Here is a 72089-nt window from a genome sequence, read left to right on the forward strand (position 1 = left end):
CTACTCTAATCCCACTATACAGATGAGGAAACTAAGGTACAAAGAAATTATTTAATTTCCTCAAATCAAGCACTTGGTAAATAACAGTAGGTATAAACTATTATTTTTTTGTGCAGACTACCAGGGAGAAGAAACAAATGTAGTGTTTCTTCCACACACAAACATCTGTTCTGAATCCTTTCCACTAACTCCTTTCTCTCTGAATTCTCATCACTTTTCATATGGAATTCCCCCAAAGCAGGAAACTCTGCCAGAATCCTTACAGCAGGATAAAGCAAGACAGGCTTCCTCACTTGTCATAGCACTAGAAATTCTCAGTAAATGTCACTGGGCTCTTGCTATTGAAAAGCACATGAATGACACTAGGTCCAAACCATTTGTATGCCAGGATAAATCAAACTGCCCACCATAACCACCTATCCTAAATCTGTAATCTTGAAAAAGGCAAACAATCAAGGCAATGACTGCTCAGTATACTTTATCTGGTCCTATACTAAAGAAATCTAGACAAGTACCAACATTTTGCAGTGGGACAGAAATGTGAAAAGATTGAAAAGGTATCCAAGAATCAAAGACAAACATCATCACTCAATAGTATGTCCTGTAAATGGTGAAATATAACTAGATTGAGACTAATCCTATTTTTATAGCTGAAAAACATGTTGAATTGATCTAAATATAATTCCACCATTTACTAAGAATTCAGCATATGGAAAGTACTATTTTGAGTTCTGTGAGAGATATTAATAGCATTGTACTCTCCGTAATCTTAAGCACCCTAAACTCTTAAGAAGAGAGAGAAGAACGGAAATAATTATAAATCAAGGTAAACATTATGAGCCATCAAAGACAGGTCCAAGATAAAATATTATGTCTAAGTTTAGAAAACTAAGGAACTGTTCCACTGAGAAGCTAATATTTGAGGAAAGTCTTGAAGGATAGAGTGATATTTTGAAAACAGAATTGGGAAGAGTCGACATGGATAAAGGAAACAGAGTTACCAAAGGAGTAGAAATAGGAATGAAGGCTGAGACAGTACATGCATTTATTCCCAATAAGTAAGTAAGTAGTCTCTCATGTGATAGTGACAGTTTGGGGAGATAAAATGGAAAGAAATTAAAGTACGAATACAAAATCACTTGAATCCACGTTTATAAGTTTCCATTTAATTCTATCAAGCAGAAGGACCAACATGAACAAGGAGGCAGACCTGAGAGAGCATGAGATGTGCAGGGAAGAATAATCCATTCATTGTGAAGGAATAAATAGTGAAAAGGATCAGGATATTATAATTAGAGGCTAGAGAAGGGAAAGCATGAAATGTCTCATTCCACAACAATAAGCTATATCATCAATACCCTGATATCTACAAGGAGCTGATATGAGAGTTAAAGTAGGTATTATAAAACACTCAGAATTATATGCTAGAAAATGATTCTTCCTAGAGTAAGGTTAGAATCCAGGGGAAAGGAGAGTATTAAGTCTCTATTATAGAAGTCCAGGTCAGTGTAGTTAAGTAGGTAAGACACCCTGAACTAAAGTATAGGCACTGGGCATGGAAAGAGGAGGGAGAAATTGTAAGGGAAAAAGAAAGAAAGGAGACTGTCATGAGGCTCAAGCCCAGAACTCACTGAGGTAGTCACACAGAGAGGAGCAAACCTGCAGTGGGAAAAGATGAGCTCAGTTTTGGATCCAATGGATAAGAGGTTCCTGGAGACTGACCGTGTGGGTGCAGTGCTCTTCAACAGAAGTTTCTGTGATGGTGGGAATGTTCTACATTCGCACTGAAGAGTTGGGCGGGAGCTAATGGGACTGTCAAGCATTTGAAGTGTTGGTAATATGACTTAGGAAACTGGATTTTCAATTTTAACTTAAGTTCATTTGATTTGAATTTTTTAAATTTTCACAAGAGGTCACTTGGCTTTTTGGCCATCTGGATCCCAGAGCTCAGTAGAAAATTCTAAGCTAAAGATATCGCATAGGATAATAGAAGCAAAGGGAATGTATGCTGTGTTCCCCGTAAAGAAGGTACAGCATACAGAAAGCAGAGGTTTCATTGAGACCTCTGAGACTGAGTCCCAGGACCCAAGATTTGAAGAGAATCCACAGAAAAAGAGGTCTGAAAAAGAATGTCCAGAGAGGAATGGGAGAGGACAGGAGAAAATAATGTCAGAGATGCTGAAAAAATGTTGTTTTTTTTTTTTTTAAGAAAAAGTGAAGTGTCTGAGAGTGTCAAATGTCACTGGGAAGTTAAGAAGGATAATGACATAAAAGGGCCCATTAACTCCAGCAATATAGAGGCCATTAGTGACATTAGCAAGAATCATTTCAGTAGAGCGATGGGAGCAGAAGCCAGATTGCCACAGGCTGAGAAGTGGAAAGCTGTATGAATTGGCCTCTCTTCCTGTACAGGGGCATGTTAATCTTCTCTGTCTCAGCCCAATTTTGGTAAATGTGCTGCCAAAGTTGAGCAGGTCAAGAAATTATGAGGAAAGATGCTAGAACATGAGTATGCTATGAATATGCTCTCTGTGCTTGATGTGTCTTTTGGTATATAAATAACAAAAGCCCTGACCATAATACTTTCAATGGCCTTGGTCTGACTCACAGCTCTCAAACTACACAGTGACATTGCATGTTATGTTTCATTTAGTCTATAAAAGAATTAATGTTCTCTTCATCTTGAAAAACTAAATTTGTCAAAGGAAATAAAACTTATGTTGCCTTGTGTACTTCTAAGAGTTGAAAATCGTATAATTTCCTTAACTCTTTTCTTTACTTACATATTTCTATTAAATTGAAATGACCATGGTCTGTTCTGTAGAGATGTCAAGATACAGAAACCATTCAACATTTATGCACATCAATGCAAATAAACAAAGCCCCTGGATAAGAAATCGTTTCTTTTTTGACTAGAGGAGTCCCCCAAGTGGTAAAAAATGTGTAATGGGCCCTTTGAAAGCCTTAAATAGAGAGATGTTTTAAAACCATGTTAAAATATTTTTTTAAAAACTACTAAGGCAAACTAAAAATAATTTTAAAATGTAATACCTTGAAAGCAGATACTTTATCTCCAACAGACTCTATTATTCCAGCTACATCAGTCCCAGGAGTATAGGGTAAGCGTGGTTTTACATTATGAGTACCTGTGCGAATATATGTTTCCACTGGGTTTATACCACATGCATGAACTTTGATTAGAACCTAAAATGACAATGTATTTTAGTTACAGGGAGCATGTAGGCATTCATTCAGGATTTTATGAGAGCTATAAATATGGAGAAAACAAAACAAACAAATCCTTTCCTTCAACCAGCTCATACTCTAATTTTGCATCCAACATGTAAATCAAAAAAGAAGAGTGGTTTATGTGCTATATTTAAAAGATATGGAGGCCGGGCGTGGTGGCGCACGCTTGTAATCCCTGAGCTTGGGAGGCGGAGACAGGAGAATCGTGCAGGTTCGAAGCCAGCTGCACTGACTTAAAAGACCCTGTTTCAAAAAAAAAAAAAAAAAAGTATAAAATAGGTCTGGGATTGTAGCCCACAAGTAGAAGGACTTCCAGGAGCCCCAGTACCACCAAGAAAATAAATAAAAGATATGGAGAAAACAGTTGAAGAAATAGTTGAGGGGATGTGTGGCAGAGAGCTCTAGGTGTTCACCAAACCTACTTCCTCTTCTTCGTAGGCACATAGAAGGGAACATTACTTCTTGGCCTCCTTCAATTGTGTAGCCAAAGGACTCAGTTCTAGCCAGTGGAATATAAGCAAAGGTAATATAAGAGCCACTTGCAGACATGGCCAATAAAAACTTCCCAAGGTACTCTACACTGAAAACCTCAGAGCTCAGGTGCTGAAGGCAGAAGAGACAGATAATGAAACTGGGACCTGATGTCACGGTTAGAAGAGAGCTGCTCACCAACTCTTTAAAATTTGGGAAATGATTTTCTATTGTTGAATCACTGAGATATTTATTTATTTATTTATTTATTTATTTATTTATTTATTTTTGGTACTGGGGATGGAACCCAGGGGCATTCTACCTCTGAGCTACAGGTCTAGCCCCATTTTTTATTCTTTATTTTTAAACAGGGTCTCACTGAGTTGCAAAGGGCCTAAGAAGCTGAGGTTGTCCCTGAACCATGATCCTCCTGTCTCAGCCTCCCAAGTGCTGGGATTACAAGTGTGTACCACCACGCCCGACTCAACCATCGAGATTTTGAGGCTACATCTATTAGAGAAGATAATTGTACCTAAATACAAAGTGATTATCACTGCTGTAAGAGTAAGGGAAGGCCTTGCAAAGGAAGTAGTATTTGAGTTAGGCCTTAAATGATGAGTAGAAATTCTATAGAAATGAGAGAGAATGGATATTTTAGGTCAAAGGAAGGAACAATATGTACAAAGAGAGAAGGAATGAAAAGGACTCTTGAGGAAACTGGATATAGTTTGATGTTGTTACAGCCAGTCTATTACAGGAGAGAGAAAAAATAAATCTGTAAAGACAGGTCATAGCCAAACTATGAAAACTCTCATTCGGCTTGCTAAGGAAATTAGACTTTGGAATCATGGAAGGTACAATAATAAAAATACATAATACTAAATCAAAAAATATTGTTAAAGTCACTGAAGATGATTAAATTTCACAATTAAATTCTCTTAAATCATCCATGAAAAAGTACGAATGCCGAAGGAAATTGTCTTCCCACCATGAGCAAAATAAAAACCACGGAAGTTAGCAGTAGAAAAACATATTCGAAACCACTTATGGCTCCATTCAGAAAAATCCAATTATTTTACTACATCATTGATTCTCAACTTCAAAAAATTTCTTATAATCAGAAGTTATTGCTTTTCATAGGTCTACTTCCCTAATTATTAGCTTTCTGTTAATTTTGTCAGAGTTCATGCATATAAACAGTATGAACTCTGTCCTAATTCAGTGCTTTATAAATCATTGTGAGCCTGCTTCTGTTGAATATTAACTTGATGTGCTACAGTCTCACATACAGTATAATCATTTCCTGAGTAAAGTAATTATTTCCACCTGATGTTCTTTTGGAACTGGTACTACAATATCCGACTGGAGTTTCAGCACTTCTGGTCCACCAAATTCAAAAACTCTAATAGCTCTCATCAACTTCTGTCCAGTTGCCATGGTGATCTAAATACCAAGAAAAAAATTAATATATTGTCATATTGTATCTAGGCTATCACTGTGTTTTTTCCCCCAAAGAGGTCTGATCAAACAATTTTTCAAACAACAATTTAAATCATGAGCTTACCACTGATCTCATTTCATGTTTAAGGACCTTTCATCTTACAAATCCTTCAGCTACAAAGCAAAATACTTCATACTACTTCCTGTGGTGATTCGGTGCCTTCAACAAGGGAATCAAATATGCAAACAAAAACATCTGGATAGACAGAGCAGGATGCCATAGATTAGGTCCTCTTTATGTAAGCTCGGGTTGCAACATCTTGGAAATTTTATGAGCTAATATAGGATGTATTAACATCAGGTGAATAGACCTTTTGTGAGGATTATAAAATATTTCCAATATAGAGAGAAGTAAAAAGAACTGAATAAAACACATTTATGCCTAGCTTGAACAAATCTTTAGCATTTTAAAAACCTAAAACAGAACTTCCAGGAAGATGGCGACGGAGAAAAGCAGAGCTTATGAGCCCTGCTAACAACCAATCTCTTACCACAAAATCAGTGCCCTTCATAGCCAGAAAACACCATCAGCAAAGAAACAAAAAATGTAAATACAAGGGACAGAGAAAAAGAGGGCTGATAAAACGAGACACCAGAAAGAAAACAGACTGCAGTGCCGCGGCCAGAGCCACAGCGCGGAGCGGTGCAGGCACCATCTTCCCTGGCAGCACTAGGCTCCAGAGAGGAGGGGGACTCAGAACGGAGCTCAGAACCACTGAGGAGATACACCGGCCTCATGCCCAAGGACGCAGCAGCAGCGCCTTACTGCTGGTGGCAGTGGTGAGTTCACCGGACAGCACAAGACCAATGCACTCAACAGCCTACCAGGCTCCAGAGAGGGGCGGTGGACAGCGAGCCAAGGTGAGCCGCTGCGGATCAGCCGGGCGGTATACAGCAGTTTTTTCCACGCAGGGAGCGTCTAAAGCTCCCAGGGGCTGGGCTAAGCACACCCTGCAGGGACTCAGAGCAGAGCACAAAAACAGAGAAGAAATACACCAGCCTCACGGCCGAGGGTGAAACAGCAGCACTATATTGCCACTGGCGGCAGAAGCAGCAAATTCACCGAGTCCATCAGCGCACTCAACAACAGTGAGTCAAATTGCGGCCTCTAGAGGAGAAATCCCAGTACTGCACTCCCAGGGACTTGACCCAGTGGGGGAGTGGTGGTGGCAGAGTTATCACATCATAGTCACAACTCCCAGCAGGAGAACGCCCAACCTGGCACTCCCCCATGGTCTAAAGCAGCCTCAATTGACGCCCTGGGTCTGAGACTTTGCGATACAACCCAGTAAAGGAGTGCTGGTGACTGAGATACCACAGACTCGAGATCTAGAGCACCTTAAGTGAAGTCGTAGTGACCCAGGGAAGAACCCAGAGAAGGCACAAACTTACGAAATCATGGAAAAGAGGAATAACAATGGAGCAATGAATGCCCACAACCTCACAACATCAGAACCCAATAAAACAGAAATTCAGAGATTTCTAGAAGATCAAATCAGGAAAATAACTGTAGAAATAATAGAGGTGTTTCGAAAAGAATTCAGAGAGAGCCAAAAAGAGATAAAGGATGCAATTAATGAAGTAAAGGCCTCAATTCAAAGTACAAACAACCGACTAGACCACATGGAGAATAGAATCTCACTCTTAGAAGATGAGCAATCCAAAAATGAATGCATAGTTTCTAATCTAGAAAAAAATATCCGACAGCAAGAATCTGACATTGAAGAAATATGGGCCCATTTTAAGAGAGCTAACCTAAGAATAATTGGAATAGAGGAGGGAAAAGAAAGTGAAACCAAAGGGATCAACAATCTCTTCAAGGAAGTAATAGCAGAAAATTTTCCAAACATAGAGCAAGAGGTTGATACACAGGTCCAGGAAACTTATAGAACTCCCTTTAGACAGGATCAGAGAAGAGGTTCCCCACGCCCCATAATTGTCAAAATGACCAATGTGGAAGCCAAGCAGAGAATCTTAAAGGCAACAAAGACAAAGGGCCAAGTGACATTCAGAGGCAAACCAATTAGAATCACTCCAGACTTCCCAAACCAAGTCATGAAAGCCAGAAGGGCTTGGAGTAACATATTCAAAACTCTGAAAGAAAACAACTTCCAGCCAAAAATTTCCTACCCAGCACAAGTATCTATCAAATTAGATGGGGAAATATGAAGCTTCCATGACAAACAGAAACTGAAGGAATTGATGTCTTCAAAACCAGCACTAGAGAAAATACTCAAAGAGATTAACTACAAAGAAGAAATAGGTAACACACACCAGAACCAGAGAAACAAGATTTTCCATCCAACAGACAGCTAAGATTAGTTATCTGTGGAGATTCATTATTTATGTTAGTCTTTTACCTAAGTCTAAATTGTATTATTTGCTTTTATTGTTGCTAATTTTTAGGATTTCATGTTGGAATATTAATATACCTTCAGATATAGCATTTGGAAATATTTTATCCCATTCTATCAGTAACTTTTAACTCTGTTTACATTGTCTTTGTATATATAATATTTTTTATTTTTTAGGGAGTTAGTTTACCCTTCTGTTGCCTGTGCCATTGAAATCATATCCAAGAAATCACTGCCAATTTCAGTGTTGCAAAGTTTTATGACCCAGATTTTCTTCTAAAAGTTTATAGTCTTAAGATTTATATTTAGGTCTTTTATCTATTTTGAGTTAATATTTGTATATGGTGTTAGGTAAGGGTCCAATTTTATTCTTTTTCATGTAATTATTATTTTTCAACAATATTTAGTTAAAAGATTATTATTTCCTCCACCAAATGTTCGTGGAAACCTTGTCAAAAATAACTTGACAATATATGGAAGAATTTATCTCTAGGCTTTTATTTAACTCCAATGGTTTATATATCTGCCTTTAGAACAGTACTACACTGTTTCAATTATTGTAGCTTTATATGGTTTGCAATCAGAAAATATACATCTTCTAGTTTTGTTCTTTTTCAAGATTGTTTTGGGTATCTAGAGTCCATATTCCATATTAGGGTAGATTTTTTTTTTCTGAAAAATAAATAAATAAATGTATGATAGTTTCAACTAAAAAAAAAAAAAGAAAAATATTTTCTGGTAAGAAAGAAAGCAAAAAGAAATATTGAAATGTTATCTTTAAGTCATCAAAAGCTTGGTATCAAACAAATGAAACTGTTATGTGAGATTATCACTGTTAATTTTGGATAAATGTCAACCACTAAGCCAAGCATGGGAAGGAGGGATGGGGAGGGAACGGGGTGGGGATCGGGTAGGGGCTAACTGGGCGATGTGTGCATGTATGTCTACAAAAGTGTTTTTTATCCCATTATGATGTATGAATACAGTGCACCAATAAAAAATTAATAAAAAATAAATAAATAAAAACCTAAAACATTATACACATAAAGCTTGCCATGTCCATCCCCAAGCCCATTTCCGGACCACTCTTTTTTGAGGTGATTATTATTATAAATTCAAGGCTAGTCATTCCCAAGCATGTTATACCACCACTACATATATATATAATCAAACGATATATATATATAGTGGTGGGCAATATGTGCTACGGTTTTGCTTGTTTTCCAACTTTAGACTGTATTTTCCTAATTCTACAATTTGCATTTTCTTCTCAACACTAAGAAAAGATCTATCAATGATTTGATTTTAAGATTTATTAATGTTAAAACTTTTGGCTTTATGTATTATCAGGAGAAAAAACATTTAAAAATAAAACACTACTTTGTATAAAATCTTTTATATATTACAAGGGCTCAGCTAACCTTTCTGTCATACCACTATTAATATTAAAATTTAATGAAAACTCAGTATTAAAATAAGCTCTAAGAAAAGGCAATGGTCAGCTGTGCCTGGTGGTGCAGGTTTGTAATCCCAGTACTTGGGAGGCTGAGACAGGAAGACTGCGGTTCACAGCCAGCCTCAGCTATTTAATGAGGCCCTTCACAACATAGTGAGACCTTGTTGCAAAATAAAAAATGAAAAAATAGGGCTGGGGATGTATCTTGGAGTTAAAATGCCCCTGGGTTCAATCCCCAGTACTGGGGGGGGGGGAGAAAAAAGTAAAGGTCGTTAATATTTAAAGTTACATAACTTTGGGAAATTTTCTGTACCCATGAAGATGTAAGGAAAGAGTTTTGTCTACATCTCCACAATTTAATTGTGGGTTATCACAATTTCTTGAAATAAAACAAATATTATTGGATTCTGCCATGACCTAGAACATCTTTGCTAATTTCCAGAATAGGTATATTTCTCAAACACAAGCAGTTCAAATATCAGAAAGAGTTGCAGAAACTAAAACTGCAATCAAAGAATTCAGAGCTAGACACAGGACTATTCAAAACAGGGCCTATGCTGGTTACAAAATGTCATTCCATGGGGAGGAATTAAAAGCATTCTGGTAGCATTATTAATGGAAAGTTCTTGATATAATTAATCTAAGTTTGTGCCAGCTTAAAATTCTTCTGTTAAAAAATGATTTAAAACAATGCAAGTGAAGTTTCCACAAGTTAGTTTAGCCATGAAATATTCTAAAAGGCAGTTCTTGAGTAGGCTGGGCCGACGAAGGCAGAGGGCACAGACCAATCTGCACAGAAGAACAGCTGGGCAGCTGTGAGAGGGAGAAGATCAGTCAGAGGTGTAGGACTCACAAACACAGCCCTTCCTACCAAGTAATCCCACTCCTGCCCACCCGGGCCTTCACTCTAACTGGGATTTTCTTAGATAGGAAAGTAAAAGCAGAAAATAAATAAATAAATAAGTAGGTAAGTAAGTAAATGAGAGGATTGCCCTGATTAGTGTTCTCCATGGTGGAAGGAAGAACACAGAGCCTTTTCTTTTTCCTTTTGGCTTCAACATGGTATCATGGAAAGAATATATAGGCGTTGGAACCATGCAGCCCTGGATTTGAATCTTAGCTCTAACATCTACTAGCCGTGTACCCCTGGGAAGGCAGTTAATCTTTCAAGTCTCAGTTTCCTCATCTGAAAACTGGGCTCCCAGTCAGAGTTTCTGTGTAGGAGCCATGGCAAGCCTTAGGTGCAAAACTTGGCAAGCGTGTGCTTCTGAATATAGTACACATCATTATTCCTTTCCCATTTATTTTTCCAGATTTCTTATTCATGGAAAGAAACTCCAATCTACAATTCCATATTCATGTTTAACATAAAGATATTTATAGGACCCTTTGAGGGTAAGAACAACCTCTTACCCTCAAAGAATCGATTCTAGTAAGTAATCATTTAAACAAACTTTAACACCAGATATTGGTTGTTGTTCCTTAGACATGTAGTTTTTTTACTTAAATGTATAGGAGGTGTTATGCTAAACCCAGAAAATACAAAGGGCACAGAGAAAATGCTCCACTTCCCTAGCTCCTGTGTAAGTGTGTGCTTGTGCCCGAGCGCGTGCTCGCTCGCTATCTCACTCTCGCTCTCTCTCACACACACACACACTCACACACACACACACACACACACACACACACACACACACACAATGCAAAAACATGCACATACACATACATGAATAGTAAGATGCTTAACTCTTTTTCCACTTTCAGTATCCATTTCCTGACTCTTTCATTCTTCCAAAAACTCACATCTATCTTTCCATTGACAGACATTACTATTATCCTCAACAATGTGAAATAATAAAAAAAAATAAAAATTACTCTGAAATGAGATCTGTATCATGGCCCTAACATATCCCGCCCCCCCCCCTACATTTTGGCACTGGCTACATGAGGGAAAAGGAACAAAGGAAGGTGGAGACTCATTCATGATACTGGTTGAGGAGACCCACCTGCCTGGCCCTGTACTACCACTGTCCCAGGGTGAGTGTGGAGAGAGGGGGCGTGACCTTGACAGCACTATCCTGGACTCTGCTTCTCTTGATCTTATTTCCCACTGAGTCTTTGCCATTCTGATTGATCAGGCTCCAATCTGCACTCATTGCCTTTGAACGCAATGACAGGCTCATCACTTGCTTCATAATACAGGTGCTATATCAAAGGGAATTATAAAAAAAGAAAATAACATGGCATACTAATAGCAATTATATTTCTAAAACTCCCACAATATCTAACTTTTTCTAAATAGCACAAGCCTTTCAACTCAATTGATTTAATTATTTTCACAACAGGTAGAGAAGCAACAATCATGGAAACTGTTAGTTTATGTAGAAATAAAAATAAAATCATCATTCATTTTATGAAGGAGAAAAAAACATCACAAGAGTTTAAAAAACAGGCAGGGTCACATTGAAACAGAGCTAGAACCAAAGTCTTGTACTTTTAATGATGTTAGTTGATTTTTTTTCCTTATTGTATAATTTTTAAAATCTCACCCTTTGAAATGTTGGCCTAGATTACTTTTAGTTTCTTAGAAATACCTTTTATAATTATGACAGCGTGAGAGAGACTGAGCTAGAAGTATGAAACTTAATTAAAGTATAGGTAGGATCACATATTTTATGACTAAAGCATCTACTTTGAGTTTGAAATTTCCAAATCCCTGTATGTTAAGAAATATGGTAGAAAGACAAGAAAATTATTCTATTAGAAAAATTAATGATTTCCTTATCTGTAAGATGGATATCGTATTGTTGAGCATAAGACTTGTGTGAAGATGAACTGGAACCACACAGGGAAAGTCCTTTACAGCACATCTAGCATATGGTAAGCTTAGTGTTATTTGGGGTCTATTTAGACTAAATCTTTGTAATATCAAAATGAATAGGGTAAGCCTTTCTGCTGTTTGTGTTTTTTAATGAAAGTGTGCTTCAAATACACTTGCATTTATCATATACATACTTTGAAAATTATTTGGAGTATTTTGGTTTAGCTTGGGGTGTTGCTTTTTATCTCTGAAAGATTGCCAACCATACTTCACAAATCTAGGATGTAGAAAACTTAAAATTCTTCTAACAGTGAACTTTCCAGGCCATGCTTGGATGCATATGGTTTAAATGAAAATTAAAGGGATAAGAAAAATGCCAGAATTACAGTTTAACATAAAATGAACAGATAGCTTCACAAAGCCAGAGTAATGGTACATTATAAAACAAATGCAGAAGCAAAAATACATAAAAACCCTGGCAAAAAATAAATTAAAAATGAAAACTTGGGAATATAATGAATCATTACAAAATGTGCTGCCATTGACCAAGAATCACTCAGGTAAGCATAGTGCTTATGATTCTTAACCCAGAGAAGTAAAAACAAAGCAAAACACACAAAAAAGTTAAAAAATAATTGGCCATCAATTCTTTTTCTGGCCCAATCTTATTAGAAAAGGTAAGAGGAAGGTAAAATGGATCATTCTAAACTTCTCCAGGGTCTTGGATGGAGTAGGGCAGACTGGCTGCTTTCCATTGTTGGGGTAGAGCTTGGTGAGACATACTGCTGAAGTCCAGGGACAGTGACCTGACCAGGCGAGTCAGGGCCACTACAGTGGGACTCACAGCCATTTCCATTAGCTGTGGGACAGGCAGTCCAAACTTTGGATTTTGAATAGTTCAATCACTAATGCACCTTCCCAGGTCACTGAGATGAGTCTCCTCTAGAAACTCTGTAAATATATAACCATTAGTTACTAAGGGATTTTGTCAGTTTTCATCTCGCCCCTCCCCCATTGAAGGGTATTCTAAGTGGGTGTTAGAGCATCAATAAAACTACATATTTCTCTCCAAAAGTCAAGACTGCAGCCGTGTTGGCAGGTTAAAGAACGGTCAGGTGAAATGAGCTAGAGCCTGGTGTGCTGGTGCGCTAGTTTGTAATCTCAGAAGTTGGGAGGCTGAGATAGGAAGATCGCATGTTCGAGAACAGATTCAGCAAGTACTGAGACTCTCATCAACCTAGTGAGACTCTGTTTCAAAATAAAAACTAAAGCCCTGCATGGTGGCGCACGCTTGTAATCCCTGCGCTTGGGAGTCTGAGACAGGAGGATGGCACCGGTTCGAAGCCAGCCTCAGCTACTTAGTGAGGCTCTCAGCAGCAACTTGGTGAGACCCTGTTTCCAAATAAAATATAAAATAGGTCTGGGAGTACAGCCCGGAGGTAGAAACCCTCTGGGTACCACCATATTAACACCAAAACACCCAAAGTTAAATAGGGGTGGGGGTGTAGCTGAGATGTAGAATACCCTGAGTTCAGTCCCCAGCAACACACACACACACACACACACACACACACACACACACACACACCTAGAAAACCTAGTTTCTGTAAGGCCGGGGCCGCAGTTCCTTGCAGCTGGGCTATGGGAGGCCCTGGCCTTGGCCGGAGCTGCAGGACCCCCCAGCCGGCTCAGCTGGGGCTGGAGGAGCAGGCGCGGGCAGTGGGCAGCCCAAACGCAGATCCTACTGGGGACAAGGCGGGCGCCTGGGGTGGCAGGCGAAACTCCCCCAGGTGATTTACCGCAGGTGATTTACCGCTGGGAATCTGCAGTCCCTAGAGAGCAAGGGCTTCGGTCTGCAGGTCCTTGTGCACAGGTTCTGGGGATGACAGAGGGCAGGTAAGAAGCGCAGACAGGATCAAACTGGAGTTTCGCAGACCGAAAAACTAAAGGGAATTTTTGTTTAACCACTTACCCCCGATTAGAGTAGGAATAAAAATCTGCCAAGGCTACCCCAGATTTCGCAAAAGAAGGGGGCAGGCCGGCGGTCTCCAACTTTGCAGGCTTCCCCTTGCGGGTGCGCCGCTCACCGCGGCCGGGAGAGGGCCTGCGAAGCTGCGGCGCGCGGTCGTAGGCTAAGCTTGGCCCTCGGCGGCCATCGTCGACGCCAAGATGGCCGCGCCCACGGACCCGGAAGGAGGCGGCGAGTGCGGCGCCAAATCCCTCCCGCATGGATCGCAGCGCAGAATTTGGGAGGTGGAAGGCGCAGTGTCTGAGCAAAGCCGACCTCAGCCGGAAGGGCAGCGTGGACGCGGACGTAGTAGAGCTCGTGCAGCTCCTGAACGCACGAGAAGAGTTTTTCACCACCAGCTCCTGCGCGGGCCGCGTCCTCCTGCTGGACGGGGTGAGCCCTTCGGAACCCCCAGGGCAGGCTCAGTGCTACGCCCCCTGCGACGTGTTTGTCCCTTGGATGAGTGGTCTAGGTTTCTTTACGTATGAAACTTAAAAAGTCAGACCAATGCTTGTAAGACCGTTGAGGCTACTGGGGATCCTTCCGTAAAGCAGATTCTGATTCTCTAGGTCTAGGCTGGTGCCCGATATTAAGCAAGTCCTCAGGTGGACTCTGTTGCGTGGCAAGGGTGAGGGAATTTGATTTTCTGAGTACTGAAGGAAATTAATGACTTTCTAGCCTGGTGAGTTTCAAGCCACAGAATCCTTACTTTGACCGGCCTACCAAATTATTGTTACTACCTGATTGAAAGTTATCAGGGTAAAGGAGTTCGCTGCCTCCTAGTGGCCCACTGCATTAGTACAGCTCTTGTAATTTTTGCATTAAGCAATTAGAAAGGTATATATTAGAAGATTAGAATCCAGCCCTCAGGCTTTGGAGAGATACTACTTAGAATCCAACCCACTTATCGCAAGTATTGGCATAGGTGACCTTAGGAAAGTTACCAAAACTCAGCCCCTTCCTATTCCATGGACTGAGGAAAATAAAGAGCATCCGCTTCATAAGCATTTTGTATGGAGGAACTGGGATCATTAAAACAATTAGCATCTTTACCTGGCTCAGGTTAAGTGTGCTTTATAATTTGGCTGTGTGCTAATTCTGTTAGTAGTACGGATTCAGAATATCGAAGACAGTACATCATAAGCTTATTCTTTAGCTCCAGCATTGACTGATCATTTGCTGATTTCCTAGGTTAGTGAGGTCTATTCAGTTTTCGGGGATGGGGGAACAGGGTCTCTTAAGCCAGCTGAGGCTGGCTCCGAACCTACGCAATCCTCCTGGCTCAGCCTCCCAAGCAAGGGGATTATTACAAGCATGCGCCACCACGCCGGCAAGTCTGTTCATTTTTATATTACTTCCATCACGTTCTGAGGACTAGCACTCTTGCTAGTGCTTTCTCTTCTCTTTCCTCTTTTCCACTACTCTATATCACCTGAATTTTTTCAAGACACTGAACCTCTGTTCTCTCTCCTCCAAACCATGCTACACATTAGCAGATTGTTCTTTTTAAAACAGAATTTTTTTACTCACCTTTTCCTGAAACATTTTATTACGCTTTTGTTTACATCAGAAAATCCAAACCTGTACTCAACTCTATTTCCCACTACGTGTCTCTTCATCTGTAGCTAATTACAGAAATTGTACTATTCTCTTTCTTATCTTGTATTTACCTGCTTTTGCCCCTGATTATGTTTTTCTTCCTGAAACATTTCCCCGTCTCTGTAGATTGGAGAAATGATTTCAAAAGACTTTTTTTTTTCTACCTGAACACACACAAACACAAGCACTACCCACTCTGAAGTAATGACTGTTTCTTTTGGAGTGGCTTGACAATTTATCTGAACCTCTTAATTTTATTAGCTTATATCTGTGTTATATGTATATTTTACTCAGCCTTGTTTAAAGAAGGATTTGGAGCAACTGACAAAGGAAACAAGAAAAACAAAAAGTGGGAAAATCTAGATAAAGGAAATACAGATACAACAAACCAGGATGATAGGTTCAAGGACAGCCTCAGCAAGGAGTGAGACTCTTATCAACCTAGCAAGACTGTTTCAAAATAAAAATAGAAGAGGGCTGGGTTGTAGCTTAGGTACAGTGCCCCTGAGTTCAATCCCCAGTATCATACACACACACACACACACACACACACACACACACACACACACACAAAACCTTGATATTAGGACCTGTAAATGTGGTAAAGGGAGACCACACATTTGGCTCTCAGATTATAGAAGCCAGCATAAGGGCAGATACATAAATTACTAAAGTCTTACAATTGACATTATGTACATATGTGAAAATGCCAGTATCAATCTCAATACCTAACTGCATTATGATATGAGACATGCACCAATAAAAGTATATAAATATATGTGGGTGTATATATATAAAAGCACACACAGCTTTCTTGTTTCCAAAGCCAGACAGACAGCACAGTCTTCTGTGGAACCATTGTATAGTTACTTTAAAGAAGTATAGTGATTTCTGTGCATGTCGCTTCCTGCCTCTTTCCAGTGTTTTAAGGGTAGGATCTCTCTATATCTAATAAAACTTTGCAAGTAAATAATCATCCAGGTTAGGTCGATGTAAAAATGTTTGCCTTGAAACTCTGACCTTTAATCCTAGTTCCCTTTGTGGCTATATACAAAGTCTAACAACTTGGGCTCGTCTAGGAAGTGTTATAAAGGTGAAAACAGCAAAAATGTCAGTAACAAGTGGCAAGTTATCTAGTATTAGGACAGTGCTGTCCTCAAAAAGAAATTCAAATTCTTCTCTTAATATGATATTAACCAAATAAAACAGTACAACTCAGATGTTACTAGTGTACCATCCCTTCAACCCCTAATAATCCTTTCCTCACAAAAATATTTCAGACTATCTTTAGTACCTTTACCTTTCAAATCATATGTCAAATTGTATTCATTTTTTTTGTTTGGGGCTCACTTTACCCAAAAATATATTGAATAATTTCAGTAATACTTAAGATTATTAAGTTAAGAATGCCTAAATATGCTATGCTTTGTAGTTATTAATTTTGTAAATACTTTGTGATTTAATTTTATTTTATTACTTATTATTTTAGGGTGTAAATGGTTTTGAGGTTCAGAAGCAAAACTGTTGCTGGCTACTAGTTACACACACACCTTGTATAAAAGATGATGTGGTAAGTTTTTAATATATAAATTTAGAACCCAATTTAAATTCACAGTTACTTTAAATACATATGAAAAGAATAGGACATGCAAGGTGATTTATGTGCATAATTATAAGGGCTGAAGATTTAGAAAAGTTTCACTATAGTGGCTTTTTTAGGTTGTAGAAGAGTGTGGAAGTTATATAAGCATTACTTAACTGTGGCTCAACAAAACACATTAGCTAGAGCATAGCAGACAGTTCATGAATGTGGTACACATTTGGTCCACATTTTAATTCTGCCATTTAATAAATCTATTAGCTGGCACAGATTATAGAAGGAGAAGTGGATTAGCCCTCTCTATGTATTACCAGCTTTACTGATTTAAATAAATTATGCATTTCTTATCTGGATTGCTTCTGGAAAATGTTCATGCCTATGCTCAGTTATTTGGTTTTCCAAATTGAAGTGTGTAGATGAGTTCATATAAGTTTGTTATTAGTAAGGTACTTTTCTTTCCTAGTGAAGTTAGAAATCCATCTTATGCAATAAATATAATTCATTTAACTAGAAAAGACAGCAGTGAGGATGGAATCAAGCTCTGCTGGTTTGTTACTCATATATTGCTTTTCGGGCACTCCCTCCATCTTCATGTTTGACTTCTTTGCGTGTTTGCCTTTTTTCTTTTCTGCTGAAAATGATCTTCTTTGAGGTAGGAATGGTAGCTGTCAGCAACCTCAACAGAAAAAAAACTTCCTTTTCCAAAATTTCATGTATCAGTCCCAGAGAAGGACTCTGAGTTGTCCTACATAGATTGGCTGTTGTTGTGTTTAGATCGGTTATTTTTGCTAGGAAATGATCTAATGTCCTTGATTAAACAGAGGCATTTAACAAATAAGAGTGATGAATGACAGGGTTATGATTAACAGGTACACCTCAATCAAATGGTGTAAAGGTGGTACCCTGGACTAGGCAGAACTAATAACTGTCTCATATGAATTCTAGGTGGTCAGGCAGTGCCACAGGATAAACTATAACACAAGTACACCCAAGGTCAAAAGGCAGGTAAGCGCCACACAGGAAAGACATCAGAGCTTGACCCAAGGTTGCTAAGAACAGAAATACAAGCATATTATTTACTTGCAGCAGAAAGAGACAGTATAAGATCCAGCCCTTTGCAAAGTGGCAGGCCCCATGCCTAGCAGACTGATTAACACAGCTGACGAGGACACTCCTTACAAGCATCCCAGTGTTATAGTAAAAGTACACTGACCCTTGAAATAGAGAAAGTTGAGCACATAACTGGGGTCTATTGATGCACATGTAGTTAAGCAATTCCAAGGGAAGTATACTTGTGCTCAGTGCAGAAGTGCCAGGAATGTGTTGTCTGTGCTCTGAGTTCTTTATATGCAAGACAGTTGAGAGCTTACCAGTGTTTACTGTACTGAGCGAGCACAAAGTTCTTGGGAACACAGAGGAGGGGTCAGGTCATGCTTGGACTCTTCTTTCACAATATGTATGCCTCTGTCTCAACAACAACAGATTTAAACAGTCTTATTAGTTACAGTTTTTGATATCACATTCTTTAACAGAAAGCCTGTAGAGAATTAAATAGGGTAGTAGTTTACTTATTCAGGGCACAGGAAGAGCTGGATAAATGAAAGCTATGAATGAATTGGCAGTTGAGTTTTTCAAGGAAATCAACATATTAATTAGTTTTTGGTGAAAGAAAATTTAAAAAGGAGTGGGGAAAGTTATTTCCAGAAAAGTATGTTTCGCAAGTTTGAACACTTCTAGGAAAAGCAAGTTATATATGAAGTAAAAAGCCAGCAAAGTTTAGGATCATATAGTTGTATCTGATATTGTCATTTTCCCCTTATTTAGATGGTAGCTCTGAAGAAAGCAAATGGCGATGCTACTTTGAAATTTGAACCATTTGTTCTTCATGTGCAATGTCGGCAGCTACAGGATGCACAGATTCTGGTGAAATTTTATAATTATACTTGAATATGTAGGTCTGTGGGTAGATTTAATTTTTAAATCTTCTATAAAAATGTAATACTAATTTGTTCAAGTATTTATTTATCTGCGTAATCAATCTATTTCTCTTTAGTATTAGGGAAAAAAACTTTCTATTTGTAAATTTTACTTTAGCATTGCATACTTTGTTTTTACTTGCTGACTTTTTAGAGAAAATACCATGAAATTACATGTAAAACAAAGTATCTTAAAGACTATTTCATTTTTCTCATCATTTAAATGAGTATTGGGTAAACATCTTTTAGCTGTGATTATTTTCCATCTCTATATTCATTTTTATGCCTTTGGTATATTTACTTATAAAATTAAGTTGCATTATAAGCATTCATTTAACAAGAATGCACTGAGTCCCAATGTGTTGGACAGTAAAGGATAGCAATAAATAAGATTAGGGACTATCTTGGTTCCTTCCTTGAGGTTAGGAACCAGCAAAAACAAACAATTGAACAAGCAAATAAAATAACTACAAGGAACAAAATGCCCCTCAGAAAGAAAAAATGGTAGTGATGGAAAATATTGTGAAGTGCAGCCTTCATCATGGGCTTCTCTGGAGAGGTTTTAAAAGGAACAGAAAGAGCTAGGCCTGTGACTAGGAAAGGAACATTCCAAGCAGATGGAAAAGTATACAGTGCAAAGTTTCAGAAGCAAGAAAGAGCTTAATGTGTTCACAGAACAGAAGAAGAATGAGTTCAAGGGGGACAGCAGACAGAGAGGAAGATGGGACCAAGTCACTGAAGGCCTTGTAGACCAGGATCAAGAGTTGCACTGCTTGCTGAGGGCAAGAAAGAGTTAGTGAAGGGTTCATTGCAAGCAGGAGTGGCTTGGAGAGGTGTGTTCCGAAAATTTCAGTTGTGGTCCAGCATAGTTAGAGAGTCAGCCACAGTGACCTCACTGGTGGCTTGGCCTAGGATGAGAAAGGTGAGAAGGGGATAGAGTGAAAGTTTACTCTAGGGTTGGAATGAATGGACCAGTGAGGTTGGCTGGGAAAGGAGAGCCTGAGGGGGGAGGAGGAAGAGGCTTGGCTTGAGCACCTGGATGTTGGGTGCTATCCTTGGCTCTGACGGGAAGTACTGGAGGTTGAAAGGGTGGGCATCAGAGACTTGTTGCATGTTCCTTGTGAAATGTCTTTAAGATGCCTGTCTTAGATGACAGATCTGTCTGCTAGGGCTGCCATAATAAAATACCATGGACTGGGTTACTAAAAAGAAATGTATTTTCTCCCAGTTCTGTTGCTGAAAGTCCAAGATCGAGATGCCTGCAGGGTGGGTTTCTCCTATGCTCTCTCTCTCCTTGACTTGCTGATGGCCACCTTCCTTCCTCCTTTGACCTCTATTGGCCTTTCCTCTGAGTGCACATCACTTATATCTTCCTCTTATAAGGACAGTTATAATTAGAACTCCACCCTTAAGACCTTATTTAACCTTAATTATGCCTTAAAATTCTTATCTCCAAATTAGTTACATTGGGGGTTAGGGCTTTAACATACAAATTTTGAAACTCCATGGACACATTTTATTCCATAACAACACCTAAATAAATATTTCAAATAGGTGTTTAAGTAGAAGTCTGGAACTCAGAGGAATAGACTAGACTAAAGATACACACTGGGGACACCAACACACAGTGTTTAAAACCATGAGCCCCTATAAAATCACCTGTGGAGAAAGTGTGACAGGAAAAGAGAAGAGGCCCTGAAGAATAGGTGCACTCAGAGATGTCTACCAGAGTACAGTGTGTACAAGTTCAGCAGTTTACAGCTGTGGACTGAAGCTATCTTTGTTTTATTCTCTGATGATACCAAAACATACCATTGATGCTGTGAGATCTTCAACTCTCCTGTTTTCCTTACCCATGTTCTGTTTTGACTGAGAATCTTCCTGGGCTCAGTCATGCCCTCCTAGGCCATAGCCTCAGTGGAGGTCTAACTTTCAGGGATCTGATTGCAGTAAAATCAGAGAAACTGAGAAATGTCCTCAATTGTAACTCTTTTTTATGAGCCCATACAGTGCTAGGTACTAAAGAAGAATAGAAGAAGACAGATAATATCTATCTCCTAAGGAGCTTATTTTGTATTTTATAGGAAAGAGACAGACTGCAAACAGGAAAACAGAACTTCTCATCATGATAAGTGCTGTATTCCTCAAGGATTAGCAGGGTCCTGTGCTAGAAAGTAGTGGGGAGGTGTACAAAAAAGGTGGCTAAAGAGACCTTTTTAAGAAGCTAGCATTGAATGGGAACAAGATGAATGATAAGAACCTGCTGCAGAAAGAGTAGTGCAGACAGAGGAAATAGCAAAACCAAGAGTTTGGTTCAGCCAAAGGCATGGAGTATATAGAAACAGAAGGGAAGCCAGATGAGATTAGAGAAGAAGGCAGCCCAGATCAAGTTGAACATTCTATGCATGGTTTAGAGTTTGCATCCCATTTTTAGCCAATATCTAAGAATGTGTTGGAATGGGAAAGAGTAAAAACAGAGACTAATCTTTGGAGAATTCTTCAGAAGTCAAGGAAAGGGTGGTGGCAGCTTGAACCAGAGCAGGCAGTGGGTATGGTGGGGACTGGGTGAATGTGAGGTGTTTTGACAGGAGAATAAATAGAAATTGCATATAGGGGATTAAGGAATAGGAAGTGCCAAGAATAACTAGGTTTGGAGCCTGAGCAATCGGAGCTCTATGGATAAGTGATATCATTGAACAAGATGAGAAAGACTATCCAAGAGAAATAGGTTTATAAAGATAGAATCAATTCAAGGTAGAGATCTGAACTGGAAATGGGCTTCTTCAAGATATACTTGTTACTTAAACCAGGAAACCAGATGAATTTCAAATAACAGAATGTACTTAAAACAAGGTTTTTCAATTGTGATGCGGCGGGACATTTTGGGCCAAATAATTCTTTACAGAGGAGCTGTCCTACACACTGCAGAATGCTTAAGCAACATCCCCAGCCGTCATTCATAATATGCCAGTGGTGTCCCCCCAACCCCCCTTCCTAGTTGTGACAGCTTGGCAAGCAACAATGTCTCTAGGCAACAAATCCATTCCTGATTAAAACTACTGAGCCAGATAAAAGAAGAGGCCCACATCTGGTCCCCAGGGCCCCATTTAGAGACATTAGAGCCTAATAAGATAAAATAACATAGTCATAAGTTCAGAATTTTGGTGCTTTGTGTGTAAATTCTTTTCTCAAATTATATCAACAGTTCTTTTCAGACTTAGAACACTACTGTTCTCATTTAAAAGAAAAATTTTATTTATTTATTTTGCTTACTTTTAAAGAACATGGTTATAAGAATAGCTGTTTTTTGGTCATTCTGCTTTATGTAAACAATCACTAGCCAAATGTCGCTGTGTTTTATTGGATTCTAGTTTACTCTTTCTCTTGATTCTTCCACAATTGTTATTCTAGTAAGTCTAATAGGAACGGTAATAGGATTTTTAAGCATAGCCCATATACCCTTAATAGGTTTGCATATATATCTTTCTGCCCCTTGTGGAATGAAACAGATGATTTGCTTAGCTAGATGATCAGAATTTAACAAGTTTTTTTGTTTGTTTGTTTGTTTGTTTTATTTTTGTTTTTACAGCATTCAGTGGCAATTGATTCTGGATTTAGGAATTCTGGTATCACAGTGGGAAAGAGAGGAAAGATTATGATGGTAAGATACCTTTCTGCAAATAGCAATTCTCTGAATGTTCTACTAATTACACTCCTGCCTTTATTCTCTCCTTACTCAAATTTTCTTGGCATTTTCCTTAGTGACATACTGTGTCCTAGTGGGCAAAATCCAGAGTTTAGATCTACATTTTAGGTGTTATTTTATAATATTCTCCACTTACTTCTAACCTGATTTCTGGCTCTGCCTTCTTTATCCCAAATGGAGTAGTCAGGGCCTGATTTAATAAGCACCATAGTGCAGTGACAAGAGCCTCAGAGGAATCGAGTCTTCTCTGTTGATAATGCTGGACTCTGGCTATGCCATACGAACTTGTACACACCCGTCTAATCACTCAAAACTACTGTCCTAGGACCATGTCCAGTCCACCCGGAGCCAGATTCCACTATACGCACTGATTAATTAATAGCTAAAGTTGCTTTTGTGGCAAAATTGAGTGGTTATAGCAGATACTGTATAGCCCACCAAATGAAACTCATTACTATCTGTCCTTTCACAGAAAAAAATTTGCTGGCCCCTGGCCCAGATGATCTTTAAGGCCCTCAAGTCCCACAGTTTTTGTTGTTAGCATTCTTTTGTGGCCAAGCCAACACCTAATTCTCTTGCTTGATTCAGATTGTCCGTGATAGTTACTGTTTTGGCATGGCATGTATTGTTTGTGTTTTAAATATTTCAGATTATGTTCGGTTTTAGCTCCATAGACTTTTTTTTATCTATTTTTAGCAAATCGTCTACTTTCCAAATAAGAGTGGCTCACAAAGGAAGACACCTATGAGACATGACTAAATAGAAAGTCAAGACCCTCGGCACTGGTTTATGTCCACACTTCACAGTGCATCTGGTGGCCCAAGGAAGAGCTATTTTTCCACCTGGCTCTTCTTTGTCCTCCATAGCTGGTTACAAGTCCTATCATTCTCCTTCTCATTGCTCATGCCTGGTTGCACCCCAAGCCCTCTGCGACTGTCCTGATTCAGCCCTCTCATTCCTCACCTCAGTCCATGCAATTGACTTCTGACTGGCCTTTCTACTCCCCGTTTCCTCGAGTCCCTCCAACCAACACTGGGAGAACCCCTTTTAAGAAAAAATAGGGCCTTCAAACATTTTCCATGATACCCAAGGCCTTATCATCTCTCTCTAACATATGAATGCTCCAGCTATTGTAGAACTATAGTAGTCATTTCCCAAAAATATTCTATTCTTCCATGTCTCTGCCTACAGATAAGTTGTTCCTCTGGCTGGAATGCCCCCTCCCAGTTTTTATGTCTGACAAAACTGTACTTACCTTTAAAATCCCAACTCAGATGCTGGCTTTTCCATAAAGTAGAGTGCTCAGACTTAATTACTCGCTCCTCTTCCAAGCTTGGTTAGCATCGTGTGTACATGTGCACACAAACACTGCTTCTGTCAACACTGAGGTTGTACTGAAATTTTTTGTTCATCTGTTAATTTTCTAAAGTTTGAGCTCTCAAAGATTGGGACCATGTTATATTCCTCTTTCATCTTCCTAACCTTAAAAGAGGTCTAGAATATTACAGATGCTTAGTAAAAGATTTATTAAAATAATTTTTATTACCCATATGAGTTTTTGTGGCTGCTCTTCTTCACCCCTGTCCAGTGTTAGAATCTACTTGAAATATGTAGATTGCCTCCTCAACAGAGTTACTAAGATTGGTGAGCTTAAAGCATTAAGGATATAGATGCTTTGTGTGGTGGAGAAGGCATGGTTTACTCTTGTAGCCATGCTTAGTTCAAGCAGCATGAAGGGATTCTTGGGCATGCAGTCTCTTGACTTTCCCTTGAAGCTTCTGTTGAGATTTCATTTTTTTTTTTTTTAATGTGCATTAAAACTTTCTTTCTTTTTTTTTTTTTTTTTTTTTTTTTTTTTTGGTGGTGGTACTGGGGTTCCTGGAAACCCTTCTACCTCCAGGCTACACTCCCAGACCTATTTTATATTTTTATTTGGAAACAGGGTCTCTTAAGCCAGCAAGGCTGGCTTCGAACCTGTGCGATCCTCCTGTTTCCGCCTCCCAAGCACGGGGATTACAAGCATGTGCCACCACTCCCGGCACATTAAAACTTTCTAAGCAGCCAGGTATGTTGGCACACACTTAAAATACCAGTACTTGGGAGGCTGAGACAGGAGGATCACAGGTTCGCAGCCAGCCTCAGCTACTTAGCGAGGCTTTCTGCAACTTAGTGAGAGCCTGTTTCAAAATAAAGAATAAAAAAATAGTCTAGGAGTGTAGCTCAGAGGTATAATGCCCCTGGGTTTCATCCCCAGTACCTCAAAAAAAAAAAAAAAAACTTTGTAAGCCATAGCAAGATTGAGACTATTAAAAGGTATTGAATTCTTTGATACTGCTTCTCTGAAATGTATTGAATGCCTTTCTTTAGAAATCACTGTATTTGATGAGAAAATCTGTTTAATCTCCTTTGATTCAACTGTGTTCAGCATAGACTTAGCCAGGTGTGGTGCCTAATCCCAGTATTTGGGAGGCTGAGACAGGAGGATCGCAGGTTCATAGCCAGTCTTGATTGACTACTTAGGCCCTCTGCAACTTAGTGAGACCTTATTTCAAAATAAAGAATAAAAATTAGGACAAGAGGGGTATAGTTCAGAAGTAGAATGCCCTGGGTTCAGTCCTCAGTACCGCAAGGAATAAATAAATAAAAGCAGAGGCTTATATGCTGTAGTGGAACTAAACTGTTCAAACTCATCCCTGACTGGGACTTTGCTTTAGTTATCTGCAAATCTTCATATCTAAATTATTTTTTCCTTGTAGGCTGTCCGGAGTACACATGGCTTAGAAGTTCCATTAACCCATAAGGGAATACTGATGGTGACAGAGGAATATATTGACTTCCTGTTAAATATAGCAAATCAAAAAATGGAGGAAAATAAGAAAAGAATTGAAAGGTATATTAATTAGATATGTTCATATTACTCATATATGCCTAAGTCATCCTTGAAAATATTCATTCATTCCATCATTAGTTCATGATTCAAACTAGTTATCTACTTTTTACCTTACCCTTAATAACAAAAAGATGATCACATAACAGATGAGAGTAACCAGATTAGGAGGGGCACTAAACGGAACCTAAAGTAGAGGCTCCATTGGACGTAGTTAGACTTATGACCATTAGAAACAGGTGGGAGATGTGTAATCATTCTGGAAAGAGCCCAACAGCAGCAGGATCCATGACTGATTAGCCGAAAGCATCTAGCGAAGATGTGCACACTGGCCTGCATACAACCCACCAGAGATGACTGGAATCTCCCTTTGACAAGAACAGCCAGGTCAGTCTAGTCTGACAAGTGTTTCTACCTCTGGCTTGTTCAATACTCAACTATCATCATGGATGAGATCTAAAATGGTTATAATTGTCCAGCTAGAAAGGATCATAGCTGTTAGTTCATCTCCTTATACTACTATTGTTTTCTTCAACTTCCCTTCCTGGCAATTGAAACTCTTAAATTGCTTTCTCTTTCAATATTTTCCTAAGAAGAGAGTTTATATATGAAGAAGAAAATATTATACTGCTTTTTATATGTAAAAATAATACCACTAAACTATCACCACTAAGTTGTACATTGAGTTACTCAAGGAATGGTGACCAGTTTTAGGTCATAATTTTCTGTTTTCTTTGTCCCTACCCCTATAACCACATTGCATCCATCAGTTACTGCCTAAATATGTCTGCAGTTGTTGTTCTCTCCATCCTTACTGCCACTTTCTTCATTCAGGACCACGGCACTGGCTTCATTAGCTTGTCTCATATTAGGAGGCTGCTAGTATATCTCTCTACCAAGAGATTCTCATCATAATCGTGTGTAATGTTCAAAGGATCCTATTACTTGATTTGCTTGCTTAAAATTCTTCAGTACCTGCAACTTTTTTGAAGCCACTGAGACCAGAAGTACCAGTGGTAACAATGTAATACTTTTAAAAGTGGTAGAACCAGTCTCCAGAGGCATAACTGAGTTCAGATCCTGGTTCTACCAAGTTCCTTGGCCTGGTTTCACCTACAAACTCTCTTGGCTTCACTTTTCTTCTCTCTAACTTGAGTTAAATACCTATCTTAAGGAACAGTTATTAGTTTCCATTAGGTAGCATATGCATAATGACTGACCCTCTGTCATGCCATGGCTTCTCAGAGTGGGGTCCTCTTCTCCTTCTTAATTCTCTCATGGAGAATCAACACCTAACCACAACAGTGCTGCTGTCCAAGCTTTTTCAACTGATGTTCCTCATTTGAACCATGTAAGTCACAAAATGAATTAAATGATAATTTTCTCAGTTCTCCCAGAGATGGTATGTAACATGTACCATTTTAGACACATTGGAGAGAAGTTGATTCATTGCATACAATGCATATCTTAGAGCATGAGGACTTACTTTTCTAGGTGAGTCCTGTTTGAGATAAATTGGCCATAAAAATCAGACCATGAGGTACAAACATTCTAAAAAAAAGTGATGATTTGAGGTAAGCAACTAAAGAGCACCTCGCCACTCCACCAGACTACAGCCGTGCATAGGTACTTATTGATACCATTCCAAAAGTTTACTACATTTTAGATAGTAATCCCATGAGACTGTTTGCTAAAACATAGGAGGTAACAAATCAGTTTTCTCTGTTTCCTTACTTGAATTTCAACAAGATTATAAATATAGCCCAAGATCAACTAACTATACACCTGGTGAAGTTAATTGAGCCACGTTCACCAACTATAAAATCAAATTATGCTTTAAATCCATTGACTCAGAAATATATTTTGAGATTATAGTATGCATGCTGCTATCAAGCGAGCCATGCTCATCATGTAAAATCAAGGAAAAATTAAAGAAGGGTGAAAGTGTCTTAAGATACTGATTAGAAAATTACATGTGAATTCAGAAAGTGTGAACAAATTAGGAAGCTCTCGTGGGAACAGCTGTACATTCAACTAAATGCAGAAGAATACTTGCTCTTCTGATGTTAAAAAGAGAAAAAGTAATAAACAGTGGAGGTGAAGAGTTATGCAATCAGACAGGAATCACTAAAATTGTTTTGTCATAGGACCAGTTTTGCAGCTCAGATTTCTAGAGAATTAAAAAAACTCAAAAAATCTCAGTGTGTAACATCTCAGCAACAAGAAATATTCTGAAGACATAGAAGTCAAAGTTAAGAGGTAAAATAATTTTAATAGAAAAAAAGTCTTGTTTGTTAAAAAAACACAAAAACAAATTCCCAAGCCCACTTCTCAGTGGGGAGAGACTTATCCACAGAAACAGCTGTGTTCCTGTGGTTTCTGGAGCTGGGCAAGACAGGCCTGCAAGTAGCAGCCTGCTATATAAACAGCTGATTGGAGACTAGAAGAGACAGAGACTGACACCAGACATGGTAAGATCATTTCATACATAATGATTTCCAGGTGAAACATGTGAAGTGTAGAGATCTATTTACTAACTACAAGAGGAAGGCTTTTTTTTGTTGTTTCTGTTAATAAGAGATCAGGACATGGATCAGATGATACCAGCATTAGGCTCTAAGTAGAATAAAATTAAGCATGTTCTTCTTTACATCAGCTATATAATAGAAAATGTTAAATAAAACATAGAATAAAGGGGCTGAGTATATTTACACATAATATTGTTAAGAATAAAGAAATCTAAAAGACAAAGTAGTTGTCTACTTTTCAGGGGTGTGTGTGTGTGTGTGTGTGTGTGTGTGTGTGTGTGGTGTACTGGGGTTCCTGGAAGCTTCTACCTCTGGGCTATTCTCCCAGATCCATTTTTTTTTTAATATTTTTATTTGGAAACAGGGTCTCTTAAGCCAGTGCAGCTGACTTCAAACCTGCGCGATCCTGATCCTCCTGTCTCCGCTGCCCAAGTGCGGGGATTATAAGCATGTGCCACCACACCCGGAAGGTTTTTTTTTTTTTAAACTCTTGACTGGTAAGATATGAATAACAGGAAATTTACCATTTTAATCAGTGGCATTAAGTACTTTCACATTGTCATGCAACCGTCACCATTATCCATATCCTGAACTTTTTCATTAACCTTAAACAAAAGCTCTGTTCCCATTTAACAATAACTCTCCATCCCCCACACCCCCAGTCCTGTCTTTGTGAATTTCACTATTATAGGTACTTCAAATAAGCAAGTTCATATATTGGTTCTTTTGTGTCTGGCTGATTTCACTTAGCTAGTGTCTTCAAGGTTCATCCATGGTGTAGCACATATCAGAATTTTATTTCTGTTTAAGTTTGGAATGTGTCAGAATTTCATTTCCGTTTAAGGCTGAGTAATACTTCACTATATTTAGAGACCACATTTTGTTCACCCATTCATCCGTCAATGGATAGTTGGATTGTTTCTACCTGCTTAGCTACTGTGACTAATGCTGCTCTGAACATCAGTGTCCAAATGTCTGTTTAAGTCCTTGCTTTTGGTTCTTTTGGATACTCAGAAGTGCAATTGCTGGATCATATGGTAATTCTACATTTTTTTTAAGAGCCACAGTACTGTTTTCCATAGCAACTGTACTATTTTACATTAGCACTAACAATGAGAAATTGAACTATATACTTTCCAACACTTGTTTCCTCATAATAGGTATCCTAGTAAGATGTAAAAGTTGCATATCATATAGTTTTGCTTTGCATTTCCTTAGTAATTAGTGATGTGAAGCACCATTGTATGTGTTTACTGGCCTTCTGTCTTAATGTCTTTGGAGAAATATTTACTCAAGTCTTTTATCTACTTTTTAAATCAGTTGCTCGGTTTTCTTTTGAGTCTAAGGGGTCTTTGTATATTTTAGATATTAACCCTTTATCAGATATATGATTTGCATATATTTTTCCCATTTTGTGGGTTGCTTTTTCATTCTTTCGTAGAATTTTTGATGTGTAAACGTTTTAGTTTTTATGAAGGCTAGCTTATGTATTTGTTCTTTTGCGATCTATGTTTTTGATCCCAAGAATCATTGTTAAATTCAGTGTTAAAAAGTTGTTGTTTTTTTCTCCTAGAAATTTTATAGTTTCAGTTCTTGCAGTTAAGTCTTTGTATCATTTTGAGTTGACCAGGGACTGATTTTCAAGCGGCTGAGTAAAGGTTTTGGCCACCCGTTTTGCTGCCACACCTGCCCTAGAAATTATATATGAACTCCATGTGAAACACAGATCAGCTCTGTTCTCAGTCTCTCCCAAGCCAGATAGTACTTGGTTCTGGGCAACAAGGATACCAGTTATTTCCAGAGTAGTATTGATGTGTTCTATAAAATGTAAAGGACTGCTAGGCACTGGACCTCATGGATGAATCCTGCCAGAACAGCCTTTATAGTAGCATAATTGGGAGTTCAGACAAATAGACATTCAACCTGGAAAGTGGCAAGTACCCTAAAAAATGTGTAAGACACCCTAGGGTTTTGAAAGAGGAAGCAATTAAATTCATTTGTGCAGAAGATGTGTAATGAAAGAAAAATTTATGGAAAAAGGTCAATAAGCTGGGTTTTAAAGGCAAGCAGGATTTTAAAGAGTCCTGAAAGAGCAGGAAATTGTATGATAGGTAGAAGGAATAGTACGAACATGGAAAAAGGGAGTGATAATAATTAAGCTATAAATAAGGACCAGTGAGTGGTTGGATTTACCTAGAAGAGGAAGAAGAATTGTTCTTACATCACTTTGTTCTTTTCCTTCCTGCTTGTGGTGCTCTGTCTCTTCTTATGTGTAGACGTCTCGTCTTATTCTACCACTTAGTTGAATACTATTCTGTAGGATTCTGGCATTGGCCCATGCTTCAGCTTTGTCCTCATATACTGGTAGGTCCTCCAGATCTCACTTGGAGCAGTGTGCCTCAGTGTGTTCCCTTCCCATCTCATCTTCTGAAAGTGGCTTTATAGCTTTGCAGTTCCTGTTAAACCCTGAGCTTCTCAGGGCACAGACCACATCTCTTACCTGTGTCTTCAGTATCAGCACAGGTCTAAAATGCAGGTGCCTAATCAGTTAAAATTCAAATACATAGTAGATCAGAATTGTCTTTTTTTTAATATGTATTAGCCATTTCCTCAAGTCTATGTTTCTGCTTCAGAAGCCAGATTTCCAGCTTTTAATTGCAGACAGTTCTCTACTTAACCTCAAAAAACAAGAATTCATTTTTTTTCAGGGTTTGCCTGAAAAGCCTGTCACAGGGAGAGAACTAAATAAAAGTTGTCTTGTGATGTGTTAATCTTGACTCAAAAGGTTAAAAAAATTAAACAACTTGACTTTCTTTTGAGAGGGGCAAAATCAGTTTCCTGAGCTACTCTTTTTGTTGTGGCCTGTGAGAGCTGAGAAAACTACACTTTGAAAATTGGGCTTTAGAATACTGTGGAAAAGGTCTGTCTATAAGAGGAGAACATATAATTGGAAAACAAATTTCTGATTTATTGAGTAAGATAGTTCATCAAAGAAGTCTTAAAGTGATCTTTAAAAAAATAATATTTGAAGTTTTTATTCCTGACTTGCAGCAAGAAAAGATCTTTGTTCTGTACTACCCCTTGTTTTTTAGTAATCTAAGAATATAACTTTGAATTGTTAAGTTCTTTAATGGAAGATTAAGGCATCTTTTCCTTTTCACTTACCTTGTTTTATGTGACTGAAAAGACATTTTACACAAGCTACTAATTCTCTTTTCTCTGATGATAAAAGAGCAATTTAATTTTATTTTACATTTTCTAGGAATAAAATCCAATCTAGAAAAAAGACTTAGGTACCTAAGTGTAAGGTGCAGGGTGGGTGGAGGATGGTGGAAGAGGAGGTTGTATATGGATGGCATCATACGATGAAGTAAGGGCGCTCACACCATCTGTGGCGGGCTCAGATTTCTGTGTTAAATAAATAGGTCATTTTAAACAGGCAATGTGAAAAATAAGAAGGTAGTCATTGAAGTTACAAGACAATGACAAGACCTGGAGAGAGACCGAGCAAAGGACAGTTTCATGAATTTTGTAAGGGACTGAACAGAGAATTGTAGATGACTTGCAGGGCAGATGAAGAAATTGAGTGTGGTGGAGTGTTGATGAGTCTGCAGATTTCTGACTTCATCTTGCAGCTCTGTGATGGTCAGGATTTGGAAAGAATAAGCTATCCCTACTTAAAAGGAATGAGAAGAAATGGCATTTGAGGGAGCCAGGTTTCAGTAAAGTAGATATAACGGATGCATTAAATGAAAAAGTGTTACCATGGAACAAGGTGCAAAACATTCTATGTCAGTATTTCTCGATTTTGGCTCTTAGCAACTTAGTGAGACCCTGTTTCCAAATAAAATGTAAAATAGGGCTGGGAGTAGCCTGGAGATAGAAGGCCCCTGGGTTCCATCCCAAGTACCACCACCAAAAACCCCCCAAAACACACACGTGAGGAAGATACATATATTTCTGTCTTTCCTCTTTTGCTGCACCTCCTTCTCTGAGATTGGTTCGTTCATTAAAGAAACGTTTATTGGGCATCTAGTGTATACCAAGCACAGTACTGTATGTCAAGTGGTTAGTGCATACGTTCTTAAAATATGGATAGGAACTCATATGGTGGCACACGTCAGTAATCCTAGTACCTGGGAGATTGAGAGAAGAGGGTCACAGGTTCAAAGAATCAGCAATTTAATAAGACACTAATAGTGCTGGGGGTGTGATTCTAAGGTAAAATACCCAGTACCTGGGTTTAATACCCAGTACCACAAAAAGGACAGGATAAATAGTAATTATATTGTGTATGTATTAGAGTTGCATGGAATATTTGGCAATCAGTGGATATTTGGGCTTTAGAATTTTAGAGTTTTTTCAAGTAGAACCTAGCCTGTTCATTGAATTAAAGAAGAAAATTCATCAAAACAACAACCTGTTCAGTAGAAATAAAATTTTCTGTTATACCCCTGCAATAATAGGATATATAAATGACATGAGATCCCCATGAGGGCAAGGGAATCTGCAAACACTAGATCATTCTAAATGGAAACCAAGGGTAATATAGCCACAGCTACCATTTTTATTCAGTAGTTAATTATTAAGCACATTCTTACCAAGTATGCCAGTACTATACTACATTCTAAGAATTTAACAGAAAGATAGGTTCCTTTGGTCTCATGAAGTCTGTATTACAAAAAAATAGTCATTATTAAGAACAAACTCTGTGCGGGTACTGTGCTAAGTACTTAAACCTCTCATCTGAAATCCTCTGACAACCCTGTAGGTAGAGAGCAACATCTAGTTTTATAAGTGAAGACTCAGTGATGTTAAATATCCAGCCTCGACTTTCCAAGTGAAGTGCAGGTGTCAAATACATGCAGCTCGATGCCTTCCCACATATGTGGAAGGTGTGATACGTATATTCACTGTCTGCTACTGTGTTATATACAATATATATATATATTTCACATTGCCTGTTTAGAATGACCTATTTTATTCAACACAGAAATCTGAGCCCGCCACAGATGGTATGAGCGCCTTTACTTCACCGTATGATGCCATCCATATACAACCTCCTGTTGTATATAACAATTGTATACACAATATATATACAATACTCCTTGATTATTACAAATAATCAAGAAGATTATTCTTGTCATTAATGTATGTACTTGGATGTAAAAAAGAAATGAGCCTTGATTTTTAGGGAACTTGCAGATTATCATATCACAAACTGAACTAAAACCCAGGGGAAAAATAAAAGAAAGGACAGTTTATATTTAAGAAATTTAAGGAGCTAATAAGCAATTGAGAAAAATGAATTTCATTTGCAAACAAATAATTAAAATCATAAAATACCATTTTTGTATATCAGAGTAAGGCATTTTAGTAGTGCTATTCAGTCTCTGAGTGAAGTGGTCCCTCAAGTGCTGTTATTATTAGAAGCATATTTTTTTGAACATCAGTTCTGGAAAACTGGCAGTATTTTTCAAGTGCCTTAAGATGTTTATGTTCTGTAACCATAATTACACTTTTAGGTGTCTTAAAGAAATGTCTACAAATTTATATCATTTTTAAAATGTTTATCACATTGACATTTGTATTAAGGAAAATTTGAAAATAAATAAAGGCCTATCTAAATAATAATGCCCTACTAGTAAAAATATTTTTAGTTCATTTGATGATGTGAAAAATGTTCTCAGTAAATATTAAATTTGAAAAATAATGTAAAATTTATGTGCAATATGTTAATTATATAAAAACAATAGGGATCTGTGAGTATATAAACTGGGAAGAAAAAATAATGAAAATGACTTTCTAGATAGTTATACAGAGGTGATTTTAACTCTATTTTTCAAATTCTAAAATCTTTTAAAGTTATGATTTTTAAATAAAATATTTTTTTCTTTCTGTATACATATGAGGAGATCATTAGAATTGAATAGGATGTATCAGGTGATTCCAGTTCACTTTTCAGGATTATTTTTTAAAGAATTGAAATAATTTTTTCTTATTAATCAGTGAAATGTATTATTTCTTGGATTTGCTTTATATTTTAAGGCTAATATAGGACATTGTCAAGTTTACATAATTTATGACTTTAGTGACTCACTTTCAGAATTCACAGATATAACACTTGTACTTAATTCTTACAGGTTTTACAACTGCCTACAACATGCTTTGGAAAGAGAAACCGCTACCTCACATTCAAAGATCCATGAAAAAAACAAACCTTCCTATACTCATAAGAAAAAAAGAGACCCAGAAAAAGTACATGGCAAATCTGTTTCTGAAGAAAATGACAAAGAACTTGAAAATGTTGATGATGATGATGATGATATAGGAATCAATATTCCTATCTTCCCCAGAGAGTTCTAAGATTTGATTCTAAAGTGTTTTGTTTCAGATGAGTTTTATAAACCTGCTCTTTATAAGAGTATTTTAAATTGTTGAATATGTCAGGCATGCAGGAAAGCAAGATTTAATTTTTCTATATTTTTATTTTACTTTTTACTTTATTTAATTTTTTGTGGTTGGTACTGGGGATAGAACCCAGGTGCATTCTACCTCCAGGTTACACCCCCCCAGTCCTATTTTTTTATTCTTTATTTTGAAATGGTCTTATTGAATTACAAAGGGCCTCACTGAGTAGCTGAGGCTGTCTGCGAACCACGATCCTCCTTTCTCAACCTCCCAAATACAGGGATTACAAGAGTGTGCCAACATGCCCTATATCTTTATTGGTACATTGTTGTTCATTTCTGTATTTTAGAGAAACCCATCTTACAAGCATAGGTGATATTTACAAATAGCCTTGTATATTTGTTCATTAAATACTTCCCTTTTTAGCCACATTAAAAAATCATTGCAAAAATAAAATATGAATTTTAACACCTCTTTCTTCATTTCTATTTCTATGACATAGGAAAACTAAGTATAGAATACCCTTTTCACGACACTCTTACCATCATGAACATGTGTGTAAAGATCATAGAAACATTTTACTTCTGTTTAATTCAAACCTCCAGCTTTTAGGAGAAGGTCAGAGGTTTTTTCTGTTGCCATGAAAACCCAAGACAAGTATTACTTCTCTTTTGACCTTGTGGATTAAACAACTGATGCCCTTTTCATTTGAGACAAAGTACCTGAACTCTCACTTCCCGTTATTTCTCAAACTGGAGCTTGCCATGGGCATCCTTGTAGGACAGATGTTTTATCAAAATCAAGGATCAGAAGCCTTGAGTTTGAAAACTTTTGTGTAGAAGTTGGAGGTCCCTGAGCAAATCGTTGAATATCCAAGTGCTTTCATTACCATTGTACAAAATAGTGATTCAGCTTTCTGCCTTACTTTATAGGGGTATTGACAGGATCAAGTTAAAAATATGAAAACATTTACTAAAAGACCTTTGTGCATCCGGTACTGTTTATTTTCATTATAAAAATGCTTTCATATTGTATCTTGAGAATATACCAAGTCATAAAAATGTCACATTTGTAAGGAAATTGGTACTTAGTCATCGAACTAATAAAGTATAAGATAAAAAATACCAGAATTTGATGCTTGAAATTAAAAAGAGCATCTCTAGTTTTGTTTCTGTTGGAAGATCTGGCTTCGATGGGCCCACATTCCCACTGACATTTGGCCAGCCATGGCCTGGCTGCTGCTTTTGGAGAAGGCTTGCTTTCCTGTTTCCCACAGATCCACCTCTTGGCTCCCTGGCCCACCTGTGTCAGGTGACACGACTTCACTGGATGCCTGCAGGCCTCAGTGTTGGCCACCCCAGCTGGGTTAAATTCTGTTGGTATGTTATTAGAGAATAAGGGATTAGAACAGGACCTGTTGCATCATTTATATGGCACCGTACAAATGGAAATGTGGGAACATTTGTTAAAAAGATGTTTAAGAATTGCAGTGTACCCACAGAGTGTGGGATCAAGAGGGGGACACTAATAAACATGGCGCCCTGTACCACCAGAGAGGTCACACACCCCTGAGATGGCCCTGGACTGGAGGCTTCGTGCTTCAAGAATTAAAAAAGAGGAGAATGGGCGCTTATCCCTCAGACAGGCGTTTAACTCTCCTCCCCGCATAAGGGAAGAGGCAGAGTATAGTTTAATGGGTAAAGTATTGAAGAACCCTGAGAAATAACTACTGTCGTTCTTCCTATGGGGGCCCTTGAACTGGCTCTAATTTGTTTAGAGTTAGGGGAATAGATCTAACACTCCTGTATAAGATATGTAATAATATTTTCATTAGAATTTTTTATTTTTATGTAGATCATATTAAAAATGGCATACATTCAGACTGTGCTTTGTTCCTTCTCCCTCGCTACTTCCCTTACCCCTCACAACGAGTGTCCAGGTTGACCATGCTACATCCATACTTTTACACATATTTGGATGTAGCTCCTGCATTAATCAACCTCAGCCTTCTTCCTCCTCTACCCTTCCATATCAGCTTTGCTGAGGTTTCCCCTCCATTATCTGAAGTCCCTCTGGTATTTCTAATACTCCCTAGTTTGGGCATATTAGAGAAAACATATGTCCCTTCTCTTTCTGTACTTGGCTGATCTCAGTGTTCTCCAGGTCTTTCCATCTTCTTGCAAATGACAGGATTTTGTTCTTTATAGCTGAGTAGAATTCCATTGTGTGTATTTCCAATAATTTTGCAATCCATTTATTTGGCCTTTAAAAATGGGCTTTGATTTACAGCCCCAATATCCCAGCTCTACCATGCTACTTTTTTTTTTTTTTTTGGTACTTACCGGGGTTCCTAGAAACCCTTCTACCTCCAGGCTACACTCCCAGACCTATTTTATACTTTTTATTTGGAAACGGTCTCTTAAGCCAGTGCACGTGGCTGGCTTCGAACCTACGTGATCCTCCCTGTCTCCGCCTCCCAAGTGCAGGGATTACAAGCCTGCGCCACCACGCCTGGCTTCAGGCTCCTTTTAACATGCAAGCTTCTCTTAGTACAATCAGACTTTAGTAACCAGAAATGCTAATGTCTTAAAACCCAACAGAATTTAATGTCTTGGATCCCCTCCCCCTACGGTACTGGGGATGAAACCCAGGGACATTCTACCTCTGAGCTACCCCCAGCCCTATATTTTATTCTTTATTTTGAAATAGGGTCTAATTGAATTGCAAAAGGCTTCACTAAGTAGCTGAGGCTGTCCGCGAACCTCAATCCTCCTGTTTCGACATCCCAAATGAAAATGCTAGGATTACAAGTGGTGAGCCACCACACCCGGCTATAATCATACATCTTAATGGGTACAAGCTGGTAAAAGCATACATGCACACACCACTCAATTAGCCCTTCCTCAATTCCCACTTCATTCCCTCTCCCCTCCTTCCTCATGTTTGGCTTAGTGACTGACTTGAATGTGTTTGTCAATATACATAAAGTACATTTGGGAGTTTCCCTCTTATTCCCCTCCCATCACCCTGCAGTGACCTTATTTGCTCATCTAAAGCTTCTCCTTTGTATAGAGTTACTCCTGTGACCCATTTTCTTTCTAGCTTATTAGGAAAAGCATCCATTTTTTTACTTTTTGTGACTGACTAATCTCACTTAATGTTCTCCAGCTCCATTCCATTTCTCTGCAAATGACAGAATTGTGTTCCTATTTATGGCTGAATAAAATTCCATTGTGTACATATCCTATTCTTTTGTAATCCATTCATCTGTTGATGGACATTTTGGCTGGTTCCTTAGTTTGGCAATTATGAATTGTGTGGCTCTGAATACAGGTATGCAGGCATCAGTTTGGTAGTTTGATTTCTATTCTTTTGGGTAGATAGCCAGAAGTGGCATTGCTGGATCATATGGAAGGTTTGTTCCCATCATTCTGAGAATCGGCCATACTGTTTTCCAAAGTGTTTCCACTAATTTGCAATCCCACCAACAATGTACTAGAATTCCCATTTTTCCACACTCTCATCAGCATTTGTTGTTTGTGTTTTTAATGACTACCATTCTAATTGGGCTTAAGTAAAATTTCAGGGTAGTTTTAATTTGCCTCTCTGATTGCTAATGATATTGAGCATTTCTTCATACATTTATTGGCCCTTTGTATTTTTGGGGGGGGAAATGTCTATTTAGTTCACTTGACCTTTTTTATTGTGTTGTTTTCTTAGTGGTGAGTTTCTTGAGTTCTCTGTACATTCTAAATATTAGCCTTGGGGGTAGTTGGCAAAATTTTTCTCCCATTCTGTTGGCTCTTTGTTGAAGTTCTTGATAGTTTTCATTGCTGTACAGAAGTACTTCAGCTTAATACAATCCCATGTATTTATTCTCCTTTTACTTTCTTATGCTTTTAGGGTCTTGTTGAGAATTTTTTTTATCTATGCCTATGTATTGAAGTGTCAGACCTCTACTCTCTTCGTGTAGCTACAAGGTCTGATTTCTAGCTCTTTGATCCATCTTGAACTGACTCTTATGCAGTGTGAGAAAGTGGGGCTTATTTCCATTTTTCTGCATACTAGTTTTGTTGAAGAGTTGGGTTTTTAAACATTCAATTCTTGTTAAATGCATATTTCTTACCTCTTTATTTTTCTTTAATATGATCCAATTTAAACGTTAAAATTTTATATTTTAACTTATAATTAATTATGATACAATTGATCTAATATAATTGTGTATGTTATATATTCATTTTAATAGACATTAGAGAACTTTGGAGTTTACTGAAACTGAGAGAAAAAAATCAGTTTCCATATGATATATCAGTTTCCCTTGATATATCCCCAAACAGTTCCCCTATTTTCTTACATAATATATCTTGCTTCTTATATTAGTGTAATACTTTTATAATTGATGACCCAACATTGATATGACATTATCCATTATGATCCATAGTTTATGTCTCTCTATATTTTTCTTTATTTCTGGTGAAACTATGATTAGACTAATAGTCATATATCAGACTGACTTACAGATCTATTCTCCAACTCCACTCCATATATTTTAACCCTGTCCCATCTTTTCTTTTTTTTTTTTTTTCAGTACTGGGAATTGAATCTAGGAGTATTCTACCTCCAACTCTTTATTTTTATTTTGAAACAGTCTTGCTAAATTCCTGAGGGCCTCTGTAAATTGCTGAGGCTGGTTTTGAACCTGTGATCCTCCTGTCTCAGCTTCCCAAGTACTAGGACTATAGGCTGCACCACCATGCCCTTTTTCCTTTATGTGCTGCACTCCATGTTACTCACTCAGGTTACCTTTCCCCTAGCTTGCTACTTCTTCAGATATATCTACTCTCTAGTCAGCCCTCTGAGATTTTTTTTTCAAAGACTATATTTTTTTTTTATTTCTAGAAGTTCTGTTTGATTCATTTTCAAATCAGGGGCAGATTATTTAAGTGCTCCAAAAAGTTTCTTATTTTATATAACTTTCTAGATATTCTGTAGATTTTACTAACACAAACTTTTCACGCATCTGTTTATAACAAAAGTGACCTACTTTATTCCTAGAATAATTGAAAAGAAAGTCCCAACCAATACCACGTATCAGCTGCTTATGCAAGAGGAGAGGGAAATCTTTTCCAATGACTAAGTGTTTATGTGCCATTTATACATGTATGAATCAATTGTACAAGTTCTATTATTAATTCATTTACTTCACAGATAGTTATTGTGCACCTACTGTGTGTTAGGGTTAGGTTATTAAAGGGTTTAATAGTTTATTAAAAGGGAACACAGAGAGCTTCCCTTTTAATAACATTTCTTTTTTTTTTTTTTTTTTTTTGCTGGTACTGGGGTTCCTGGAAGCCCTTCTACCTCTGGGCTACACTCCCAGACCTATTTTTACATTTTTCTTTGGAAACAGGGTCTCCTAAGCCAGCGCGCGTGGCTGGCTTCGAACCTGCGCGATCCTCCTGTCTCTGCCTCCCAAGAGCGGGGATTACAAGCGTGCGCCACCACGCCCGGCCTTAACATTTCTATTTTTAATTTTAATTAATTTATGTATTTACTTACTTGGTGGTGATACTGGGGATCGAGTTCAGTTCATATACCTTTGAACTATACTCCCACCCTGGTTTTATTATTTTTTTCTTATTTTGAAACAGGTTCTCACTAAAGTGGCTGAGAGCCTGGTTAAGATGCTGAGGCTGGTCATGAACTCGTGATACTTTTGTCTCAGCCTCCCAAGTACTGAGATTACAGGATGTGCCACTGTGCCTGGCTAATGACACTGTTGAAGATTGTGTTTTGTAGACACTTGCCTAGGATCTTTGGTCTCCTTTAAATTAATCATCCAAGGCCCAGGTCCCATATTCCTCTGAAAACATCCCTAAAAGCCATCTCAGAACTAGCTTCTTCCTTTTTGTTTCCCTACAGATCCTTCGTATCACGAGATATAGATGGCATGTTGGTTATATTTCTATAACCACATAAACCAAGGAGTAGCTTGGTATTTATAAATTGCACATAGATATATCCACAACCATCACCCCATTAAACTTTGACTAATGAAAGGAGAAAGCTGTGTTTTGACATTTTTGGATCTCCAGTGTCTTGCACATTGTTGATTTTCAACAAGTACTTTCTAAACTATTTGGATTTATAAATGCATTGCAGGAGAATGCAAGATTATTTACCATTTAATATACTAATGGCAGCCAGGCATGGTAGCGCACGCTTGTAAGCTGAGACCAGAGGATCGCGGTTTACTGGCAGCCTGAGCTACTTAGGCCCTTTGCAACTCAGTGATATCCTGTTTCAAAATAAAGAATAATAATAAAAAAAAATAACGCTGGGCGTGGTGGCGCACGCTTGTAATCCCCGTGCTTGGGAGGCAGAGACAGGAGAATGGCAAAGGTTCGAAGCCAGCCTCCCTGGCTTAAGAGACCCTGTTTCCAAAAAAAAGTGTAAAAATAGGTCTGGGAGTGTAACCCGGAGGTAGAAGGGCTTCCAGGAACCCCAGTACCACCAAAAAAAAAAAAAAAAAAAAAGGGCTGGGGTTGTCTCTCAGTGGTAGATACGCCCCTGGGTTCCATCCCTAGTACCGCAAAAAAAAAAAAAAAAAAAAAAAAAAAAAAAATATATATATATATATATACACACACATACTAATAGTATAATTCCTAATGAAATTCTATTACTATTCATTTCTTGAGAACTCTTGATAATATGATGTGTAAAATTAAGGGATTAGAGTAAAATACTAAGATTAGAGCTCACTCACTAGGTGTATAACATTAAGACATGATTCTGACAAAATATCCAAATTTTTAGGCCCCAGCATTCTAAGACAGGCTCTATATAACTAAGAGCAATAGGATCTCTCTATTTACTTAATACAAGCCTTTAAACTTCCTTTTTATTTTTAAATAATTCTAAATCTACAAAAAAGTTATACACATACAAAGAGCTCACATGCATTTTACCCAGATCAGTCATTCCGTTGCTCTCATGTATACACATATACACAAATACAGACCACACACAATCACATATAACTATATAAACATTTGAGAAAATATTCAATATATCCTCTACTCCTTTCTATACTTTTACTGGTACCTTGTAACTAGGCATCATAGTGAGGTTCACAGTGACAGAAGCCTACATGCACACAGCACTTGGTGTGTCTTCCTCCCCCCACCCTGCTCCCCCCTTTCCTCCCCAAACACATTAGTGACTCTAACCTTCACACACAGACATAACACTGTGTTTTATTCCTCAGTCCCCCTTTTACTCTCCCAGCTCCTTCCACTAGTCGATTGGTCTCTCTCTCCATTTATCTGAAGTCCTCTTTGCTTCCTATTTTCTCCTTAGCTTCCACGTATGAGAGAAAACATACGACCCTTCACTTTCTGAGACTGACTGATCTCAGTGTGATATTCTCTAGGACTATTCATCTTCCTGAAAGGGACATAATTTTGTTCTTCTTCATGTCTTAGTAAAACTCCATTGTGTATATAAACTACATTTTCTTTATCCATTCATCTGCTAATTGACACTTAGGTTGGCTTCATAACTATAAATATTTAAACATATATAGTCATCCCTACTTGAGGGACATTTGATCCACGCGCTCTGTGGAAATAGAAACCTTTGGACACTCAAGACTCTTGTATAAAGCAGTGTGATATGTGCATACAACCTATGAATGTCATCTTGCATACTCTAAAAGTCTCTAGATTACTTATAATACTTAAAGAATATAATGTTGTTTCTATATTTTTAGTAAAATAATGAGAAGAGTAAAATGCCTGAATGTTCAGTAGAGATGTGATTTTTTTTACAAATGTTTTCAATCCACAGTTGGTTGAATCTGCAGGTGTGGAACCTACTTACTAATATATATTTCTGCTTCTATTTTCCTAGAGCAAGGACAGTTATGTAGAATCTCAGCATAATTATAAAAACTATAATATCATTCATGCAACTTAACTATATAATCTATAACCCTGATTCAAATATCAATTGTCCCAATAATATTCTTTGCTGTATAACCTGAATTGCATATAGTTTCATGTTTCTACAGTGTTTTATCATTAATAATCAATTAAAAGCTTTTGCCTTTGCCAACAATGCAATTTTGAAGAATACACAAAGACTTTTGTGTCATATATTTTCTCATATTCATAATTTCATTCAGGTTATGCATTTAAGGTGAGAATGCTATATATGTAATGTATTCTTGTCAATAAATTACTTCAGGAAGCATATGACTTCAGTTTCTTCCATTACTGATAGTGTGATCACTTGGTTAATGTGGTGTTGCCCAGATTTCTCCACTCTTACTATATTATTTTTTTTTGTAAATAAGAAATCTGTGGGATGCTATATTTTAAGAATATTTAAATAACCCGACCCTCTCACATGTATCTACCAGTTTAACATCTATTTATAATTCTTGTTTAAATCGATTATTACAATGAATGCAAAATGGTGATTTACTTATTCCTTCTATATTTGTTTGCTGACATTATGCTTTAAAAGAAAGTTTCCAGGCCGAGTGTGGTGGCACACACTTGTAATCCCAGCATTTGGGAGGCAGAGACTGGAGGATCGCAGTTCATGGACAGCCTCAGCTACTTAGCAAGGCCTTTCACAACTCAGTGAGACCCAGTTTCAAAAACTAAAAAGACTGAAAAATAAGGCTGGGGGTATAGTTCAGAAATAGAATGCCCCTGGGTCCATCCCCACATCCCCAGTACTGAAAGAGAGAGAGAGAGAGAGAGAGAGAGAGAGAGAGAGAGAGAGAGAGAGAGAGAGAGAGAGAAAAGGAAAAGAAAGAAGAAAAAGTTTCCCCTCAACCCCATAAACATACACACATATATCATATGCTTTCTGATTTCATTTAATTAATTATAAATCACTGCCATTTTCTTTATTTTAATGTATGTATTACCCCAGCTATGGTCAATAGAAATGCCTGTAAGTTTGTCTTTATGTATCTTTGACATGTCTCCATCAGTTTCTGCTAATTTTTAAGTTATATTAGATTATTAGAAGATATTCCAGGCTCATGTTATATATTTACTGCCTCCATAGAGCCAGGCAAAGAGCCCCATTTTTTGGTGGGGTTTGGCACTTAAAAATTAAGGTGCAAATACTTAGGTGCATTTATGACAGTAAGTTATTTTATTTTTATAATTATGGAATGGCTTATCACTGCATAATAATTAGTAAGTGATCATTATTCAAAGGTTGGCTTTGGTAGTTGAAATCATCCATGAGATGTGTTGACAGATGTGTTGACATTTACTAAGTTCATTTCTCTGTGATATAACAGCAGGGATATTCATATTAATGCACTGAAATTCTGTCTTAAATGTATTTAGTGAATTCCTTTGTTCCTCAGCTTTTCACGACTTCATAAATACCTCCAAATATTTTCTGAGACACAATAAGACTTAAATAAACCATTTTTAAATCTTCAGAAAAGAGCACTATGCAGAGATCAAGAAATTGTGGATAATTTTATTCTACTTAAGCAATCAGTAACTTCTTCAGACCCCGTTAATCTTGTGGCTAATTTGTACCAAAGCCTTGAAATGAGGCAAAATCAAATGAATAAGTTTCATAAACTAGTCAATGTTTTCCATACCAACAGGCTTATTGTCAAACTAGTTTAATTCATCAGTTTTATAAAAAGGGCAGGTCAAGAATCAGGAGAAACAGAACGCCCAGACTTCTCTCTGTTTTTCCACAATTTGCCACTAGGTGGCAGACTACTACACAGCGTAGTCACAGGGAGCCATCAGCATGTTGACTGAGGAGGTGAGGGCAGGCTTTGGTTTTATTATCTATAAAACTAATCCTAGAATATTGTGTTTTTTAAAAATAAAATTAGAAAAATAATTTTCATTTACTCTTCTAATATATAAAATCATCTTATGTCAAATAATACTATAGTTGTTTGATATCTTAATGGCAAAAGATATTTATCCAGAATATTTCACCTTTGTTATTCCAGTGTGCCACTAAAATTACTATATGGAAAGAGTAGAATCAAGAGAGTATTGAGAACAAGAGATAATTCAAATTTTTAGAAGCTTAACCCTTAAATCTGCATACATTTATACGATTGTTCTCATATCTTTATATTTCATATATCATATGTATAGGAAAGGAATTCATAATCAACATCATTTGTACATATTCAAAATATAAATCAATATAGTTAAATTTGTTAGGAATATAGATTTCCAAGATAAAATTCTTTTTTTTTTTGGTACTCTTAGTGTTGTTACTCCTCATATAGTCCTTTTATTCTTTAGATTAACTGTAATGTTTAATGTTCAATATTTAGACAACAAATACTTATATAATTTAAGTATCTACATTCAATCACCAAGTCTATAAATAATCTATTGCTATTTGTTTTATACAAGCATTCTAAACTTAATGTTCAATGGTTCCTAATGCCAACTTACTCTAGGTTTTATACAACCATTGATAGGTTAATTTTTGACCCACACTCCTTAATTTTGAGGGACGTTCTTGGCCCTGATTTATTCGGTGATTCTACAGGTAGAAGGTAGATAGTATATTTTCAACCCAGAGCACAATGCTGAGGGTTTCAAAACACAGCCCCGCTGAGAATTAGGGAAACCACTGTGGTTTGTTGGTAGAAAAGTAGAAATAAATTAAAAGAAGCTGGAAGGCGAGGTTGGTATGAAATACTGTCCTTAATACAAACATAAAGGTGAACAAATGTGGAGAAATATGTAGTGGTTTGTTTCCTTCTATTGTTTTTATGTGCTGAATAGACTCAGGATAAAATCTAGTTTGCCCTCATAATCTCCAGTTTGTACTTTTCAACAAAGTGAACAACAAAGGAACATTTTTTCTTAAATATCACATTTGTATTTTCGCTTATGAACTTATTAACATATTTGGCATATGCTCCTCCATGAACTTAAAGATTTTGTTTTCTTGCCTGGATCTCTTTTTTAGATTTTAAACTTAACTGCTTCCCCAGACTTTTCTATAGTATATTCTAAGTAAATCAGTCCTTCAAATAGGAAAATGTTCTTTGTGGGGACATTCTTTGACTCAAGGGATGAAGGACGGCATCCCTTGAAAAGGGTAACATTTCATCAGCCATCTATTTAGTTACTTTTTTTCTCTCTTGTCTTTCCATATTTTTAAAGCTAAAAAGCTACATATGCTCCCTTAACTCGGTTGGTGGGTCAACGGGCTGCGGCCCAGTGGAGGTTGAGCTGTCTAAATATAGAAATGAGCATATAGCTTGCATCAGTTCCAGTATCATGCTTCCTTTCTATCGAAAATACACGATTCAATTTAATTACATAATCTGTCGTTCTCCAAGACAAGGCTTCCAACAGGGCCAAACAATTCCGAAGCGGGTTCGTCTCTTTTTTTATAAGAGGGCTAATCAGAAGGGATTTGTGATATTGAAATCACTAAGAGGTAATTAGGAATGATTTTGTGCAATTCACAAATGAAGAATTCTTCCCCAGAAGCCCCAAATCTTTGAGTCGACTTTGTTTTAAAATAATAGAAGTTTGTTGCTTCACTTATATATCACACTAATATTGTGTATAGATTTCGCAAATGCCAAAAATGAATATATGCGTCTTTAAAGAAAGATGAATGGATTCCAAGTGACAAGAAGAAATTACATGTATGTAATTCTGGAAGCAGAAATTGGCATGCTGATAAAGGACAAGGATATCTGTCCCTTGAAAATAATATTAATAATAGGTTTTAACACTGAGATTTTTCATTGTTTCTTTACAATCAAAGAAGAAAAACATTCTCCAGAAAAGTTCCCCTAGTCTGTTGACATGCACACCAATTTTTTCTATTAAAGTAGAAACTAGTAATTACATTTTTTAAAATGACACTCTGGTAATTATATATTTAAAATATGAATCCTGATGTTTAATTAGGTCATATGACAATAATATCAGTTTGCATTAGCGGCAGATTATCAAATCCTCCCAATTCACCCCATAGAGAAATACAAGTAGAAAAGGCTGCTGTAATTGTAAGATTTAAATAGAATAAACCATAATGCAGCGCAGTATTCTTTAAATATTTTAATGTTTACTAATGTTATTGAATAATGAAGTTTATCATCATGGCATATTCTTCTTAGGTAATTACACTGGTAGCAGTTAAGCACATAGGAAGCTTCCAGGAAAGCTTCCAAATTAGACTCACAGCAGAATTCAAACATGTATTTGAAAGTGGTTTTGTGTAGTTTTAATATGCATATGTATGTAGTATTCGTTTTTTCTGAAATTAATTACACTCTGCTTGGATGGCCGGTAAGTAATTTTTTATGCTTAACCAGTATCATAAGTCTGTATTTTCTTAGTTCTAATTTTCAGTTCCTTCTATTTTTTATTCATAGATAATGAAGTACAAATAAAACTTTTATTTGTAACATAAGTATATATCTCATTAATGATTGATAGCTTTTAAAGAGCTTAAACATAAGCCTGTATTTTGTATTTTATTGTTTCATTTTGTACTAATTATAATCAACAGTGAATTTTCATTAATTTTTGCTTTAATCCTTTATTCTCTAAACCACACTGACTGATACTTACTAATCTAATTTGCTACAAATACTAAAACTATAGTAATTTTGGAATCTTACTACAACCCTCTTTTAGTAACATGTTTCTTAGTAAAGACCCCTTTATACTATGTTTTATACTTCTTTGATATGTGGTGAGAAATATATTCTTTAATATTCTATTTCTCCTCCTAGATTTATTTTCTAAGATATAAAAATCAAGTGGCTGCCATAGAATTCATTTGTGTAGTATAATGATAGAAGTCCTTTTAAGTACTAATACGTTTTAGAATCCCCTTATAATGTACCCAATAATTTGCACAGCTAAAATAATTTGAGTACTTTTCCATTTAGTCCATAAAAGGCAGGACTTCCCATATGTAGGTAACTTTACTACTCAAAAAAATTGCCTTGAATTTTTTTCACACATTATTCTTGATGATGCTACAAGAATTTTTATGAAAAACTCCTTTTTTTCCCCCTCCTTCTAATTATACCTACTGTAACTTATATCACATAAACACATACTATATAAAAGAGAGAAAAGTCCTTTTTGGAAAAAGAAAATCCAAAAGTGCTTGAGTGGATCTCCCCAGATACGTATATATTACTTATTATGTATATGAATTATGTACTCTTATTTATAGGGCAAACAAAAGGAGATTTCATTTATTGTACACTTCGTCTCTTTTGTTGGCTAAAGCAGCTAATTGAATCACACATAGACAAAATGTATATCTCAACATTCCTATAGTAATAAATGGTCATTGGTGCCTGTAATTAATTCACTGTAAAATATTTCCTAACACTAGGAGTCATTTTTTTTCTTGTGGTAATAGTACATGATATTTAGTTTAATAAAAGAGGAGGTAAAGAATATGACGTTTCCTAGAAAAGTTCTATCCCAGAAGAACATTTTTCTGGGCTTGGATCCCTAATTTTTCCTCTCTTTGAACCGTGAATAAAAGATTCTGGTACTTTTTTTGGTTCCTGAAGTTTAAAAAACAAACAAACAACAAAAAAAAAAAAAACAAAGTGCTTCTTCTCCAAAGTGTGTTTTTGTTAATTCTACTAAAATATCCAGTCTCCACTTTTCGGGATGTGAGGCTTCGCCTCTTGTTTTGCCTGTGGTTGCTACTTAATGTTTTGTCAGATTTGGTTCAGACCTTTACATTATGATCTTCTTGGGCCACAGTAAAAGCCTGACTTGATTTTTCTCCAATTTTCAAACTATTTCAAAGTAGAGCAGATGCCTCCCTTAGAACAGATCTTTGCTATTTCCATAACACAATGAATTCTTTCCACGTTACAATAGCTCAGATTTTCTGCTCTTAAAACTTTTTAAAACTTCAGCCCCCTTCCCTATAAGTACTCTCCTTTTTCTTCCCTGGGACTTAATGATAAAAGTTATGAATTCTTTTAAAAATGCTTTTTGCTTTAAGGCCATGGTTCTGCATGTGAGAGATGATACAAGGAAAATTTATTTTCAGAATAGCATTATGTATTTTCAAATACACTTTAGATTATGTAATATGAATTATGATCCAGTTTATATTGAATCGACTATGTAATTGCAAGCTATAAATCATTTCTGGGTATCTGAAAAATTGAGCCTTCTTGTTTTAGTTACACACATAAATAAAGATAGTCATATTTGTTTTTTTAATCCAATTGTTTTAGATCTGCTTAAAGTCTGTTGTGCTTCACAAAGCACAGCATATTACATTTTTTCATTTTCAAACTAAAATCAATTTTTTCTTTTGGATATAAAACTAGATATACTTCCTATGCCTAGTATAAACATGCCAACACCAAAAAAAGTTATTTTGTCTACTAAAAGTGAATAGATGATAAAAATGTTCGTTAAGCTTCTGTTCATGTGAATGACAGGGACTTCCTTTTTTTCCTAACTTAAAATTATGGCCTGATTTTCCAGACATGTCAATTACTGTGTAGAGTTACAGCTACAAAGACCTATATTCTTACCACAGAACTCTGTCGACAGTTTTTGGTTGCCTACCTGAAAAAGAGAAATGAAAGAACGCTACTGTGTTTTGGTTCTGCTACTAATGATCTATTCTAAGTACCTGATCTTAATTTGGGAAATAAAAAAGAACGAGATATATTTTCAACAGGTGACATTTTAATGTTTTCTAGCCCAGAGGACAAAAGGGCTCTCAACTATAGGAAACTTTTATTATGAAGATAATGGCAAGTGGGAAAGCAGGCAAGTGTTATTACTCACACTTAGGTTTAAAGCTGCATGATGAAGTCAGGCATATCCTATTATCTGCACCCTCTGATGCTTATACTATTTGAAGCAAATGTGCCAAATTTCTAAAAACTGTATCAGTATAAGCCATTTGGAGGAATGATTTGGTGGGTAAAAGAGAGCACAGGGTGTGTGGCAACAGGGCACGGTTGCCCAGGTTTTAATGTAATCTCTACCATTTCCTAACTATATGACCTTTAAGGAATTACTAACCTTTCTGGCCTCTGTTTTCTTACTTGATTCAAGAGGCTCAATACAGCGGCCTCCAGAATCTTTCCAGTGTCTAGGACTCAATGTATCTCTGTATGAGCCAGTTTCTTTTTTAGGGAACAGCATGTTGTTTACCTCTTTCATACATTACATTTGATGTGTGTGCCTAGCAGCTTTGTGAAGAGAATTTATATACACACACTTGTGTGTGCCTATCGCTCAATGGAAAACAATTACAGGCGCTTCCAAAACAGTACCAATGTAAAAGATACCTCAATTCTGTAGATTTCCATGTTCATGAAATGTTTAATTATTTTTGTCTCTCTAAATACACACACCTATTCTAATGTATAAATTTTAAAAAGTGTAGAAATTTACTATGTATTACAATATTTCTAAATCATAGAAACTTTACCTGAACCAATTTCATCAACACTAAAAGAAAACCCCAGTGGTACATTTAAAGGCATTATTTTTTTATGAAGTCAAATTTTCTGAAAGGCCTCAGTCCCTTTCAAAATAGTGATACCCAAGGACAGTTGTTCAAACTTATTTGGGACAATTATAGGTCAGTGTGTACAGAAGAATTCACAGCTCCACTTCCTCTCTTATTCTTTAGAGACCCATAACTTTGACCATATTGAAACGTGTATAGGATATCACCTTTCTCTCCCTCTCTTTCTTCTTTTTTTCTTTCTCTTTCTTCCTTTTACCTGTTTCCAATACCTATTAATTGCTGCCCTCGCATGGCCGTGATGGGATTTGATGTCATGAAAATGGTAGCCCACAAGAGAAACACGTTACAAATGCAACTCCTTTCCACCTTCCCCTCCCCCTGATAATAACAATTTGCTAAATTGTTGGGAAGTTGTTATAATTCCTTTTCCAAATTATTACTCGCCCTTTAGATTAGAAATGAGGCCAGGGTTAGCAATCAGCTATAAATGGTAGGATTTTTCAAGTAAGAAGCACTTGTCTGATTGTGAAGTGGAGGCCATTACTGCCTTGATTGGGCCCTTTTTTTTTTTTTCAGCTCCCTTGATTTGCGGTTGAGAGCGCATATTCACTCCTGTACTGTGAGCAATCAGAGCCTCCCCCTCTCATTTTTGCTCAGTGATTTAGGGTCCACTACTTGGCACAGCTGCCACCTTTTAGCCTCTATCATGCAGAATATATATATTTTTTAAATAAAAGGAGGGGGATGGGAGCATAGGTAACTAATGTACATTTGGCTTCTTAATGTGCCTATTTTATATTTTTTCAGAGAGAAGTTTTTCACTTAAAATAACAATCATGTTGGAACTTGGACTTCTACATTCAATAAATAAGCTGAGAAAAGAGACTCAAAGTTTGTTAGAGTATATTTTCCATTTCTTCAGAAAAAAAAAAAACAAGTGTGGGGTACAAAGCTGGGACTATGGTAAGCAAAGGAATATATTTTGCTTTAAACACTAGCATACGTTTTGTTCACTGGAAAATGTGCCAAAACAAGAGCTGTTTGTTTGTTTACCTTGTTTTGAGGGTGTTTCATAAGATTTTCACCAAATGTAAGGTCTATAGGAAGAAGGCCCTAAAATCTTATTTTTAAATCAGAGTCTTATTTTGTCAGAGTTATAAAGCACGTAGTTTCTCTTCTAATTTAAGAAGACCTACACTTCTCTGCAGCAAGAAATAATTGTGTTAGGAGTAAAGTTCAACACATCTTACTCCTTGGAACTCATTGGAGAAACCCTAAACAAACTATGGTTTCCAAATTGGAATTAGCTGATCGATCTGGGCATGGTCCTTGGTCCTGCCAGTCATATTCAAATAATAATGCACATGTGAGAAACTCTGCTTTGCCACTCCTCCTCTGTCCCTATTCTCCCAAACTAAAATGCCCAAATAACATCTGGGATGCAAAATTTTCTAAATAAGCAGTCAAAATCAGGTTCATCATAAATCTGTAATATAAATCCTGGTTCAACAAAATTAGTAAAGTCCTCAAGATCTATGTCTGAATTTGTAATAAATCTTTTTTCATTTTTTTCTTTCTCTTTCTTCTTTTTACCTATTTCCAATACCTATTAATTGCTGCTCTCACATGGCTGTGATGGGATTCGATGTCATGAAAATGGTACTCCACAAGAGAAACACGTTACAAAAGCAACTCCTTTCCACCTTCTCCCCCTCTGATAATAACAATTTGCTAAATTGTTGGGAAGTTGTTATAACACACAGCTTACAGGCTATAAAATTTATTCATTTAATTTGCAATTTAGTAAAATTTAGTATACTTATCCAGTTGTACAACTATCCTTACAATCTAATTATGGAGTATGTACTTTTCATTCCCACTTCCAGTCTCATGGCACAACTAATCTACTTTCTATCTCTGTATGTGTACATGTTTTGGACAGTTCATATAAATGCAATCATACAATATATCTTCTTTAATGTCAGGGTCTTCCACTAAGATACTTTTAAGTGTGGTGTTTCACCCAGGACATAGCATGTGCAGCCTCTTGCTCCTTTTTATTGATGAATGACACTCATCATTCATCAATATAATCAATTCTATTAATTTTATATGTAAGGAAAACTTAAAATATCACTAATAAAAATTCTATTTAAAATTATATTTAACATTACTTATAATTTTTAACCATAAAAGTTTCTATTAATTCAGATTAAAGTTTAGTATTAACTTCAATCTGTGAGGTAGTGGCATTACAATAGTTCTGTAAATGGGTAAATGTGTCTCTAATTTAGTGGAGTATTAATATATCCCATATCATTTGTAATTAGATAGCAGACTATTGATTTAAACAGGGCAGATATTATTTGTTGCATTTACTAGTGAGAAAGCTGAAGCCAGGTACAGTGGCATATGCTTAAAATTATAGAACTTCGGAGACTGAAGCAGGAGGATCACAAGTTGGAGGCCAGCTTCAGCAACTTAGTTTCAAAATAAAAAATAAAATGGTTGGGGATATAGCTCAGTGATAGAGCGCCCCTGGGTTCAAGCTTGGTTTCTTCTTTGCTTTTTAGAAAGCCCCTGGGTTCCAGTCCCCAGTACCACACATACACAAAAAATACTTGGTTGCTTCTTTTATGTGCTTTAAACATTTTATAACATCCATGCCATTTTAAATAAGAAGTTTCCCCTTAGTTTTCAGGAATGCATGATATAATTATTCTCCACATTTTATTTATTTTTTCAGAGTAATTAGAATTTTATTGTGTAGATATAATAGCAGAAAAATATTTACAGTTCCTATTCTGTTCTAGGAATGGTGGAGCCCATGAATTACAAAACCTTTGTTTTCCTGAGTCTCTTGATGGGTTTGAGAATGCACTTGCATAGAATCTATATGGCTAACAAGTCAGATATTTGGCAGTCATCTAGACATCTCCCTCTGCCTTATTCCTTATCTGCAATTTATCAACTCATCCAATGTGGTTTCTTAGGATATTAATTTTGTTAATATCCTTGTTTGCCAAAGCCATCATACTCTACCAGAACTATATTGTTAGTCTCCTATATAACCTTATTTTGACCTCCAAAATGATCCCTCACATGCATCCAGTGTTTGTCTGTCCAAAATACCTATCACATATTATTCTTTTTTTATTTTTTATTAAACATATATGGTATACATTTAAACTATACTTGATGCCCTCTCCCACCTCCCACCCCTGTTTTCCCTTCCCCCCTCCCAGCAATAAAACAATGATTGTCCCGGGTAACCATGCCATATTCATAATTTTACATATATTCAGATGTGGACCCTCATTAATCAAGTTCAGCCTTCCTCCTCCTCTATCTTTCCATTCAAGCTTTGCTGGTATTTCCCCTCCATTATCTGGAGTCCCACTGGTATCCTCTGGATTCCCTAGTTTGGGCATATTAGCAGAAACATATGTACCTTCTCCTTCTGTGCTTGGCTGGTCTCGCTTAACATAATGTTCTCCAGGACTTTCCATCTTCTTGCAAAAGGTACGATTTTGTTCTTCTTTATGGCTGAGTAGAATTCCATTGTGTGTATTTCCCAGAGTTTTGCTATCCATTCATCTGTTGATGGGGACCTGGATTGATTCCATATTTTGGCTATTACAAATTGTGCTGCTATGAACATAGGTATGCATATGTTACTATAGTTTTATGTTTTCAACCCCTTTGGAAAAATACCCAGGAATGGTAGAGTTGGATCGTATGGTGGATCTATTCCTAGTTTTCTTAGGAATCTCCACACAGATCTCCATAGTGGCTGAACTAGTTTGCACTCCCACCAACAGTGAAAAAAGAGTTCCTCTTTCCCCACATCCTCACCAGCATTTGTTGTTATTTGATTTCTTTATGCTTGCCACTCTGACTGGGGTTAGATGGAATCTCAGTGTAGTTTTGATTTGCATCTCCCTGATGGCCAGTGATGAAGAACATCTTTTCATGTATCTATTGGCCCTTTGTATCTCTTCTTTTCTGAAGTGTCTATTTAGTTCATTTGCCCATTTCTTGATTGGGTTGTTTGCTTTGCTGGTGTAGAGTCTTTTGAGCTCTTTGTATATTCTGGATATTAGTCCCCTATCAGAGTGGTGGCTGGTAAAATCTTTTCCCATTCTGTAGGCTTCCCCTTTAAGTTGTTGATGGTTTCCTTTGATGAGAAGAAACTTTTAAGTTTGATGTTATCCCACATGTTAATTCTTGCTTTAATTTCCTGAGCTTTGGAGGTTTTGTTGAGAAAGTTACTGCCTGTGCCAATATTTTGTAGTGTTGAACCTATGCTCTCCTCTACTAACTTCACAGTCTCAAGTCTAATTTCTAAGTCTTTGATCAATCTTGAGTTGATTCCTGTGCATGGTGAGATATAGGGGTTTAGATTCATCTTTCTACAAATGGAGAGCCAGTTCTCCCAGCACCATTTGTTGAAAAGGCTGTCTTTTCTCCAGCGTATGAGTTTGGCCCCTTTGTCAAAGATTAATTGACTAAAGATGTCTGGGTTTGTTTCTGTATCTTCTATTCTAATCCATGGTCAGTATATCTGTTATCGTGCCAGTACCATGCTGTTTTTACTACTATTGCTCTATAGTATAATTTGAAGTCTGGGATTGTGATGCCTCTGCATGTTTCTTATTGTTGAGAATGAGAATTGCTTTGGCTATTCTGGGTCTTTTCTTTCTCCATATAAAGTTCATGATTGATTTTTCTAGGTCTCTGAAGAATGTCGCTGGTATTTTAATGGGAATTGCATTGAATCTATAGATCAATTTTGGTAGAATGGCCATTTTGATGATATTTATTCTGCCTATCCATGAGCACGGAAGATCTTTCCATCTTCCAAGGTCTTCTTCAATTTCTTTCTTTAATGTTTTATAGTTTTTGTTGTAGAGGTCTTTTACATCTTGGGTTAGGTTTATTCCTAGATATTTTATTGGTTTTGAGGTTATAGTGAATGGAATTGTTTTCTTTGTTTCTTTCATTGTGGATTCATTGTTGGCATAAAGAAAAGCCATTGATTTCTTTAGGTTGATTTTGTATCCTGCGACTTTGCTGAATTTGTCAATCAGCTTCAGAAGTCTGTTGGTTGAGTTCTTTGGGTCTTCCAGATAAAGGATCATGTTATCTGCGAATAAGGATAATTTTACTTCCTCTCTTCCTATGTAAATTCCTTTGATTTCCTTCTCTTGTCTTATTGCTGCAGCAAGAGTCTCAAGGACTATATTGAAAAGGAGTGGTGATAGTGGGCATCCTTGTCTTGTTCCTGACTTTAGAGGAAATTCTTGCAGTTTTTCCCCATTCAATATAATGTTGGCTTTGGGTTTACAGTATATTGCCTTAATGATGTTGAAGTACGTTCCTTCTATCCCAATTTTCTGCAGTGTTTTTAACATAAATGGATGTTGGATTTTGTCAAATACTCTTTCAGCATCTATTGCTATGATGATGTGGTTTTTGTTCTTGGTTCTATTTATGTGGTGGATAACATGTATTGATTTGCGTATGTTGAACCAGCCTTGTTTTTCTGGGATGATCCCAACTTGGTCATGATGTATTATTTTCTTGATATTTGGAGAAGGTTCCATGGGCTGCTGAGAAAAACATGTATTCTGTAATTCCTGGTTGAAATATTCTGTAAATGTCTATTAGGTCCATTTTGTTTATGGTTTTCTTTAGTTCTAAAGAGTCTTTACTCATCTTTTGCCTGGAAGATCGATCTAGTGGTGTGAGGTATATTAAAGTCTCCCAGAATTATTGTGTTTGGGTCTATTTGGGATCTGATGTCCAGAAGGGTTTATTTTACAAATGTGGTTGCACCCACGTTTGGGGCATAAATATTTACTATCATTATATCTTCTTGGTGTACTGTTCCTTTTAGTAAAAGGAGGTGCCCTGATTTGTCTCTTCTGATGTGTTTTAGTTTAAAGTCTCTTTTGTTGGATATCAGGGTTGCTATCTCTGCTCTTTTTTGGTCTCCAGTAGCATGATATATCTTTTTCCATCCTTTTACTTTCAGTCTGTGAATGTCTTTGGCTGTAAGGTGAGTTTCTTGCAGACAACATATATTTGGATTATGTTTCTTGATCCACATTGCCAGTCTATGTCTTTTGATTGGTGAGTTAAGTCCTTTGACGTTAAGAGATATTATTGAAATATGATTTTTGTTTTCTACCATTTTATGTTCTGTCTACTATTGGATGAATTGGTCTTTCTTCTTTACTTAAATGGCCCACTTATTGACTTCCTCTCTTATCTGGTTCTAGAGTCTGCTTCTTTTTTCTTCTTTATGGTTTATTTCTTTAAGAGTTTTCTCTAGTGTAGGCTTTGAATTCATGAATTTTTAAGATTCTGTTTATCCTGAAACACTTTTGTTTCCCCATTGATTTTGAATAGTAGTTTTGCTGGATAAATAAGCTTCGGTTGGAAGTTATTTTCTTCCAGGGTCTGAATCACGTCATACCAGTCTCTCCTAGCATTCATGACCTGGGTTGTATAGTCTGGGGTGATTCTTATTGTTTTGCCTCTATATGTCACCCGTCCTTTTGTTCTCACTGCTTTTAAGATTCCTTCCTTGGCCTCTATGTTGGTCATTTTGGTTATTATGTGGCGTGGCATTGTCATTCTTTGGTCCTGTCTCAATGGAGTTCTGTATGCCTCCTGGACATGAAGATCCAAGTCTCTTTCCATGTTTGAAAAATTCTCTGAGATTATTTCTTTGAAGAGATTACAGATGCCCTTGGTCTGTACCTCTATCCCTTCTTCAATGCCTATTATCTGTAAGTTAGGGCACTTCATATTATCCCATATTTGCTGGATGTTTAGGTTTTGTTGCTGTAAAGATTTTTGTATATCGTTGACCGTGTTTTCGGTTTCGGATGTACTGTCTTTTAACAGTGATATTCTGTTTTCCATTTCATCTAATCTTCCAGAATTTCTTTCTATTGCTGTCTTCATTTAATTTATTGACTCTTTCATTTCATTCCAGACCTCTTTCTGATTCTATCTTAGTGTTTCTATCTCATCTTTCATTTCCGCTAGACTTGTTTTAAATCCTTTCATCATATTGTAGATCAAGATTCGGAACTCCACTTCTTGCATTTCTAAAAGGTCAGTATTCGTGACTTCTGTCGTTTCTCCACTATTCCTGGTTCTCATATTTTCACCGTTCTCAGGCCTGTTCTTCTGTTGTCTTCTCATTGAATTGGTACGGATTGGATGATGGTGGAGTAGCTGACAGCCCAATCAGAAGCTCTGACGGGCTGGTAGTTCTTCCATATCTGGTTCTCCCGAGGCTGTAGGTCCGGCGCAGAGGTGACTCCTAGGTCTCCATGCTTCCTGGGTCTCTGAAGGAGCTTTCGGATTTTGTTGCCCTTTTGGTGTAAGTCAGGTCCCTGGGCTGCGGTTTGGGCTGTAGCTCCATTGGTGCTGGGCGGGGGTTTTGCTAGAGCCTGGTGCTGCAGCCTCTGAGAAGCTGCTGGCTGGGCTTGGGCTGGGTGGGGGCCAGAGATGGTAGAAGCCCAGGGGGCTCTGGAAGGAGCGGAGCCCGAGCCTCGGGGCCCAGGGCAGCTTACCGGCAGCTGTAGGTCCAGCGCAGTCTCCGTGCTTCCTGGGTCTCCGAAGGAGCTTTCAGATTTTGTTTATTAAATCTAATGGAGCACAACATCTCATCATTTCTGAGTATAATTTTAAAAGAAGTCAGAGAGCCAGGTGTAGTGGCACACACTTAGAATCCCTGTACTTGGGAGGCTGAGACAGGAAGATCACAAATTCAAGGCCAGCCTCCTTGACTACTTAGGGAGATTCTGTTTCAAAATGTAAAAAAAAAAAAAAAAAATAGAAATGACTGGGGGTGTACTTCAGAGGTAAAATCCCCCTAATACCAAGAAACAACAATAACAACAAGTCAGAGAGAGAATTAAAAGGTTTAAAATTAAACTAACAAAAATGCTTGGCTCACTGTGAGAAAGGAAGAACTGCTATTCTACTTTCACATAATCTGAGATTTTCTGCTAGGAAAACAAGTTTGTTGTTGATGTTATCATTGTTTTATATTTTAACCCTTCATTTATAACTTCACATTCATCATCCAATTCTTTTCTCTACTAGAGTAACAGCAGCTCAAGATTCAGCCATGACATATCACAAATGACTATGAGCAACGCATCTATAAATGAACCCGGGGGCCACAAAACTCTACTCTTTGGGCTGCTATTACCTCTTAGTAACAGGAAAGGGAAAAATAGAGTTGGAATCCAACAAAGCTTATTTTGATGCAGGAGGAGACCCTATTCCTTGCTCTCCCAGTCCTAAAGCAGTGTATTATTCTTGAAATACCTTCTTCTAAGGAAAAGCCCTAGGGAAAAGCCATTGTTGAATGTTAAGTTTATCAGACAAATTTGGTAGAAATGTGGAGGAAAGTATTGGTGATGAATGCATCTGTTTAGAAGTTCTTTAGTGTGTGTGTTTGTGTGTGTGTGTGTGTGTGTGTGTGTGTGTGTGTGTGTGTTGGGGGAGTAACCTCTAAGGAAGACCCAGAATTTGTTTTTAATACCCATGGCTCAGCTCTTGTGCTGGAGAAGTGCATGAATCTTGCTAACCTGAGTGGCAAGCATCACAGTACTTCCTGGAATCTACAAATGAGCAGCACCCAGCAGGGAGACCTTTCGAAAATTAAATAATCAACTATGGATTTACTTGGCAAGTCCAGATTCTCATCTGACATTCCTATATGAAAAGATGTATGGATATTGGAGTTTTCCACCTCATTTATTTACCTTTAAATTTTTACCTTTAAAAAAACACATGAAATTGTGTGAATTTACCTTTAAAAAGCATACAAAATTGCATAAAATAATAAAGAATACTCTTATTTGATTTAGTAAACTCAAGGGCATTCTTTACATAATCTAGGGACATGACTACCAATTCCATAATTATCATTGTTATATTTTACCTTATGTATACAACTGTTGTTGAAATTACTGTATTAAAAATGGCAAGTATTGTATGGCCTGAATGTTTCCATCAAATTCTGTTGTATATGAAAAAGGAGAAGTCATTATTTGTATTATTTTTACACTTGACTTGTCACTTGGATTATTTTTTTAATCTGACTTTCAATTGAGGCTCAGCTCAGAATATAAAAAGACATGGTTAATTCTTTTTTTGGTCAGAGTTGCATAATTTGTTCAAATCAATACAGGGAAACTTAAGCTGAGGATGGTGAAGTCACAGTAGTTGATTGCAATTAACTTAGCAAAGTTGAAACATGGTGCTAATAAGTAATTAATTAAAGTAGAAAGTCCTATTAAGTATAGTCAAGTTTCACCAGAAACAAAACCAGGTGAGCTTAGAGCAAGAAATGGTCTAGATAAATGTCAGATAAGTAGAGCAGTTCCAAGTAGTTTTTATAAAGTGAAAATAGAAAAGCCATAGCCCCACACAATAAGCTAAGTTGTTCTCTGAAAAGAAAAGAATGCCAAATTGAAGGATAAAAAGGCCTTTGATTTCTCCCAGGAACAAATGGAACCATTAGTACTGAACAACACCTGTGGTTTGGATCAATAAGACTTATTCTAAAATAAGGTGAATATCCTTTGATTTCTTAAGTGACTGTGTTATATCAACTGAGCAACTTTATGCAGAGAAAGGAAATAAGCCACTTTTCCCCATAATAAAAGTCCTGCAAGAAGGGAAGTAGATCTAATTTATCGAAACCTGATTTTAAGCAGGCCTCATCCACCTATTCTATGGCTGGAATAATAGTCACAGCAATAACCCAGGTGTCACTGATTTTCACCCATACATAATACACAAGACCCCAGGACCCTGCAAAGTCCTCAATGCATGTTCCCCAGGGACTCCAGAGGATATTATGTATAAATGCAGGGAGTTCTATCCAGATGTTTGCTTGCTATTCTTTCCATGGGGTGCTAGTGTGTATTCTACTTCTACTTCTGCTGGGAACTGTAGCATATACGAAATATCACTGTTCCCGCCAGGAACTGCCACTGCCTCCTTTCAAGAAACTGTGGTGCTCTCCACAATCTATCACAACTCTGTCAGGAGTTGGCTTTCTCCACTAGTGCCCCAAGGTCCCTCAAATGGCCAAAGAAGCACATAAAGGGACGTGCAGCTTCAGACATTAGCACTTCATTCTATTTGATGCCTCTGCCCCAGGGTATTACAGACCTTTACAATGAAACAGTGCTTCCTTCTTGTCTTTGTGCTTGACCTTGGACTCTTCCCATCTTCCCTATCTTCTTCCCCTTCCTTCTTCTTATTCTCCAATATGTAGCGCGCTCTCTCTCGCTTGCTCGCTCGCTCACTCGCTCTCTCTCTCCCTCTCTCTTTCTTCTCTCTCTCTCCCTCTCTCTCTTGCTCTTTCTCCTTCTCCCTCCCTCCCTCCCTCTCTCCTCCTCCTCCTCCTCCTTCTTCTGCGCGCTCTCTCTCTCTCTCTCTCTCTCTCTCTCTCTCTCTCTCTTTCTCTCTCTCTCTCAGCATAGACCTAAGTGCAAAGTACACACAATACTCAGGTTTGCACCTCTGTTTCTATTTGGTATCTTTTGTGTGTGTGTGGTACTGGGAATGGAACCCAGAGGCATTCTACCTCCAAGCAACATCCCCAGCCCTATTTTTATTCTTTATTTTGAAACAGGGTCTCACTGAGTTGAAAAGGCCTTCACTACATAGCTGAGGCTGTCTGTGAACAGCGATCCTCCTGTCTCAGCCTCCCAAATGCTGGGATTACAAGCATGTGCCACCATGCCTGACAGCATCTGTATCTTGCTTAAATGTCTCATCTATTCATGGATGCTTCCACCTTTTCCATTAAACCCTGTATTTGTATCATTGTTTTTTTTTTTTTTGGCCTAATATCTATGTCCAACAGTTGGGTCATGTCTGAGTCTGCTTCAACCTATTTCTTCCTCCTTTTAGCACAGTTTCTTGATTCTGCTTGTGTCTTTTCATATTGTTTATTGTATTACAAACATTTTGGATAAAAGAACAGCAAACATTTACATGATATCTACCTCCAGAAATAAGCACAAAATCCTTGTCCTGTCCATTCTTGATGGAGACAGGGCACCTAGTCAATCTGACTTGCAGTGAAACTAAATTTGATCTTTGTTCTGAAACATTCGTTTGGTTCATTTTACTACTGGCTTTAGATGTTTTGAGGATACAATCAAAATTCTCCATCAGTTGGAGTGATGCTCAGAGAGAACTGGTGAGATTTCTGAAGTCTCTGGGCTTTTTTGCCATAGCTCATTTTCTGTACTGTGGTAGATTCTCTCTGCTTACAATGCAGATGTCAGATCTCTGGAGTTGCTTGGATGTTATCCTTACCCCTCTACTCCTGCTTAAGGATTAATACACTTGAGATCTCTCTTCCTTTCTGTCAACTCCAGAGTAGTTGCTTGAGACTTAGAGTGCCCGAGAAAGCCTTCTCTTAGTGTTCCTGCATCATGCTTCCTTTGGTAGCCAAGTGCCTTGAATGAGCTTCTTCAACGTTCCTGGCCTGTCTCCTGCCTTCATGTGACTGTTTTGCACTCTCTGAGCTCTCCTAATCTACCTTTAGGTATCGGTGTACTACCCACAAGCCCTCAGTGAGAATCAGAAAAGTGTTGGTGAGTGGATGTGGACCTGTGTGCAGCAGAGGCTCCTTGGAATTCTAATCTATGATACCTGTTCATCTGACATCATTGAAAGTTCTTTGTAAGTTTGGTTGATTTATCCGTGTCCTTTTTTCTGTTGAATCTCTCTTCCTGCTGCTGTTGTAATAAAGTTAAGAACAACCAAATGTCTCTTTTCATCTATGAAGCGTATGTCACTTTCTGGATGACGGTTAGTTTAGTTTTTTGTTTTAATATTTACAATGATTTTTAAATCTTATCCATCTTACTTTGGTAATAAGGTTAAAAGCAATGGTTTTGTACAACTTTCTATATCCTAAACCAGAATTCTTCCCAATTTGGTTTATAGAAAACATCATGATCTTTTTGTTTTCATATTTCAGAGATGTATATAATATTCAGTTGAGTTAGGTAATTATTACAACTGAAAATCTGTCAAAATCAATTTGCAGAAAAGATAACTGGGTAAACACAGTACTGGTAAAAACAATGTAAATGCTTTAGTAGCCTCAAACCTTTATGATTTGGGCATCTGTAGACAAGTTTAAAAATGAGTTCTAGAGATCTCTGAAACAAAAAATACTAGCCAGGTTGTACTCTATTACCTGTAGCATATTTGGCTCTAAAAACATTGACATAAAAGTAGTTTTTTAAATAAATTAAAACTCTCCACTATTATTATATAATTATATACAATGTTTAAACCAGTAAACAAAGTTAAAATAATTATTTGCCTAACTAAAATGTTAGTTCATTCCATAAGCATTCTTATACTTCCTGTATTTTTCATTGATTCTACCTGGGCTCTTTCCTGTAAGAAAACTGACTATCCATATGTTAGACTGACCTTCTCTGCCTTGCATACCCAATTGCACCTCTTAATTTCCTTAATCTCTTTTTCATCTATATTCTTATAATCATAAACAACTTCAATATTTCAGCAATTTAATTTTAATTATTTCTTTTTTTATAATGATGCTTTAGTTATCAACTTATTTCCTTAGGTATTTAGTGTCATTCTTTTTCTGTCTATGAATTTATGACAAACTCACCTAATGCCCTCATAAACATGGGCATGCCTGCTCACACAGACACACACTCACTCACTTATGCCTACACAATATACACACCCATACACATATTTATAGCCTAACATTTCCTGAATTTATATCTCTAGCCCGAATCTTAGAATCTCACATTTACATATCCCTTATGTGACTTGACACCACCACTTGAATACCAAAAGGTGCTTCAGACATAACATGCCTAAAGCTAAGCTCTTTTTTTTTTCCCATTCACCTATCTAAACCACTGTCCTCAAGTCTTCCCTAGCTTTCCTTCCATTATAGTTAATGGAAATTTCACCTTTGCAGTTCTTCAGGTCAAGAATTAGCATCATCCTTGATTGCACTGTTTCTCTCACACCCACATTCACTCTTGTAGGGTCTACGTTCAAATTATGTCCAGAATCGAATCATCTTTCACCACCACCACTGCTACTATCCGCTATCCCAGGCTAGGCCACCATGATTGCTCATCCAAGTTTTTTTTTTTTTTTTTAAATAGGCTGTCTTTGTCCATTTGGCATGTTATCATAAAGTCTCATAAACTACATAGTTATAAAAAACAGAAATGTATCCCTCTCAGTTCTAGGGGTTGGGAGTACAAGCTCCAGGTGCTAGTAGATTTGATGTCTGTTTTATATACCAGTGTCCTCTGGATGTGACTTCACATGGTGGAATAGGTAAGAAGACTCTCTGGAGCCTCTGTTATAGGGGCACGAATCCCATTATTAAGAGCCCTACCTTCATGAACTAATCCTCTTCCAAAGTCCCCACCCCTCCTACCATCACATTGGTAATTAGTTCTCAACATGAAAATTTGGGGGTAATACAAACATCCAGACCATAGCAACCTTCTCATATCTCTCTGCCCCTTCTCCCTCTCGTCTCTTATATTTAGCTTTTTTTCTGAGATCTTGCTAAATACCTGTCATTAGTGTTCATACTACCTAATTGTATGTGTATCGGGGGTGGATGTTGGGGAGCTATTTCATTTCTATGTAGAAAACAGTCTCAGACTTTGGCTCATTTCAGATGATTTATATGGTTTGGGGCAGAGTAGAAGCTGGAGGATAGTTATTTGGGAGCCTGGATTTCTCAGGCTGCACAAATTTTATTTATTTATTTTTATTTTTATTTTTATTTTTTCTTTATTGTAGCTGAGGTTGTTCTTGAACCATGATCCTCTTGTCTCAGTCCCCTTAAATTCTGGGATCACAATCATGCATCATCACACTTGCCTTACAAATTTTATTTTATTAAAGTTCATGGCCATTTTTGTATTTGATTATTGGAGTCAGTTCTTTTTAAGAACGCATTTCTCTGACACAATTTCAATCTATTTTAAACTAAAAACCTACCTCTGCTAGAAACTTTACATTCATTATTCTTCCAAGATTTACAACAGCCTTACAGAATATGTAGTACTACTCTTTTAAAAATGAGAAAATTAGGCTCAGAGAAGTCGCATAGCAAGTAAGTAGTGCACCCAGGACACAAAGTCAGTCTTTATGATCCTAAACAAGAGGATCATTTGCTTTTGCCATTTCTTCATACTGCATGCATATTGAAACCATCTTTTAAAGGACCAGCTGTCTTTAGTGTAATAAGATACCTGATACCCAAGTACAGAACCCATAATCCTTTGTTGGGACAAGTAAGGGACAATATGTCCTTCAGAAGAAAAAAAAAATACAAAACCAAGAAAATGGTCCTTTTGATCATGTTAGGATCTGAGTTCAGACGGAGGCTGTGGTCCGGGGGAGGACTGATGTCCCAGAGTAACATCTTTTCATTTGTATGGAAGAAAAAAAATTAAATGTTAGAAATATGATAAAACATGAAATGTTATATTGCATGAAATCAGTGACATAAATGCCAAAGCACCATTTCAAGTTAAAAGTGGTGGATTGAACTACACATTTGCACTCGGTTCTTCTTGAAATACATTCGTTTCTTTTTCTAATAGGCATAAATCACAAAACCAGAGACAATGGGAGAGAAAGCAGCAGTAGCAACTTTGGAAGCTGGAAAGTAACAGACTGTGCCAACTTGAGCAAAATCACTGGGAATGCGGTCAGCAGGAAAAGTTGAGGCAACTCTGTATGGAGGAAGCCCAAAGGGCCTCAGGACCTGGGAGTACTAGGTTCCTTTGGAAGTGGAGATGAAGGCGGGGCTAACCTTTGGAGATGTCACTGGAGGCAGTTAAGCCAGCAGCTTCTTGCCTCCACTCTGCCCGGGGTAAGCTCACTCACTTAGTCTTGAGGTCTGTATGCTTCTCTTACCGCTCAGCTCCCTCGGTTCTGGCCAGACACATCCCTCTGTACCCAATACCGTGAGAATCTTTTTCTATGATTGACAAATGCAAGAGAGCACACTCAAAAATGCTAACAATGGAGGATTTATGAAAGTGTCAAATAAGATCACCTTGTAAACCAGACCCAGTGGCATACAGCAATAATCCTAGTGATCTGAGAGGTGGAGCAGGAGGATGATAAGTTCTAGGCCAGCCTGGGCAATATAGTGAGACCTTTCTTAAAATTGTGTGTGTGTGTGTGTGTGTGTGTGTGTGTGTGTGTGTGTGTGTGTCTCATGACTGTAATCTCAATACGTGGGAAGCTGAAACAGGAGGATGGCAGATATGGCAGGTTAGAGATCAGCCTCAGCAACTTAATAAGACTCTTAGTAGCCGAGAGAGACCCTTTTCTCAAAACAAACAAAAAATTTATTATTTTATTTTATTTTTTTAAAAAGGGATGGGTTATAGCTCAGAGGTAGAATGCCCCTGGGTTCAATTTCTAGAACCATGTACAAATAAGATCATTTTGTGGAGAAGAATTCCTAGGCAAACCCCACCCACAATCAGAGACACACTTAGCTTTTCAGTTTCAGATATTTAAATATAAAAAAATGGTTACTATCCAAGGGTGTTTTACTTTTTATAGAATTCTGTGCATTATATAGAATATGGTGAATATTTTCTTTTCATCCTTTTGCATCCTTTCTCCTGTTGCCACCTACCCTGGGAAGACCCCAGTGTGGCCATCTTCAAAGGCTCATAATGTGTATAATCCCCTCTCCTTAAGGGAGTAAGATGTTGACTCTCAACAGGCTACAGCAAAAGTGATGGGATGTCACTCCAATAAATTGGTTAAGAAAGCAATCTACAAAGGGGACAAAATGCCACTCCTATGACTATATTATGATACAGATATATACATGTAAACATTGTATTGCATATGCATGCTAGAAGTTGAAGCCATTCACACAAACATACACACACACATGCACACACACACACACACACACACACACACACACACACACACACAGAGTTTCATCTAGCTAGCAGGCACTAGAGAAACTTCTGCTGGTCTTTAAAAAACAAACTTCCATGTTGCAAAATGCCTATGATACAATAAGGAACTACAGGTGACTTCTTGGACCCGAGGTGGCTACTAATCAACAGCCAACAAAAAGCCAGATTCTTCAATTGAATAGATGCAAAGAAGTAATAATTCTCCTCACACCCTGCAAGCACCTGAGCATAAATTTTCCTCATTTAAGCCACTGAGTCTTTATTGCTGCCTACTGAGAGTCTTCGAAACACTAAACCAGGCCCAGGCACTAAATTTGGGTAATCTGTTACACAGTGACAGAAAACAATAAAGCTTTACAGAACTGCCTCTGTGGTTTAAGATGCTGGACCCTGGAAACTACTGTCTGGGTTTAAAATACAGTTCTCTACTATGCCCAAGCTAGGGATTATTATGTATACCATAGAGACTCCAGATAATGGAGGGGAAAGCTCAGCAAAGCTAGAATGGAAGGGTAGGAGAGGAAGAAGGCTGAGGTTGATTAATGGAGGAGCCACATTTGAATATGTGTAAAAGCATGAATGTAGCATGGTTATCTTGGACACTTATTGTTGGGAGGGGGGAAGGGAAAATGGGGAGGGCACCAAGCACAGTCTGAATGTATGTCATTTTAATATGATACACATAAAAATAAAAAATAAAAAAATAAAAAATACATTTCCACTACTTACTTGAACAAATTACTAGGTTTATTTTTCCTCACTTTTATCATATGTAAAATGGTGATAAAATGATAACTTCAGTAAATAATTATGAATATTGGAACAATATATGCAAAGAACTAGAATTGTCCATGGCATATAGTAAGAACTATATGTTTTCTATTGTAATAATTATAAATGTAAACCAATAAGTAACATAAACCAACATAATATAAAATAAAATGATAGTAAATAAACATAATAAAATACAACAAGCTGGGCGTGGTGGCGCACGCTTGTAATCCCCATGCTTGGGAGGCGGATATAGGAGGATCGCATAGGTTCGAAGTCAGCCGCGCTGGTTTAAGAGTCCCTGTTTCCAAATAAAAATATAAAAAATAGGTCTGGGAGTGTAGCCCAGAGGTAGAAGGGTTTCCAGGAACACCAGTACCACAATAAATAAATAAATAAATAAATAAATAAATAAATAAATACAACAATATCTGTTATTATTATTAAATCAATTGGGATAGATAAGATTATGCTACAGCAAAAAATATTAATATGTCAGTGACTTAAGGCACAAATATATATTTCTTGCTCATATTAAAGATCCATTACCTACAGCATAAGTTTCTATTTGTATTCCAATAGACCCGTGCTAATATAGCTCAAATATTGGCAGTTACTGTGTCAGGGTGAAAGATAAAATAGTTCTGGAGAGTCATACTATTTTAATTAGATGATCCAGACTAGAAGTGACCCACCCTCTACCCCATCTCTTTTTTAATTTATTTTTTTATTGGTGCATTATAGTCTCACATCATAATATAACTCATGTTGACAATGGCATAATGAACACAGTACTTGGTTACCCCCTCCTCCATTTCCCTCCTTCCCAATACCAAGTATCCAGATTGACAATGTTATATGCACATGTATGCACATAGTCACAGGTAGCATTTCCATTAATGAACCTCAGCCTTCTTCCCTACCCTTCCTCCCTGGCTCAAGGATCTCCTTCATCATCTGGGGTTCCTCTGGTATCCCAAATGCTCCCTAGCCTGAGCATATTAGAGAAAACATATGTCCCTTCTCTTTTTGTAATCACAATTCATTGGCTTCATCCAAATATAAGGGAACCAAATCACACCATCCTACCATACACTCAAAAGTACAGAGAGAATAGTTAATGTTTGGTAAAAATCACTAAGGACTGCCACACTTGTTATCAACAGCATTAGTGCCTGATTCTTTACCCAATGAACATATATAGATAAAAATGAAAACAAAATTTAAGAAAATGGCCGGGCGTGGTGGCGCACGCTTGTAATCCCCGCGCTTGGGAGGCGGAGACAGGAGGATCGCGCAGGTTCGAAGCCAGCCGCGCGCGCTGGCTTAGGAGACCCTGTTTCTAAATAAAAATATAAAAATAGGTCTGGGAGTGTAGCCCAGAGGTAGAAGGGCTTCCAGAAACCCCAGTACCACCAAAAAAAAAAAAAAAAAAATTTAAGAAAATAAAGAGCCAACCTGACTCAAGAAAGTGTTCGTCTTAATTATTTTTATCTTGTTTCAGTCTAATCTTTGACTCATCTAAGTTTCATTTGGAAGTAAGTTGTTGGAAAGCAAATCATTGTTCTGTCAATATACTTCATATAATTAAGATACCTTTGCCTCTTAATACTACATATATTTTATTGAATAGATGTATTCTTTTAAAAATGTAAACTATTAAAACTCTATGTAGTCTGCTACACTGAAAGAAAATAGGGTTTTTATTTCATCAAAGTACAAAACTACAAATAGAAAAGCTATGATGTAGAAGGCTCCTTGTGGAAGGAGCCATCGGTGAAATCACAAAATCACATCAGGCTCCCCAAATAATAAGTTATCCTCTATTTCTGTAGCAATTCAATTGTTCTTCCTTCTGCTCCAAGAAACCAGGCTATACCCAGGACTTATCCTGAGCAGGGAGTGAGAAGACTTAACTGAGCAGAGTTCATTGGTTGCAGTGTTTTTTTTTTTTTTTATTAGTGCATTGTATTTATACATCATAATGAGGTAAAAAAAAACTTGTATAGACATAAATGCACTCATCATCCAGCCGACCTCCACCTAGTCCCCACCCCACTCCTTCTCCATCCCTCCCTTCCTTGCTTGGCTTAGTGGTTGACTACAAAATGAATAAGTACATCGTGTGCTTTTAAGAGTTTCCTTCTTTCCCCCTCCCATCCCCACAGTTAGGGTGCCTTATTTGCTCCTCTATAGAATCTCCTTTTTCACCTATGTTCCTCCTATGAACCATTTCACCTTAGCTTTCACATATTAGGGAATGCATCCAATTTCTTACTTTTTGCGACTGACTAATCTTGCTTAGCATAATGTCCTCCAGTTCCACACATTTTCCTGTAAATGCTGCAATTGTTTTTTTTTTTTTTTATGGCTGAGTAAAATTCCATTGTGTACATATCCCACAGTTTTGTAATCCATTCATCTGTTGATGGACATCTTGGCTGGTTCCATAGTTTGGCTATGGTGAATTGCACAGCTATGAACATAGATACACATGCATTTGTTTGGTAGTTTGGTTTCCTTTCTTTTGGGTAGATACCCAGAAGTAGTATTGCTGGATCGAATGGTAAATTTGTTTCCATTCTTCTGAGGATTCTCCATACTGTTTTCCAAAGTTGTTGCACTAATTTGCAATACCGCCAACGCTGTTTTAGAGTTCCCACTTCTCCACATCCTCGCCAGCATTTGTTGTTGTTTGTGTTTTGAATGGTTGCCATTCTAGTTGGGGTAAGGTGAAATCTCAGACAAGTTTTGATTTGCATCTCTCTGATTGCCAATGATGTTGAGCATTTCGTCTTGCATTTATTGACCATTTGAATTTCTTCTTTTGTGAAGTGTCTATTTAGTTTGCTTGCCCATATTTGATTGGATTATTTTTTTAGTGTTGAGTTTCTTGAGTTCTCTGTATATTCTAGATATTAGTCCTCTATCGGAGGAGTATGTGGTAAAAATCTTCTCCCATTTTGTTAGCTCTCAGTTGAGGTTCTTGACAGTTTCCTTTGCTGTACAGAAGCTCTTCAATTTTATGCAATCCCACGTGTTGATATGCCTTTTAGTTTGTTGTGCCTTTGGGATATTGTTGAGAAAGTTTTTATCTATGCCTATGTGTTGCAGTGTTGGATCTATGACCTCTTCAAGGAGCCTCAAGGTCTTTGATCTAATTTCCAAGTCTTTGATCATCTTGAATTGACTCTTGTGCAGGGTGAGAAAGTGGGATTAATTTCCAATTTTTTGCATATGGTTAACCAGTTTACCAACATCATTTGTTAGACAGGCTATCTTTTTTCCAGTGTACATTTTTGGCCCCTTTGTAAAAAATCAGTTGACTATGTGTGGACCTGTTTCTGGGTCTTCTATTCTGCTCCTTTGGTCTGTGTATCTGTTTTTGTGCCAGTACCATGCTGTTCTTATTACAATGGCTTTGTAGTAGAGTTTAAAGTTAGGTATTATAAATTTAAGGACTGATTTTTCTATGCAGTGTTGTTTTCTTTTTTCTTTTTGGTGATACTGGTGTTCCTGGAAACCCTTCTACCTCCGGGCTACACTCCCAGACCTATTTTATATTTTTTATTTGGAAACAGGGTCTCTTAAGCCAGCGCGGCTGGCTTCGAACCTACGTGATCCTCCTGTCTCCACCTCCCAAGCGCGGGGATTACAAGCATGTCCCACCCACCACGCCCGGCTGCAGTGTTGTTTTTTATGATGCAAAATTGCAATTTTTTTTAAGGTTGCAGTTATATCCTTACTACACTGTGTCACTTAAATAATTCTAGATTAAGTTATTTTTAAGAGTAGAATACATAAACAGATGAATATTTATCTGATCTTTATGTGATAAATGCTTTCCTAAATTTGAATCTAAATAAAATTGGCAATATAAAATAATTAAAATATAAATCAGTATTGGGATGTTTTCATTTCTTAAAGATAATGAAAACAGAAACGTCATTATAAATGGGAAGGAAGATATCTACTAAATACTTACATATATGATATTTAATATATATGAGAAAGATAAAATGTTAACATTTCTCATTTTAAAGAGAATGTTATAGATCAATAGAAAGTATATTATCACGAAAAATTAGTAAAACATGCAAAAGATAATTTCTAAAGAGATAAATGCAAGTTGTATAATACAGATAAAAGCTACAATTTACTTAACAGTCAACAAAAATTAAAATATTGTTTTGACTCTACTAAAGATAAAATTATTTTTATTCACCATTTATCATCAAACTTATAGAAAATATACATTAATACTTGACAATTTAACATTTAATAAAATGTGAAGATATACTATCATAAGTGAAAGAACTATTAAATATTGAGAGAACTGGGGTGCAGTTTGGGGGGAAGTGCTTGCCTAGTATGAATGAGGCCTTAAGCTAGAATCTCAACACCACAAAAAGTCTTAATATAGAAAATAAATAAAACATTAAGAATGGTATGATCAAATTCACTAAAATTATAAGTAAAATAATATTTAAAAATACATACATAGGAACAAAACTCAGACAGCTACAAATACAGTTACGTGTCTCTAAATATAGAACTCACAAATGACTTGTTTTCTTCTTTTAATTAAAATAAGTATTTTAAAAAGTTATAAAATAGCTTCAAATTTACAAAAAATTGTATAGTACAAAGAACTTTCATTTCCTGAAGTATTTGAGCTTCAAGTATCAAGAGGTTATCCCAATACCTCTAAATACTTTAGCATTCATTTTCTGCAAATGAGAACATTGTTAGGCACAACCACAGTAAAACTATCAAAATTATGAAAATAATACTGAAACAATTTAGGGTTTTTTGTGTATGTGTGGTACTGGGGGTGGAACCCAGAGGCTATATACCTCCGGGCTATACTCCCAGACTTATTTTATTTATACTTTATTTGGAAACAGGGTCTTACTAAGTTGCTGAGAGCCTCACTAAGTAGCTGAGGCTGGCTTCGAACCTGTGAGATCCTGCTGTCTCAGCCTCCCAAGCGCAGGGATCTCAAACGTGCTCCACCACACCCAAACTTGAAACAATTCAGTTTTAAGCAGTGTGCCCAAAAATGTATGGCACAACATTAATTCAGAGGACACATTGCATTTAGTTTTAGTCTTCTTTCTTATGGAACAGTTCCTATAGATCTTCAGGCTTTCTCTGACTTCCGTGACCTTGACACTTTAAATTTGC

General features: G+C 37.2%; 2 protein-coding genes across 3 annotated transcripts in view; one reads left to right on the forward strand and one right to left on the reverse strand.

Annotated features, from left to right (window-relative positions):
- CRYZ (crystallin zeta) overlaps nucleotides 1-5405 on the reverse strand; it is a gene marked incomplete at both ends in the record, with an annotated part of 20325 nt that extends 14920 nt beyond the window's left edge. Inside the window, 3 exons of one of the 2 annotated variants that reach the window (XM_080692725.1) lie at nucleotides 3052-3204; nucleotides 5047-5163; nucleotides 5361-5405. In XM_080692725.1, coding sequence (XP_080548851.1) covers nucleotides 3052-3204; nucleotides 5047-5157 — 264 coding nt within the window. Of the gene's footprint in view, nucleotides 1-3051; nucleotides 3205-5046; nucleotides 5164-5360 lie in introns of those variants that run through there. The other variant, XM_080692724.1, reaches the window with a different exon arrangement.
- Nucleotides 5406-14078: 8673 nt separating this feature from the next.
- Nucleotides 14079-34521, forward strand: TYW3 (tRNA-yW synthesizing protein 3 homolog; the record flags this gene model as incomplete). The annotated part of the gene is made up of 6 exons (XM_080691445.1): nucleotides 14079-14252; nucleotides 16948-17028; nucleotides 18883-18981; nucleotides 22624-22695; nucleotides 25497-25630; nucleotides 34299-34521. 6 exons carry the CDS (start codon nucleotides 14079-14081, stop codon nucleotides 34519-34521), a joined length of 783 nt encoding a protein of 260 aa, XP_080547571.1.
- Nucleotides 34522-72089: the final 37568 nt, after the last annotated feature.

Source organism: Muscardinus avellanarius (genome assembly GCF_963383645.1).
Source record: "Muscardinus avellanarius genome assembly, chromosome: 3".
Lineage (NCBI taxonomy): Eukaryota > Metazoa > Chordata > Mammalia > Rodentia > Gliridae > Muscardinus > Muscardinus avellanarius.